Below are 72,089 nucleotides of genomic sequence, written 5' to 3' on the forward strand. Positions count from 1 at the left end.
CCCTTTCGTTCTGCAGCTTTTTGTTTTTAACCCCGCATTTGCAAAAGGCCTTCAGCCAAGCTGAGGAGATTCTCCCAGGGGAACCGGGAGATTTGCATGCAAACTTTGAAATCCTTTGTAAGTAATGCTCACCCCTCCCCAAAGTTGCAGACCCAAAAGGAGAAGGAAAATAATCTCCTCTCCTTGCAAGAGAGCTGACCCATTGCAAACACACGCCCCCAGCCCTGTAATCCATGCAAAAAAAGGGGGCCATGAGTTACAGAACTCCAAGCCAAAAGAAGGGCAAGCCCTCCTCTTTCACTCCACCCAAACTTGCAAATTCCCCGCCTCCAAGTCCCATGGCATCTCCTTGCGGGCAGAAGTTGGTGTGTGTGTTTTTCCCTGGTGCTTTGCATGAGTTTTTTGCAAGAGCCGCCCCATCTCTGGGTCATGCTTTGGGTAAGGCGGCCGAGTGGAAGGGTGGATGGGAGGTCCAGATTCAGCTTTGCGCCAGGGGAGTCCTGCTCTGACTTCTATGCATACCTGCAGGGTAGGCTGCCGTGTGGGATGAACAGAAGCTGCTGCTCTCCGTAGGGCAGAGGGGGTTTGCATGCTCAGAATGGGTTGACCCAGTAAGGGGTGGAAACTCAAAGCAGCAAGAGGCTGCAGCAGACCTCATGTAGTTGGAGGAGACAAGGCTACCAGACTCGGACCTTGGTTGTATAAGCCCTTAACACCTTGTTAAGGTAACTGCAATACTGTTGGGAACTACTGGGAAGGTAGTTGTTTATTTTTGCTATGTTGTAAATGTTGGAGTTTATTGTTTAAGGGTTTCTTTTTGTGGTTGTAATGGGTGAGAGTTCTCCTGGAAACCTTCATCATGTTGAATCCTGTTCATCAAGCCCTTGGAGTCTTCAGGAGCCAACCCACTTGCAAAGAAGAATAGGACTTGGCAGTATCAGTAGACTGTAAATATAAGGACTTGAAAATGCAACCTGAACAGGATCTTGAAATGTGATGTTAAATGTTGATGTTATGTGTTAAGAAAGTAAACTGTTGTTGCAAACTCATTCCACGTTCTGCCCCACAGAACCCACAGATAGAGGTTACACTGGCAGCACCAGTCAGGCTGTTGCTGCCGTCCCCTCTCTGCCCAACGGAGCAGGTGGCTGCCTTCTCTGTGGGGCAGAGAGGGTTTGAATGCCTGGTGCAACCGGTTCACACAGCACAACAGCCGGCAGCACTGAAGGCTGCCGCCGCCGCCCCCTCTCTGCCCAATGGAGCAGGCGGCTCAGCTGCCTTCTCCATGGGGCAGAGAGGGTTTGCATGCCCAGTGTTCCCAGCTCGCGCAGCGCAATAGCAGCAGCAGCAGGTAGGCAAGTCCCCTCTCTGCCCAATGGAGCAGGAAGCGGCCTTTTCCGTTGGGCAGAGAGGGTTTGCAAGCATGGTGTCGCCAGCTTGTGCGGCGCGAGAGCGGCAGCATCAGACAGGCCGCCGTCCCCTCTGCTCAACAGAACAGGCGGCTGCCTTCCCCATGTGGCAGAGGGGGTTTGCATACCTAGTGCTGCCGTCCCCTCTGCCCAACAGAGCAGTTGGAACAGCTGTCCTCTCTGTGGGGCAGAGGGTTTGCATGCCTGGCACCGCCACCCCTCTGCCCAACGGAGCAGGCAGCTGCCTTCTCCGTTGGGCAAAGGGGGTTTGCATGGCCGGTGTTCCCGGCTCGCGTGGCGCAAGAACAGCAGCAGCAGGCAGGCAAGTCCCCTCTCAGCCCAATGGAGCAGGAAGCAGTCTTTTCCGTGGGGCAGAGAGGGTTTGCAAGCATTGTGTCGCCAGCTTGTGCGACACGAGAGCAGCAGCACCAAGCAGGCCGCCGCCATCCCCTCTGCCCAACAGAGCAGGTGGCTACCTTCTCCATGGGGCAGAGGGGGTTTGCATGCCCGGTGCTGCCGGCAGCACCAGGTAGGCCACCACCGCTGTCCCCTCTGCCCCCAACCTAAAGTGTGCTTTGAGTTTTGGCCCCCTGTGCAATTGAATTTGACACCCCTGTACTATAGGGAAGTTTATACCACAGTGCAACTGCTAGTTTTTCTAGCTATAGCTAACAGACGAATTACTCTATAGTGGAGAGGTACTTTTGATTATAGCTAACAGATGGGCAGCCAAATCAGTCTACCCTTGCCTAATTCTTGAATTTGCTTCAACCTCACGATCCCCTATGCAGTTGACAACATAATCAACAAAACATAATAAATCCCATTGGAAACGATTTCCTTTTTCCTACGCTGTCAGCGTGATCCACGTCCAATACACCTCTGCAACAACCTTTTAAAAAGGAGAGAGCAATCTTCCGCTAGGGACACTGTTAATTTTGTCACACTTTGGCCCCATCCCCTTAACCCCTGACATCACAATCAAGCCAATCCCGAAGGGAGGCGTGTCTTGGTTTCCATAACAACAGGCTGCCGGTCTATGCCGTCATGTCTAGCATGGCGCAGGTTGCTAGGCAACGCATGCAGCAGTGAAGCTGATCTGGCCAGGGCATTCACTAGAACTGAGGCAGGGGCAAGGCACGCAGCAGAGAGCTGCTGTCTGCTTAACCCGCTGGGCACGGCTCCTCCAGGCCTAGACAAGAACTTTCCTGCGACGCAAGGTAGGAGCCTGGGCTAAGGAAAGAGCTCCAAGGTGGGCAAACTGGAAAAGCCCAGCAATTCCTTGAGTGTGTCTTTCGGGGGGTGGGGGGAGGCTCTTCCGGGTGCAGTCCAGTTCGCCCCGCCAGACCCGCAGTTCCGTGAGGAAGAGGCTGGATGGTAGTGTGAGGATTTGGGATGGTCGCTTCGTCACGCCCTCCCCCTCCATGTATCCTCCACTTTTTAAAGATGAACTCCCTCCAACCAAGTGTCAAATCACACGTGGAATGCAGGACTGGAATGGAATGGATCCATCCCTTTGTCCTGCAGCAGCATGAAAACATGGATCTTCATGAATTCATATGATTTTTACGTTGAAACAAAATGAAATTACCACGATAGGATAGAGCATGTCTTAATCTATAGGCAGAACCCCAACAATCACACATCCAATGCTTTGTGGGGTTGCAGTGGTGCAAAAATGTGGTTACAAAGCACGGATCTTCATTATTTTTGTACTGGATCGCCTCAAAATCAGCGCCAGATCACAGATCATGTTCCTAGTCACAGAACTGAACACAACAATTGTGGATCCAAAGTGTTGTGGTGCCACAGTGGTACAAAAACTTGGTTACAAAGCATGGATCCTTATGGATCCTCATAATTTTTTTAACTAGGTCACCCAAAAATCACCATCAGATCACAACTCATCTCCTTAGCCACAGATCTCAAAACAGCAATCATGGATCCATTGCATTGAGGTGCCACAGTCGTGCCAAAACTTAATTGCAAACCATGGATCTTCATGGCTTTTGCATTGAATTGCCCCCTAATCACCATCAAATCATAGGCATCTAATAAGCCAGAAGTTCCCAGCATGATGCCTGTGGGTGCCATGAAATTTGCCAACACTTTTCCTAGTGCCTGTCAAGTGTTCATAGAAAGTAAGCAGGGCCAGGTATGGAATTTTTTTTCAGCAAGGTTCCTAATTGGCTATTGAAGGTTTTATTAACTTGCATTTTTTAAAAAAATGTTGCATTGGCATTGAATCCTACATTTTAATCACTTGTTGAATCTACCTACCACTGCAACTCATGCATAATTTTATAAACCACTATTGTGTCCTCCCTCATTCATCTTTTCTGTAGACTGGAAAGTCCCAAAGTCATCTTTTCCTCACAGAAACTGACTCCACCTTTTTGATTATCTAGGTTGCCCTCTACCCTCTTCTTTATGGACTTATTTGCAATTAGATTCAGAAGGAGTCATGCAGATCCTTACTTTCTCACACACACACCCCCCCCACTTTTTTTTTCCCCTTAGCTGCGTTGGAGAATAAAAACAGTTTCTACAGAATCTTCACAGGAATGACACATGATGTGGTTGTAAAAACAAAGATACAGATTTAACTTTCTTTTAAAGGCCAGTAACTATTTAGTGAACATTTGGACCAGTGCATATTTTTCTTTTTTCTCATATTTGTATCAATATATATAAAACGCTAGCCATGGTGACGATGACCTACTTCTAGGCAATTGTCATGTATGACACTTCCACCGCACTTCCAGCTAATCATCACACATGACTTTCCGCCAGTCAATTGCCACACACACACACACACACACACACACACACACACACACACACACACACACACACACACACACACACACAGAGCTTGGGGGCGGGGCTTTCACAGAGCAGATGAAAAAACAACACAAAACAGCAGAATGAGGCAGTTACTGTCTCCAACAACACTCCAGTGATGCCGGCCATGAAAGCTTTCAACATCTCCCCATCTTCACAGGCACCCTGCTGGTTGCCCCCCTCATTTGCAAAGTTGGAATCCAGCTTTGTGAATATGGGGTGCTTATGGTGATGGGAGAATGCTCCCCATCTTCACAGGCACTCTGTTGCCCCCTCATTTGCAAAGCTGGAATCTCATCTTTACAATTGAGGGAGATGCCTATGGAGATGGGGAGAAGTCTCTATCTTCACAGGCACCTTGCTTCCCCATCTTTGTAAAGCTAGATCCAGCTTTGCAAACAACAGTTTTCTAGAGCCCATTGTATTTTCTTAGTGGGCTTTATTGGTAGTATGGTAAGTAATAAATACAGTTTTTGGTTTACAAAACCTTGGTATATAGCATGTACAATTGACTTTTGGCTGGTAGTGCCATATAACCATTAAAACTGAATGTTGGGTAATAAGAAACTATGTGGCACATGGTTGTGTGGGATGTAAAGATATATCTGGTCCATTAATCCTGTAACTCAAGATCAAAATATGTGTAGAAACTAGGCTCACTAACAGAGCCTCAAGTGTTTTTCAGGCAATGTGTCTTCAAGGAAATGTTAGTGATGCCAGTGTCAAAATCTCTCTTTTTCTCTCTTATTTAAATTCTGCTTGAAGATTTACCTTCACTGGATCACATTGAGCATATAAGATTAATTTTGCTAGATTGAAACCATGTCTGATGAAGATATCATCACCACTCTAGCTTACAGCAAAAGCCCAAAGTTCTCCAAAAGAACCACTTTCCAGGTAAAATATTTTGACCTACGGATTGTAGACTTACAGCTGTATGTTACTGCCATTGTGAAAATTAGAGAAGAACTGTTGGTTCTGGTTTAGCCCAATTAACACTTCAGATGCATAGGTAATGACCCCCACTGAGTGATCAAAAGCAAAACATTGTGCACATTTTCAAGCTGACCAGATTTCTTCATCAGGTTGGATATTACAGAATTTAAAAAGAAAAGCAGATTTTTCAAGCCACGGAGTTAAGACCTGATCCAGCATTCATCTGTGTGAAATCAGGGCCAGAGTGAGGGAAACTGCACCTGGGGCACGCGTGTGCCTTGCACCCCTGCCATGTCCATGCCCCAGTGTGTACCTGGTGCGTCGCACGCACACACACAACATGCCCCCTTGGCGCTACACCACTGTGTGAGATGCAAGTGGGCAATTCGCTAACTGTATTGCTGAAGTGTTAGGTTACAGCACATTTAATGGGAATCTATATTCAGCCATTTTTTGCCCTTTCCCTTAAATACAGAAAGTACCCATGTCCATCAGAAATCATTTCAGATTTCAAATAAGATCATTGTTCCCTTGCAAACTGAGAACAGGAAATATCTTATAGTTTCTATGTTAACAGTGCTTGAGCTAAATGTAAGGTACTGCACAAAAGAATAGAATTTTAAATATTTGAACAGTAATCTCTACTTTGTTTAAAATATTTTAGGAAGAGCTACAAGAAGCACTTTTTGCTCGTGCAGCAAGGCAGAACAGTGCTGAATATCTGGATGACTTTGAGACTTATGAAGAGGGTATGATGTAACAAAATATATTAGAATGCTATTTGCTTGTTTCTTCACTCCCCTTTTGCTCCATAAATAACAGAGGCTCATTCCACACACGCAGAATAATGCACTTTCAAGCTGCTTTCAGGGCTCTTTGAAGCTGTGCGGAATGGCAAAAACAGTTGTGAAAGCAGCTTGAAAGTGCATTATTTTGCGTGTGCGGAATGAGCCAGAGATACTGCTATATGTAGTATGACCCTAAACATAGTTCCTTAGAAGTAAGTTTTGGTGAGGACAGAGGGAAGGCAGCATGCTATAGCCTGTTCGCAGCAGATTCCGAAAGCTAAGGACGGTTACTACTTGAAAGTGAGACTTCGAAGGAAGTCTCTGCAGAGGAAGTTAATAGCAAACCACCTCTGCTTCTCACTTGCCTTGCAATCCCCCTGCTAGGGTTACCATAGGTCAGCTGCAACCTGATGGAACTTTACATGCACACATACACACGTCTCAGTGGTATGCATTCCTTAGTTATTGAGCTAAATAGAGGCTGCAGCATTAAAATAATGATGTTGATAACAAAGCACAAACTTTTCCTGATAAAGGAAATTTCTTCCAGCAAACAAGCGTCTTGCATCAGCAGAAGGCTCCTTATGCCAAAGGAAGAAACTAACTTTAGGGATCCTGTCACTGCCTTTAGAAAGATGTGAATACGCTCGTTGGTTTTATCCATGTTCCAAAGCCATCAAAGTTTCATCCCTTTATTTCTGTATAGAGATTTAGCGGAATTGCTGTCTCATAAGAATATGATTTTTATGGGAAACATATCTCATGCATTACTTGTATATTACAGCACATGTCTAGTCTGTTTGTAATCTAGTTTGCCCTCTGTAATTACATTTCCCCCATATCTATCAGATCTTTATTCTATTGCAAACAGGCTAGCTCAAAAGTACATTTTAGTTTATGTTTATTTTACTATTTTGCGAATGTTCTTCAAGCTCCCAACACCAAAACAAGATTTTATTCAATCAACATGACTGAAGCATGCTTTGAGATTTGTTTCAAACAATGGTGCATATCTCTTGGGAAATGAGGCTAGGAATAAGAAGGGGGAATGGTTTCAAAGCGTCAGATGCCAGTTTTAAAAGTATGCTACAGGGCAGAATTATACTTCATTCTGATGATTGTTTGCTTCATTTCTTTAACGGCAATATTTTCAGGGTCAGGAGAGGAGCTTCCTGCAGATGTGGAATGCCCCCCAAAGAAATCTGTAGCCTTTGCAATCCCTCTGTCCAGGTACCATCTTGGCCATGTGGGCACTTGGCAGGGTGGAAGTGCTGGGGACTTGGATTCATCATACAGCTGTGAGGGAGCTCAACCAGTGTCTGTGTCGGACAGCGAGATTCTGACTGCAGAGAGGCAGGTTGTCCCATCTTCACTAACTGAAAATTCTGGGTCGTATATAAACAGTGCAATGAAAACATCAGTTTCCTTTGAAATGTCTCCTCCACTTAAGTATTCTTGGAAAAGGAAAACTGTCGATGACTTGACTTCGTTTGAGGATAAAGAAAGAACTCAGGCAACAGGCCTCTTGCAAAGAGGAAAAGGGAGTGAAAAGAGGCAGAGACATGACTCAGAACTTTCAGCTTCTGAAGAAGAATTAGATGTTGAGGGGGATCACGATCATCAGAAAAAGGCACCTGTGACTGAGCTGCCGCTCGAGAGGAACGTCATTATACCACACAAGCCGAAAATCAAGCCAGTACCAAAGCCCAGGGAATTCAAGACTAAAGCAGCATCAGCTTCAGGTAAGCAGTTTTTTTTAATTGCAGTTTGGATTGTGCACTCTTTGCGTTGTAAAACTGAGTAAAATAATTGTACAGATTTCATTACGGTGTCTTTAAAAAAGGATCAGCAGTGGTATGTTGAAAAATATGATGCAGGTAGTTTTCCCTTGGCGTTGAACACATTGTGTCAACTCTTAATTATTACATCAAAGAGCTTGTATGGCATTGAACACATTGTGTTCAGAACTCTTAATAATTGCCTCAAAGAGCTTGTGACAACTCATAAACCTTGATGAACCAGAGGTTTTAGGAAACATTTCAAAAAGTGTTCTATAGTGCATTGTACTGGATTTGCCCAAACCTGTATTTTTACTGATAGCTGACAAGGATTTGACCTCAGGCAGAGGGGTTATATCAAATCTGATCACTCTGGTTTTGCCCTATGATTTTTAAAGTTCCATATGCATTATTTATTATTGTATGTCTACCATGCTGACCTCCAAAATGCTCAGAGAAGTTTATAGCAAAATTATTTTAATACAATTACTATATAAAAACAATACAATGCAGCAAAATGTATTCAAATTACCTGTGGAAAAATAAAGCAGGAAAATAGCTACTAATGAGAGCAGAATCAGACAGACTATGGAAAGGACTAAGAATGCTAGTGAAGAGCCTCCCAACTTCAAAGGTGGCAGTGGGCATGGGCAATGAATGCCCTCTAAGCTAGATCTGATTTTTAAGACAATCCTTTAGGTACCCTGAGCTGAGAGTGTTTAGGGGTGAGCTTAGCTGTTAGACTTCAATTCCTGTGGGCTAAAATCTGGGATGGGTGCACTCTCCTATCTTCTCATTTATTTAGCATACCCCACACATCTTTCTGTACAAGTCCTCTCCCCCAGACCTTTGTATACCTTCTGATTGCTTAGGTGTGACTGGGCCTGTCCTCTCAAACAGCTTTGTGGTTGTGCCAATGGGGCAGGGCCTAGCTCATTCCTAGTTTCCAACCAATGGGCCTCCCTTTGTATTTTCTTCACTCATCAGCATCTACTAACTTGAGGTTTCAGAACAATTTTCTGTTGGCCAATGCTGCTCCCTAGAAGTCACTGTCTTCTGCCTCTGCCTGTTTCCAGGATCCTCCTGAGGCTTCTGCCCCTGGCCTACCCCAATTGTCTTGGCCTGTGATGACTGGTGTCAGCTTAGTCAGTGGTTCCTAGGTGTGCTGGTGAGACCTCTCCCTGTCCCCACCACCGATTGTTTCCGGTCGGGGAGTCTGCCTGGTCTCATCCTACCTGCCTTCCCTGGCTGCTTCCAACACTTCATTGTTGCTGCATCCCTCCATCACTGCTCTGAGGGGTCACGTGGGTGCAAGGATTTTTCTGTCCTCCTAACATTGCTGGAGTCACTTGGACTGGCCTGGCTTATGGTGGCCATGGGGGAGGGGCTCCTCCAGCCCTGAAAATGCCTAGGGTTGCCAACTTCCAAATGGCACCTGGAGATCTCCTGCTATTACAGGTGACCTCCAGATGACGCAGATCAGTTATCCTGGATAAAATGGCATTATACTGGGGCTGGGAAGGGACCCCTTCCAAATCTCCAGGTATTTCTGAACACACAGCTGGCAACCCTAACATTCCCACAGTCTTCTGGTCCGCCCTAAAGCTGCAGCTAAAAGCGCGGGGGCGGGTTGCCAGCCGTGAACACTGGCGCTTCATGCATTCCTAAGCACAGTTCTTCTGAGACTTCAATGGACTTAGAAGACTTAGGACTGTAAGTGGCACATATAAACAAATTGTATGCATAGTACATTCATCATGACTTGACCATGTTAGCAGTCTTGCTATAGCATCATGAAACTCTTGAAGTTTCTGAGAATCTTCTAAGGCAGCCTCACATACAGTTTATTACAATAGTTAACATAGATGTGACTATGACAAGGCTACTCTTTTCCAAGAAAGGATGCAGCTGACATAGTTGTCAAATTTGTTAAAGGGTACTTCATATTCAAAAGCCACTCCTGGTAAGAGAATTTCCTAATGACAGTATGATAAAATCCATAAGAATTAATAATGAGAATAATAATTTCACCTCACGAACATCACCCTCCCACAGATATTTGGACAGATTATGGTGCCAGTTAGAGGACATTTGTTTACCCAAGCTTTCTGTTAAATCTTTTTCTGATGATTATATAATTTTACTATGTAATTATAGTTGATTTTTGAGAACTGGCTGTAAGCTTTCCTTGGTGTATCTGGTAAACAGGATGAGAATTATTTTTAAAAATATTTTTACAGTATAAGTATGTAAGTACTTCATGACAATTGAACAGGATAAGAGAAGTAATGCCTTACAGCCCAAACCATAACCCAAGGCATCTAGGAATGACTTTCCGGTGGCACAGGGCGGCAGAATAATTTTTTTTAAAAAAACACCTGCCACTGGAAAGCCCTCCATAGGGCTAAATGGACTTACGCCCCCTGTGCTGGCATAACTGTGTGGTGGCACCAGCTTCCAGGTTTCACCACCGTAGAGCTGAGGGTCGGCCAGCACCTTTGCCCCCTCCATTGTTCAGAGTGCCCTTTGCACTGATGGAGGGGTAAACATATCTGCAGAGCTCTGTGCCAGCTCCACAACATCTTTCAGCTACCCCCTCCCAACACAGGATTGTGTTGTTAGGTATCAATATTTTTCTTGGAATATTCAGTAATCATTTTGTGTGGACGGATAGACTAAAGAATTAGTACTCCCTTTCTCCACTCAGTGGCAGTATTGGCCAAGCTTACATATCTCAGAATACTGATTCAATGTTTTAAGTATGTGTGTGAAGTTTCAAAAGACCTAAATCCCAAGCACAACCAGTTTTCCACTTTGATTTTCAGACTCAGCTTGAGTCCCAGCAAGATAGGAACTCTCTAAATTGATTTATTACTAATTAAATAAAATATTTCTGTTTGCCTGCTCATTGGGGGAGAACTTTTTGTCAATCAGCTAAGCAAAATGGCAGAAAGAACATAAGTGTATCTGGTCTTTGTCCAAGTCATGAATAGTAATCATAGCTGAGCTATGGCCCAGAATCTGGTTTCTAAGGTGTCAGGGAATTGAGCTTTTCACAGGGTATAGTTCAGAGAAAGTTCTGAATATCTGGAAGGAAAAAAGATATCTAACCAAAGTCAGAGAGTTATAGAACCAAAGAGACCTAGGCATAGCCCCTATGGATGCTTTCAGAATATTGTTCCCCATGCCTCAGTTTGTGCAACCCATAACAACCTTTCACTAGCCCCACCTCTTCCCTTGCCTACAGTTACACAAATTGGTAGGGAATAATCTAGGAACAATCCATTGTCAAAGAAGTTTAAGGATTTCCCAGACTGCTTATTTTTAAAGATTGGAAAAATCCAGAATTATGCAAGTCAGGGACATTTTAAAAACTTTTGGGGACTTTGGCACACCTCTTTCTATTATCCAGACTTTTGTGAAGCAGCATTTGAAAACCTTCCAAAATGTTTTTTGAAGCAAAAATAAAGATGAAATTAAAAAGTATTTTTGGCTAATTCTTCTCTGATTGGATCTTGAAATTGAAGAATAATAAACTGGTGGGTGGTGGTTAGAGTATTGGATTAGAATCTTGAAGACCTGGGTGTGAATCTTTGCTTTACCATGAAGCTTGCTTGATAAAATGGAGAAGAGATCAATGTCAGCTGCTTTGGGTTCCCACTGAAAAGAAAGATGGGGCATAAATGAAGTAAATAAATGTGGTAGAAAGATTTTGCTGATTGTTTTGTCTGTATAAATCTTGCCTCAAGCCAGGAAATTAAACAGTTCCTGTGATTGTGATTGTAAAGACATAAAGGCTGTGAGTTTGGAACATTGTTTTTATTTATTTTCGATGTTCACGACCACCATTTGTGTGCTTCAATAGAATCTCATGAAAGGTTCTCATGGAGGCTTCCTTTGGTTGCAGCTCATCCACAGATTATTTCTATGTAAAAAGTAGATGAATAAAGTTTGTTTTGCCTAGCAATCACACGCTTGTGCTGTTTGCGAAACTGCGATGTCACAATTAGAGAAGCTGCAATATGTGCACACTTGTGTCGTCATAGTTTCACAGACATGCCCCTCAAAACAGAAAAAAGGGAAAACGACACATGCGCAGGATTGCTATGCGAAACAAAGTTTATTTATCTACTTTTTACATGGAAATGGTGTGCGGATAAGCTGCAAGCAGAGGAAACCCCCTTGGGAAACCTTCAAATAGCAGAGACGTGGAGAATCTCTGCAGCAGCACAAAATGACAGGTGCAACTGTGGAACTGCTTTGTGAAGCAGGTGGGGAAAATATCCATATTGGCTGGCAATGCTTTTGGGCAGGTTGCAAACTTTTAAAAAGCCAAAACTGATCCTTTTAAAATGTCTGCAGGACATTTTATTTCTGATGTGCAGAAATCACCCCAGCAAACTTCATGTGGAGGAGTAGGGAATTGAAATTGGTTCTCCAAATTAGAGACAGCCACTCAATTTCTATGCCATGTGGGCTGTTACTTTCAACATTATAATATATTAACATATTTCACCACATTAAATTGAACAGCCTGGCCTTTAAGTCTCATGGTAGATCGAAAGAAAAATCTTCTTAAATTCATCACTCCTTTTGCCACTTCTTGTCTGGCTCTTTTTTAGAATAAATAGACCTTTCCCCGTAAAACAGCAGACTGTAGTTGGCATAAAGACTACTGTTTGTAGTCAAATACCTCCTTCAAGTAGTCCCACAATAGGAGTTTGACCGAATGTTTGCCGTCAAATATTTGACTTAACTTTTGCATAACAGATATAGGGTTCGTTAGGTGTAATTCATAAAAATGTTACTGGAAAAAGCAGCTGATGCTCACTAGTCAGTATTAGATTTAGGAATATTTAATTTCATTTTAAATTAACATCTGGGATTTCATAATACTCTTCTGAATGTTTGAACTACCCTGACATCAGTTCACAAAATAAATCAATTCTATGAGACTGTTTAATTCCCTCTAAATTAACAATGTTATTTTATAAGGCCTTTGGCAATTAACTTCTTCATATGCAGCTGAGAACATCAGCATTCCTGCACAGGATGATTATTCAAAGCCATCTTCTCAACCCAGAAGAATGTTAAGGAAAAGTAGCCATCTGGAGGACTATGAGGGATCCAAGATAGAGGACAGAGCATCGTATGGTCATCGATCGCTTTCACTGTCTCCGCCATCTTCCCTTACAAGGCTGAATGATCAAGTGACGAAATCTGAGCACAGAGCACTTTCTGAAAGTCCTGGTCCTGAGGTGAAGAAAGGATTATTCTATTTATTCACTAACAAGATTGATACTCCAGCCAAAGTAAAACATGTGTTTGTCCCTTTGTTTTCAATGTAAAAATAAATGTGCTTATCAACTTGATTTACTTTGGTTGAATTGTATCCAAAGATACTTTATATATTGTTTGTACCTATTTGGATGATTCAGGGCAATATGGTACACCTGTGCTGATTTTATAACTCTAAACATTTCCCTGTGAGCACATGTCCATTCAACAAAAGTGAGCTGGGAAACTGCAGCTATTAAATGACTCTACATGTAATTTTTTAAGGGAAACATGTTATTCTAATATGCAGAAAGATCTCAGAGCAGTAGCTTATATTTATTCTCAGATGTAGTCAATTAATATAGCGTTTATCAGTACTCACGGGAAAAGCTGAGGGTAGCAGTATTGTTGTCACTTACCTTCTCTTGAGGAGAGGCTTAAATGTGCATAGTAAGGAATAGCATGCTTAGGATAATAATTGGATAGCTGAATTTCATTGCAGATCTCACATATTCCTTCTAGCATTCATTTCTAGCATTCATTCACTTTTGTTTCTGTGCATCTGTAAGGTTCTGTCTTTCAACTCAGCCTGCCTCACAGAGTTGTCAGGAAATTATTGGGGGAAGGCTCATTTTCTCAGAGGAAGGAAATTTGTAAAATGGGATGGGTAGATACGCTTCCCGCAGGAGAGGTTTTAAAAATCTACAGGCAAATAAATTGAATTTTGGAAGTCCAGCAAGATTTCATGGGGTGTGACTTGTTCACAAGTCTTTGTGTCTGCTTATATTGTTGCCTTGATTTTCAGGGTCCTTGGATAACAAGCTCCTCAGCACCATTCCCTATCCATTTTTCATCACTGGATGAGAGAACTGGAGATTCGAAACTTATCATGTCAGAGGAAGAAGCCTCAAAAGGTAAATAATATTAACATTTTTCTAATCATTGTTGATGGTAATTAAGGGAATTTAATCTTGTGATTCCTGAATACCTTTAAGTGTCTAATTACATCCTGCTTTCAAGAAATTTCTGACCATTAGCCTGAAGATTGATCTTTAACGTAGACTGTCCCTCAATCTCCCATAATCATGAGGGAGATTAGGGGAAGATGTGCTAACAAACTGAAATAATGTACTTGTTGTAGGTCAGTTTTCTTAGTTGTAGGGGTTAGTTGGAAAAATACATTTCTGAGCCTGTTTGGGGTCTGATTTTTGTTTCACTTTGTGATTCTATACAATTTTCCCTGTAGTCTTTTTAAGGATATAAAATCTCATAAAATAAATAATTAATAGACATTTGTGCCAACCTAGTATGCTGCGTGATCTCAGCTAAATCTTCTCTGTCAGTCAACAGATATGCTATCTTGCCATGTTTTCAATTTATAAAATATTCAAATCTAAGTAGATGTGTTTAAAATACTTGCCATTTGAAAATATCATCAGCATAATCCTTCCCCTTGTGATCAAAGCACCCATATTTAGAGGTATTTAGCCCTGTACTGTCATGATTCCTGCAGGGCACTAGGGCATGCCTGTGGAACAAACAAGTGAAGCCCCCATATGCTGTGCTGGTGCAGGAAAAGATGCCCCCTGCTCCCCCCGCCCAAGCTCATAGTAGAATGTTAAGGATGTGCTCGAAGTGAAACAGAAATTATTATTTTGATTTCAGAGAGTGATTATGTTTTCTGACTGATAAGGAAACAAACATGATAGGTTATATACTTCCTTAATACGTTGTGACATTATATGCTAGGAAAGCAAATATTTGTCATAACATGGACTAATTCTGAATTATGACAACATGCAAACGTTTCAAGCGCTTTTATTTCTGTCATTCTTAAGTCACCACCCAAAATACATTTGTCTTCTGCAATTTTTTTCTGATCTACTGAACTCCAGAAGAAATCTCCATCACCCTTCCTTATCCCTTTCCTTCTCTCGTGTGTGTCTTTTTACTCAAAAACAATTTTTCTCTGTCCTCCCCCCCCCCCAACATTAGACCAGGACCAAAAAGAAACTGACAACTGCAGTGATCTGAAATTGCAGAACAGTGGCAGAGAATCCCCTTCTGTGATAGAACTAATGATGACAACAGTGTATGAGAAAACTAAAAAACGGAACAAGTCATCTGATGCTAACCTGGAAGACAAGCTGCAGACATCACAATGCTATGCTACAGAAGGGAGCTCAGATGAGACAGCTAAGGAAGATAAGTCCGAACAGAAGAAAGCACCAAGTACTTCCAAGGTTGCACTCAGTGTGTCAAAGGATTCAGTAAAGGTACATTTCATAAACATATATAATTATTCCATAATAGCAGCAGTAATCTTATACTTATTTTATGTTTGCATCCACATGTACACATGAACATATGTATATGCACCTAGCTTTTGGGAACCAGTTTTGGGAGAGGCACATGGACAACAAATGCAGTTAGAAGTTGTCATGCATGTATCCCTTCCACTCCCTCAGCAGCTTCTTTGATTCTGTATCTGTTGCACAATTTCCAGTAGGTCCCTGCCTTTCAGAATTGATTTTGTTGTATCAGGTTTTAAGTGGTGTGCAGATAAATAACTCTCATGGTAGTAGACATCATTCTAATGTCAGAATCCAGGGGTATAGGTGATGGTAGGACCAGAGAAAAGGAAATAACTTGTAGAATCTAGAAGATGACTCACTCTTTTGTAAAAAAACCCTGGCATTATTGATTTCTCTGTTACTTAGGAGTATGTATATGTTTGCAGTGTAAGGGAATGCTGGCTTGTAACACACGAATGCTGATTTCTCTCGACGCTTCCTACTATCTCTGATTTTTTGGGTCTCTTGTTGATTTGTATTTACCTATCACTTTTTAACTAATTGTTTCACTTTCATATACTGTATCTTAAGAATGCTTTCCTGGGAATGTCCCACCTAGAATATATCCTCTTAATACATACAGCTTGTTCTTGGCTTGTCTTTACTGATTTGTTTTAATATTGATTAATGTTGTTGTGATGGATTTATGGTATTGTTTTTATTTGTGAGCTCCCTCAAGCAGGTATCTGGAAATATGGGATGAAAATTCCCTTATTACTCCTACTGATACTACTAACAATATGACAATAATCGAGGGAATTCATTTAGACCTATCCACATTTACCCAGTTGTTAACTGAAACTGGGAGAATGGTCTACACAGTTTTCAAAATGTGCAGGAAGATAACGGGTATTAATATTTTGTGATAGACCACATAATGGTTCCGTGGGTTTTCCATTGTACGTAAGAATTTATTCACAACTATATATAATTACCCTTTTGAGTTTTTAAATTCTTTTAATTCACCATGCTCACAAATAGATGCAATGGTGATTACCAAGTTGAACCATCCTTTTTATTCTTTGTTTTGTTAGGAAGAAGTTGAAGAAAAAGAGACCGCTTCACAAAAAACAAAGCCTCCAGCAGGCAGGTATGAAGAGTATCGCTGACATTATGACATGAGGAATAAGCTGTTCTGAAACTTATGGACTGTGGATTTGCGTCCTTTAATCCTCAGTAGTCAATTACTAGATCTCATTCGTTTCTCTCTGTGATTGCATTATGATTTGCTTGTGACAAATATGAGCTGAAATCCCTCCACATCATATGCCCTGCCAAAATTGAATTTGTTGAGATTTTGGAATGGGGAATGGGGAATTCAATTTCCTTGCCTTCAAACCAGGATTGTTAATCATCAGTAGTCTATCAACCAGTTGAGGGTGTTTCGTGATACCAGGATGCATTTTTAATTGTTGGGAATTCTGAACATGATTTTTGTGGAAATTGGCATCATCTTTTTAATGTTTATAAACCTTGTGGAGTGACAGCGACAACAGCAAATCACCCTTTCTTACACTACTGTAAATTTATGTATAAATCAAGCAAATCATTTTTAGGTACCGTATCTTCATTCGTTTGAGAGGTATGAAGTTTTAACTTTGGATTACCAGAAACATTGGTACTTTTGCAAAATTGTATTCTGTATTCTGCCAGCACACTTTTTTTAAGAGGCTGGGAAGTGTCATGTGTCTGTAGTCTTTATAAAATCTTCTCATATGAACATTCTACTACTGAGTTTAGGGGGGAACTTTAGGAACTGCATCTTTGCAGGATCGTTTCAGGCCAGGAATTCATTACCTCCTCTTTCTACCTGAGAATATACAGTTGTCTTCACTTGTGTTGGTCAAGAAGCCTTTGCATCCTGGAACAAAGGTGTTCATCAAAGCTTCTCTTTTAGAAAATTATCCTGTGTCACCTCTGATGGCTTTATAACTGCTAAGTATGGAATGGTTCATTGCTAAAAACATTTTAGAAGATTTTATTATTTTTAATTGCTATGAAGAAGTTTTATTCTTTTATTCCATTATTAGCCATTTCTAGTCTTCCATGGAATCTCATGGGGAAAAAAACCACCCTATTATTTATTTATTTTTAATTCATAATCCACCTGTATACCAGAACTCTAGATATACTGCACTCTGCATCTTATCACTTCATATTTGAGCCCAACCAAATGGGAGCACCTTTTGATACCATAGTACATCTGATAATGTTTGTATTTACTTATTTAAAAAAGGGTCCTTCCTGTGTCTATGCTTGAAAGCCTTGGTATGTTGTATTTTATTTTACAGGTCTTTGAGCGCTACATATTTGAAAAAAACAGGGAAGCCTTCTCATATCCCAATAAGTACATCTTCTCAATATTTAGGAACGTTAAAAGTCCTGGACAACAAGCATTTACAAAAATATAGTGCTGAACTTGATAAAGCAGATAGTTTACGGGCAGCTGTTTACCAGGTAACTATTTGATGCATTCTAAATCTGTATGTAGATATCCTGCTGCTGAGAATATGGCTCTATTCTCCTCAGAGCAGCATACATTTCTTATATTGATAGAACTGATCATAGAACTGACACATCAGAAAAGATGTGAATACACTATACCTTTGTACTGTATCTTTTTCCTTTGGGATCTTTGATGGGCTGTGATTGGGAGAGAGCCTTAAACCTGCACACCCTCTCCCTCCTCCATCTTCTCTTCTCTGACTGTGGAAATGGGATAGCAAGTAAACCAACAATTCCACATTTGGGGACTCTGTTCCCCTTCACTTTTTATTTATCTAGTTACACCTGAAAGATATAGGAGTGGCCTTTGGCACAGCATGAGGAGCTATGGTTTGCCTCCCCCCCCCCCCATTGTATACTGAAACATCCCTTTATTTCATTTACTGAAAAATGGGATATCTTCTCAAAATTGAGGAATTAGGTTTCAGGGGTCTGGAAAAGAAAAGTGCTGTTGACACTGACCACGATAAATGGGATAGTCTGTACAAGATTTGTGGTCAGGTCTGGCTGTTGCTTCTGCATCTCATCCTACATGTTTGTTTTCTTTCATAGGACTGGTTGGAAAAGAAAAGAATCTTCCTATTGGAACTACAAAGAATAAAAAGAAATAAAGCAAAAGACTTGTGGGACAAAAATGAAAAGGTATATTTTGATTGATTGATTGATTGATTGATTGATTGATTGATTGATTGATTGATTGATTGATTGATTGTTGGATTTATAGGCTGCTTCACCCCCGGAGGGCTTGACGTCAGTCTTAATATAGCCCATAAACTAGCACCAGTATGGATGATATAACTGTGGATATTATAACTGTAGATTGGGGGGTGGGACTTTGATTTGCATCTCTGCTCATATCTGAGAAAGCCAGTGTAGTGTAATCGTTGACATGTTGAATAGCAGGGAGACCTAGGTATGAATTCCTTTTCATGGCTCAGTTACACGAGACAGTAGGAGTTTCACAAACAGAGATCCCAGCATTCCTTCTCTAAAATTTGGGTGCAATATGGACTGCAGTGCAAGAAAATAAGAGGTTTAAGCATGTTTCCCACACCATTTTCCTAACTGCAAGTGGCCAAGAGAGCTATTCCATGCAGTTGAACCCTCAGATTTCAAGCTCACCAGTTAATCTTGTGCTGTTAGGGCCTTTCTCTCCTCTCTCTCTCTCTCTCTCTCTCTCTCCCTCCCTCCCTCCTAGTCTCTCAGAGTTATTGTGATAATAAAATGAACACTGTGTAAGCTGAGATCCTTGGAAGATGAAATTTGTACTATGATCATGAGTGCAAGTGTTCCTTTAATTTGATTGCCTTTTTGTATTATTGTTATTTGTTACATTGGGAACAACAAAGAAATTGAGAAGTTTCCCCTGATGTTGATCTGGTTTCTATCCAGGCACTCTTCTTTTCTTCCCCATTAACTGTAGTTAAACAGACTCTTAACATTCTATGCCTTCTAGAGTATGTGCAGCCTTCATCAGATCACTTTGGGTGTTTTTTTAAAAAATGTTTTAATTTACAGCAGCGATTCCCAAACCAGGGTTCCATGGTACCCTGGGGTGCCGTGAGCATGTCCTGGGGTACCCCGGCAATGCTACCGGGCCCCCTCACTTTTGCAGTGTCTCCCGCCAGCACGGATATGGAGCTGACCCAGGTAGCAGGACCTGCCGCAAGGTCAGCAGCCACTTCCCACCCCCTGTGCTTCCCTTCACCCTGGGAGGGGAAGGTGGGGGGTGGCAAGCAGGAGAACTGGGAGGGGAAGGTGGAGGGGATGGCAGGGGTACCGTGAGATATGAAGAGTGAGGTCAAGGGTACCGTGACTTCGAAAAGGTTGGAAAACAATGATTTACAGAGTATATTTTTACATACTCAAGGAGTCTCTTAAGTATGCTGAAATCCCTGCCTTTGGCTAGGTGGCCCTTATTTGCTATCTTGCTATAAAGTTTTCTGAAGAATTTATGAATACAATACTTCCTTTGTGAAATGTTAGTCATTGAGGATGCTTCTTTTTACTTTGACTCCCATTTACTTTATTTGTACTGTGCAGAAAAAACCCAGAGTCTGCCGCATCATTGGCATTGGATGAGGCAGACATGTATTCCAGAGCAGCTTTTGGGGAGGGAGTAGGGTAAAATACTTGAGAAGAGAAGGTGTCAAAGTCTCGTTAGGTCTTCCTCCTCTCTCCCTGTTGCTCTCCTTGAAGCCAGTTAGGTAGCAGGGGAGCTAGGATGTATGTCCTCTCAGGCCTGAGTCCCTGGCCCTTTTTAGGGAAATTGCCTGGGATATGCGTACTCACTTCTGCTGTCTGCCTCCCAGAGGCTTCTCCCACTCTCCAGAGTTTTGGGGCAGGAAAATATGGAGGTGAACGGGCTGCCTCTTGACAATTAGTTATATCATATCTTCTTTTCCCTTGAGGTAACAAGAATTGAATGTCATATGTTTTCGGCGCAGAGTCCATTTTTTTTTTTACTTGCTGTCAAACGTTTCCCCTACTGACAACAGCTTTAAGGGTAATGAACTGTTCAGGCTTTTTTCACAGTGTGTTCGTTTCTCTGGCAGAAACAAGCCGCTAAGAAAGAAGAAGCAACTGCGTCCTTTGAAGCTTGGAAAACTATGAAAGAACAGGAAGCAAAGAAATTGGCTGAAAAAAAGAGGCTGGAAGAAGAAAAGAAAAAGAAAGAAGCAGAAGAAAATGAGAAGAAAAAAGAGGAAGCACAAAAGGCAGTGAGAAATATTTATCTTTCCAGTATTAAACCTGGGGAAGGGTCTTTCAAGAAATGGATATTACAAAGAATGTTCACTGTACTTCTATATACTTCATGCTTAATTGTGTACAGCTTAACAAGTATAGAATTATGTAAATAAATATGTAAATGTAAATAGAATTATGTGAATAAAAACCAGTCATTTGAATAACGCAGTAGCACCAGGATAGCTTCCCATTTGAGCAGTCCGCACTGTTGATAAGTTAGCAATGATATTCCCAACAGTTGTAATGCCAGTGAATGAAGAAGAATATAACAAGTGAGAGGGCTTTATCTCTAATCAATCTATTGATTGCTAAATATATAGTAGATTACTGATTTTAATCTGTGAAGCTGAAAATGGAAAGCCCATTCTGGTGTGGGACTCAGGCCCTTTCCGCACTGCGGAAAGGGCACCCCTGCACCGGCAGGAATTCTGCCGGTGGAGGGGGGGGCGTTCGCACAGGAGCGTGCGAGCTGCCCCCACAGAGGCTGGCGTGGGAGAGGCGGCTCTGACCCTAAAAGAATGGCATTACTAATAGGCTTTCTGTGGATTTTTTTTTAGGCTTTTGAGAAATGGAAAGAAAAGAAAGCTGAATACTTAAAACAGCAAACAAAAAGGGAGAAAAGAGTTGAGAGATTAAAAAAGAAGAAAGAAGAAGAGCTTGATGCAGAGAAAAAAAAGGATAGCAGGTCTGCTGTTGAAAAATGGTAGGTTGCATAGAACTGAATTTTATATATGTATATGTATGCAAGCAGTTACCCAAACCAAATAGCTTTGAGGACAAAAGTGAATTAATTTATCTTTAGTAATAGCTCAAAGGTATATATCACTGTGTATCACAATATTGCCACAGCCTTTGATTAAGATTTTGTTCATTTGTTTCATATTTTAGAAGAATTTCTGTTGTATTTCTAGGAATGAGAAAAAAGAAGAATTTATGAAGCAGAAGAAAAAAGAAAAAATCCAAGAAAGAAAAAAGGAAGTAGAAGAACAATTTGAGAAGGAGGAACAGGATAAAAAAGCTATAGAAGAGTATGAAAAATGGCTGGTAAGCTTTGCTGTGGTTATAGGCAAAAATTGGAATGACCAAGACAGTATTGTTTTATGTACAGATGTTCTTTGAATAAATATGACTGGGTGAAGGACGCCTAATTTTAACAAAGTCTAATTTTAACGAAGTTTTTTTTAAGGTTGTATCAGGAAACAATTGCAGTCATCAGGCATGTATCACACACTTTACAAAACATAGTTTACAAAAATATAATGCTGTTTGTGCTAACTGTATGGACAAATAATGTTCTACAGAATTTCCTGTAACATAGAAAGTTCAGGTCACAGGAATGTGCCCTCTGTATTATTTCATTAAAGTTTAATGCATAATGTTGCCTAGGCGAAAAAGGACTGCACATAGTAATTACAAAATAGTAGTTTTCAACATGCGCCTTTTCATTTTTCAATCTACCTGAAAAATGGGACATATTTTCTGGTAGATAAATAATGTCTATCGATAATTAAGATAGTTTTGGTTATCTACCAGGCTCATGAAAACTGTTCCTATGTACATACAGATGCTTCTGCAAGTATGATGACTTTTTAAAGGCAATTTTTTTCAATTATGATAGTTTTGGATTTTTTTAAATACTTGGGAAATTTATTTCTGTGTAGAGCAAGGCAGGTGACTTACGCCACTTTAGCTACCACTGCTTTAGAACTGGCAGTCCTCATCATTATAGTCAGACTGTAGAGTCTTTTCTTCTCCTGTTCACTGCCAGGAACAGCCGCTTCTGAAGTTCAGCACAGTCCAGAGCCAGCAAAAACTAGAAGCAGCAGCAGCTGCAAAAGTGAGTGAATGTAGATACAAGGCAACCACTTTTAAAGATAAATTTTCCAGTAATGACAATTGTTAGAATAGTTGCATTTAATATTTATTATGTGTGTGCATGTGTGTGTGTGAGAGAGAGAAATTTTGACATAGAGATGCATATGAAAGTTTGAGCCTTCTTATTGGTTATTGTTTCAGTCTACCCTACCTGCTACCTAGTACCAACAAGATATCTGTGGGCACCATGATGCCTGCCAAGTTTTTTAGGAAGTGGGTGGGGCTTTTGCACAGCGAGGCTTCTGATTGGCTATTAGAGATTTGACTGGCTGTGCAGATTTTTAAAAGCCTCTGCCACCTCTGATGGTGATGGGAGAAGCCCCCAACAGAGATGATGCCAGAATGGTATATCTCAGACTGCTTTCTTCGCCCTCCCTGCCCTCCCTTCTTCTGCTGCTTTTGGTAGGGGATAAAAAAATCAGGATAATGAAAACAGTGCCTTGACCAAAATTCAAATCCTCAATTAACACAGTTGTTAAAATGTATACAATCCATTCTGAATGAGTTAAGACCTTGTCTTTAAACAGTTTCATTCATTGCAACAGGAAAAATATTTCAGGAGTTAATTTTAGTGTTTCCCCAAATCTCCAGTTTTTGTACTAAGAAAACTGGATAAAAAATCCTGGGTACTTTTTGTTCAGCTTTGCATCTCTTCCTGTTGTAATCCTCAATATATTGCATTTATGGTGCATACAGATGGACCCTTGGTGTACACTCTTGGTAATGTTAGGAAAATGGTGTGGGGAAGTGTAACCTCAGCTTGTGGGTTCTGTGGGGCAGAACTTGGAATGAGTTTGCAACAACAATTTTTAAAAACAAAATGGTTTACTTTCTTAACATATAACATATAACATCAACATTTAACATCACACTTCAAGGTCCTGTTCAGGTTGCATTTTCAAGTCCTTATATTTACAGTCTGCTGATACTGCCAAGTCCAATTCTTCTTTGCAAGTGGGTTGGCTCCTGAAGACTCCAAGGGCTCGATGAACAGGATTCAACATGATGAAGGTTTCCAGGAGAACTCTCACCCATTACAACCACAAAAAGAAACCCTGAAACAATAAACTCCATCATTTACAACATAGCAAAAAAATAAACTACCACCTTCCCAGTAGTTCCCAATAACATTGCAGTTACCTTAATAAGGTGTTAAGGGCTTATAAGAATCAAGGTCCAAGTCTGGTAGCCTTGTCTCCTCCAAACTACACGAGCTCTGTAGCCTCCTGCTGCTTTTAGTCTCCACCCCTTTCTGGGTCAGCCCATTCTGAGCATGGGGGTTACAGAAGCATGCTGAAACTCTTTCTTTTTGTTTTGTTTAGGGGTTTTTTTTTTGCATAAATTTAGATTGGCACATTCACATCACATTTAGAACTGACTTCTTAAAATACTGTGTGTGTATTTGTTTCCAGATTTTTAATTTAGAGCAGTGCTGTTGTAATCTGGAAGGTTCTTGCTCAGTGACTATATAATAACCACTAATTTCCAATCATATGTTGATCATCAAGTCATTTCTCACAGGTATCCTAGGAGAAGAAACCATATTTTATTATAGACCAGTGTATACTTTGAAACTGCAAACATGTTGTATAATGGTGTGACCTTGTATGGAATTAATTTCATGCTTTATTCCTTGGGTGAAAAAATTCAGTATCCTTAGGCACTTCAGAGACAGTTTAACACAGGCTGATTATTCATATGGCATCTGCTGCATAATGGGGGCGAATGTCCCTTGCAGCAGGATTTCTTGTACAGACCCACTTTCTAGTCTCTCCATGGCAAGTGAGACCACTTCTAGCACGAATTTAATTTTGCTTCACTGCCAGAGTAGGGAGATTTTCTAGTGAGCACAGTTTTGCCCCAGACCTCTTCCCTCCACCCATGGGCAGCCTGCCTAGCTCCACCCTTTCTCCACTCTTCATGCTGCTCTCCATGCCTTCCCCATCTTGCCCCCACCCCCATGTTGTAGGCTCCTTCCTTCTTTAAACACTCATAACAATATATAAATGGGTTGATATAGCAGAGTTGGCTTTTGCAAGGAAAAGCACAAGCGTCTGTTTCTGGCTCCAACCTACCTCCTCCACTTTGCTTCTGCCTTCTCTGCCCTCTCCTTTTTTAGACAAGCCTCTTTTTTAAAACAAGACTTTCTCCCAGGACAGCAGGAAGAGAGAGGCTGGGGGAGGGGGAGAGAGAGTGTCCATGGATGGGAAGCGGGGAGTGGGGGAAACTTATAAGCTCTATAGTATTGGGACAACTGAGTATTATCAGATCTATGCATTTAAGAGAGGCGGAGGCCTGTAGAGATTAGCTATGGGAAGGGATGAGCTGCCTCCTTGTGTGTAGTTAGAGAAATGGAAGGAGACCACACTTCAGCCCCACTGTGCAGCTAAAAGGCCCGAGGTGAGTGTTCCATGAGCAATGAGCAACTTAGTCTTCTTTCGTCCTAAACGTTTGCTGCTAGGAAGGGAGCCTTTGTTGGTGATGTAAAGAGCTGTTGAATCCAGTTGTGACTTCAGTGTTTAACTGAGGTCAACCTCCAAATCATCCCTTTTCTAATCCTTATGTCCTTGGTGAGGTGAAGGTCTACCTGCCATTACTGATTTTTAAGCCTTTTGAACAGGAGAGTTGGACAGATAACAAATGACAATGGCCTTCATGGTGATAATTTTTATAATAGACTCCAAAGGTGCACTGAAGAAATCTTTGCTGTGCAGTTTTAGTTTGGTACTATTTGAAATGTTGTAGATTGTAACAAAATACATTGTTGTAAGGACAGTTGTCTTGATAGAGAAATAGTAGTGGTAGAAACTATTGATATTGATTACATGTAATTTTATATGGTTATATTTCTCTACCGCATGTGAGTGTTCAAATGTATATTATGTATATTAGGAACACAAGCTAGATACTGATGTTGGAATAGTGATTTAATGAGAGAACTTGAGCAACAGTCACTACAAGTATTCTGTTTAACTCCCACTATTCTTATTGCCTGGTACTGATATTTAAAGATATAAAAATGTCATTAAGATCTTACGGCATTGTCAGCATAATGTAAAGAGAACGTTTTGTTGAAATAGATTAATGAAATCCAGTTTCACAGCATTATAACCCACCTTAATTGAGCATGAAGAACTGCCAGCCATGGACCAAACTGAGATAAATTGACAGAAAGAAGCATCTTGCATGGCTGTGATTTTGTAAATGTAGCTAAGGGTGTATTGAAGAGCATAGATTGAGCTAGTATTTATGTAAAGGATCATTTACACACAATCTATTACATTATTATCAAAAGGAGAAGAAGGAGCTGAAGGAGAGGATCCAGAAAAAGCAAAAGAAGCTCCAGGTTATCCTTGAGGATGAACTGCCCCCTCCATGGAGCCCACCTGGCAAGGCTGTGTCTTCAAGAAGCTACTGAGATGCCCATTGTCATGAGGAAAGTTCCAGAATTCTTCCAGCATCATTACTGCATAACATCTGGTTTTAATGTGAACTGAAAATGACTCTTGCATCCTTTCCTTAAAATATTGGTTTGGCTCTCTGATATGGGAACATTGTAGGTCCAAGTAAGTGATACTCACTGACCATTTCCACACAACACAAATAAAACATCTTGCAGATGTTTTAAAAAGAACCATTTTGGCTTTTTTTGTCCATACAGTGTGGGCAAATAAAGAGTTTTACCCGAAACTGTTCTTTTACCCTCCTCCCCACCCCCCACTGTTAGAGCTTTCACTTTCAGTTTCTTCACAGCTTGTGTCCGCCATTTTTAGGATTCTCCGTGCTGCCCACCATTTGCAGAGGTTTCTGTTTGCAGCTCATCCACCCACTGTTTCCACATAAAAATACATGAATAAAGTTAGTTTTCACTGCTAATTTAGTGCACGTGTCATTTTTCCTTTTGTGTGTGTGTGGGGAGGTGTCTTTTGAGCTACGACAACACAATATGAGAATTTGCAATATATACATATTTCAAAGACACCTACCTCCAAAAAAAAAGGAAAAATGATGTGTGCCTTATCAGTACTTATTCATGTACTTTTTATATGAAAACAGTGAATGGATGAGCTGCAAGCAAACCTCTGTGGGAACCGTCTGCAAATGGGTGGCATGGAGAATCCTGACGTGGCAAAGAATGGCAGGCTTGAGCTGCAGAGAAACCGAAATGATAGCTTTAATGTAGTGCTAGAAAAATAAAACATTTTGTGCTTTGTGCACAAGCAGGAAACATCTTCAAACTGTCTTAGGGAAAGAGATTTCTAGTTTCGTGTTTTCAAAATAAGTAGGGTTGAGCAGAAATAAAATGTCCTGGGGATGCTTTGGGGGGAAAGCCGTGCTGACTTCCTCCCCAAAATGCTTCTTTTAATGTCCTCAAAATGTTTTATTTGTGCTGTGCAGAAATGGTCAGTGTGTAGCTCTCAATACAAAAGAATGCAGTTTGCTCAGTAAATTCCACTGTTTTATGTAGGTAAATCCCTTTGTTCCAGTGAATTTAACCAAGGCTACCAGGAAATTCTAAATACATAGTTCAGCATTTGACATGCAAGTTATATCTTAAGAATTGATGTGTGAGACATTGGGCGGGGGGGGGGGGGGGGGCTGAAAAGACAGTAACATCAGGCAGCATAATCTGTGATTTATACCAAGAGAGTGTCACTCAGTGGCTCAGGAGCTGTGGCTGGTTACCATTTTTCCAGTAGTTTTCAGATTCAGGTTTAGAAAACCTGGAATTTTTTGAAAAAAATATGAAAAAAAGCTAAATCCATATACTGGTATGGGGTTTTTCCCTGATTTTTTTGGATTTGTTCAGGTCTAAAACACAATCACCAAAAATTCCAAGCCTCCAAAGTCCACATGGGTCTTGTAGGTGACAGGTGATGCGGAGTTTAACACTGAGCTGAAGCCCAGCATTAAGCTCTGCTTCAGCTGTCATATGTACTTTGGAGATGGCAAAGCTGAATGTTGGGCTCTGCGCTGTCTCCAGTTCAGCTCTGCGCTGTCTCCAAAATGCATGTAGACTTTTAAGGCTGCGGGACCAAACCCAGCATTCTCCTCTCTGCTGTCTGCCACCTCTGAGCCCACATGGATTGCAATGGGTCAGCAGGTAAGTGAGAAGGAGGGGAGGGAGGGACTCCTTCCATCTTTTTTTCATAGCAGTGGGGCTGAAGTGGCTCTAAAAATTCTGGAAAAGGTTGGCATTTTTAGGGATCCACTTTTTCAGATCTCTCATATTGTCATTTTTTTCAAGAGAAAAACCCTAAAAATACCAATAAGGTGTTTTTTTTGGGGGGGGGGGGAGGTGTCTGTTTAGCTTTGCCAAATGCAAACCCTTATCAGGAGCCACTTATGACTCTTTGGCATGCCACCTACAGCGCTTCTGGGTACTATTACCTAGGGTGGAATCTGCCTCATGTTACAGGAAAGTGGACAGTGCCTTGTCTGGTGCTTGCCAGGTGATTTCCACATTGAACTAGCCACCACCAGAGGATTGGACAAACTGTGAAGCCTCCCTGAGGTTTGAGCCTCATGCCAAGAATGGAAGTGAATGTGGCTCTTTTGGTTGATGGTAATAGCAAATGTGGATCACTGCGAGCTGCAGTGTGAATATCACTGGCCTGCATGTGATTGTTATGGTTAAAATGAAATCGCTGTGAGAATGTCAGGCTGGTTTAGTCATCCCAGTGACTGTGTAACATTGTTGTCTCCATGTTACACAGCCACTATGATCATAGACATGGTTGTGGCTTTATATATGCTACCTTCCCAACCCACTCTTCTCCCCAGCCTCCTATGCATGTAGTGTGCTTGCCAGTGCATAGGAGAAGGGAATTAAAGAAAGACTGCTTGTACAGATGGCAGAATCTCATTGATGAATTGACTGCCAAGTTTTGTCCAGCTTAAGTAGCGAGATAAATCAGACGTGTGACAACTGTAATTCACTTTTAAAAGATCCATATGTGATCACACAAGTATATTTTGTTACATATTTTCAAATGTAAACAAAATCCATTCTTAGCTCAGTATGGTTGCAATCCTGAGAACATTTTTTCCCAGAGTAAACTCCATTGACTAAAATGGGTCTCTTTTTCCAAGAAGACTTGCTTAGGACTGCTCATGTGATGGGGTCCAACAGCTGGACTCCTAAATCTATTACAGTAATAGATGTTTCATTGCAAGCAAGGGCTAGCTTGCTTGTGGATTCTGCTGTAAGCTGTTAATTTCCCAATATTATTCCAGAGTACATGAAAGTTTTGGATCTGACATCATTTTGCATATAAGTAGAATCCACCGAATCATGGATATAATAAGCAGTTTGTGTTCTTCCTGCCCTTTGGATTCTACCATGGACCATGTTTAAGTTCAACACAATTATGGTAACTGCATAGATTACTTATTGTTTCCAAAATTGTTTCAGAAATGCTTTTAATTTCAAGTTAGTTATACAAGCTTTGAGTGCCTGTAGATACACAAAAGAAAAAGAAGCCACTGCCTGCTGGAAGTGCCCTGACTGTGTTGTTGACACGTACTTATTTCCCTTCAGAACTGAGCAGAGGGTAACTAGTTCCAGGCTCTGCACCAGAGCTGTCTTGCACAGGGCTGATGGTCCAGCTGCCAATGCTGCACTACACGGATTCCCCTGAACAGTTTTGACATTTTGCAAATGGATTCTGCTTGAGGAAAAACAAAGTACCAAATGAACTGATGAATGCACAAACGTTCATATAACACAGTCCATTTGAAAAACACTATAAAGACTACCTTGGGAAGCGGGGAGGTAGGGCTAGAGATGCACAGTTGTGTGCACAGCTGGCTCTTCATCAAAACTCCATGATGGCAGGAGAAAACAGTATTCACCTGTGAGACTACTATTAGCATCACATGAACACACGCTTTAAAAATGAAACTCAAACGCTTTTTAACTACTGCTCACGCACCTGCAACAATTTAAATTAATCATTTTTGTGTCCAGTGTGGGAATTGTCACCTTCTGTACAGAGAAAACTGTGTCCAATATTATTGGGCTACTAGATGTTCCACATAGTTCTGTTGCTGCCCATGTCTCAAATTTCAGCATTGCCTTTAGACACATTGCCAAGTCTGACACCTCTGGTTGGGCTTTGAAGGAGTGGATTGCAACCCCCTTGGCTTTCACCCTCTCCTTGTAGTGAGGAGCCAGAGAACAGCTGTGACTACATTTCTAGCAGGCCAGGAATATACTGGGCTGTTCTGACTGGTGAAAGTGGCAGATTTTTCTGGATTTTTTTGTCAGTCAGATCCATGGGGGCAAGAAGAAAGCATGTGGAAATGGCAAAGGGAAGAAAGGACGGTCTCCTTCATCCATCATTCCTCACACCTCTATTTATTACAAGTCTCCACATGTCTTTTGTTAAATGTGTTTGTGCTGTGGAGGCCAGTCATTATTATTTTGCTGGTGCAGGCAGAAAGGAAGTGTATTAGCCGTACCAAGACTCTAAAAATAAATGGGCAATTAATTAAAACTCATTTTGGAATTTTTCCCAGCTTTTAGCAAATGCATACGCTCCAGAAGCTTGCTTGGTTATACCAAACTTTGTAATATGTATAAGATCTTTGTTAGAGATCTTGGCTGACATTGGTAAGTTGTTTTTCTGAAACTGTAAATAATTAAATTCTCTTTTGATCCAGGAAACTATTTTAGGGACAACGTGAAAATGCTTTTGAGGATATCTTGGCAAAATCCAAAGTAAAAACTGTTAATATACTATGTATATCACAATTCTCCTCACAATTACTAAACCATTAACATTCCTCCCGCCACATTTTGACTTCAATGATAGTGGTTGGGAGCTTTTGAAACAACAGCCACCCCTCCCCCCCCCCCACATCGCAAGAATAGTGGGCAGATTTGCCTCAATTATCTACGCTAAAATTGCTTTCCAATTGGCTAACATAGAGCTGTGCTCTTTCATTTTCAAAGTCTATGGCTCTATTACATTCTATTGGTAATCTTTGTGGGGTTCTGAGAGAGCTGTTTTTAAGGTATGGGCACCATATTTGCTGCATAGCTGCAAGTGACTCTCCCTAAGAAGAAGCTCCAAGTTTGGTTAATATTTGGGTCAGGGGGTCCAATTTTATGGACCCTAATTTTTTTCTGTATTGAGAACAATGGAAGATGGATGGGGACACTCACTTTGGGTGCCCATAAAATTGGATCCTGTGTCCCAGTTTCTTCTACAGAGAAATTAACATTTTTGTCAGTTTCAATCAAGCTTGCTTATAGTTAAGCATATGGCACACACTGATTAATTGGTACGAGAAAAATGTAGCAAAGATAGGCCTATGTTGGCTCAGGAAAGTTGGTTTCTGCTTCTTCTTTCCCCTTGTTGAATTGCTTTTCTGTAGGTTGAAATAAATGAGATATTTAAGAGATGTCTAGGATAAGAGCTGGAAAAATACAGCCCCCCCCCTCTAGTTTAGTACATTATTCAGATGTAATTCCAAATGTGGACTTTTCCCACACACGAGCAATCCTTGTGCTGCCACGCCACCCTCCCATCATGCATTGTGAGTACATAAATATCCTCAGCTTTAGTATGGAAACCACAGTTTGCTGTTACATCCCAACTGGCAAACTATTTTTGCTTCCTCTGGTTTGCAATTTTAATTTGGAGAGGAAGCAGATACAATTGTTTGGTGTTCAAATTAGAAAGGCATATTTAGGAGTTGCTTTTATTCAGAAGTTCTTGCATAAGATGTAAAAAGCAGCAGTAAAAAGTAATGATATGAGAAATATCAAGAAAAAAATAGCACTACATCTCCATGGCTCATAGTTTTGCCATTACGCACAAGCATAAAAGTGCTGGGAAACTGTCAAACTATTAAGTGGACAGCATGAGTTTAATGTACTGGTGGAAGAAAATCTTAAACCAACCTGTAGGGTGCATTTTATTTACTTGAATGAAATGTATCTGTTTTTAAAGTTGCTGTGTGGATATATTTATGGTGTAGGGGAGAGATTTTGTATGTAATAAACTCTATTTTGGTATAAGAAATTACTGGTTTCCTTTAATCGTACATAAGAGTTGTTTTCAATCCTGGTTGAAAACACAACAGCAGAAGCACAACAGAGTAGAATTCTGGAGCAGTATTCAAGACAGTGGGAGCATGGAACAGCTTTTTCACACTCTCCCATGTGAAAACTCTATGCAATTTTTCTGCCATATAAAGACTCTGTGCTGGTCTTCTTGGAGGAAATCACTCATGTAGGGGGACTTGGACAAATGTAACTGGTCACCTGCAATCTGAAATGGTGCAGTCCATTCTGTCACCTCATGCAAGAGACTCTGTTTCATTGAGCTCCTGTGAACTTCTGGCCAAGCTGATGATAACAGAACAGTGAAGCGTTTCAAGGGAATTTCAACATTGTATTAGAGATTTGAAATCAGAATGTAATGAAGGAAAATCCAATCAGAACATACTTTGTTAACCTCTTATTTAGAAAAGCAAACCATGCATGTAGCAAATGCTGCTGCCCTCTCCCCCATCTTACCTTACGGCTCTTGGCTATTTGATTGCCATTTTTTCCTCCCAGTCTCCCATGTATCTGTTGTAGAAGAGCCTAGCTTTCTACCTGAAAAAAGGGAGTAGAAGTCCCTAGGATAATAGGACACCAATACAATAACCACCCCAAATTAAGTGTCATGTTGTTGTACAGAACTTTTATTAGGCATTTGGCACAGACAGCAGTTGCCCAATTGGGGTGGGGGGGAGGATCGACTTGTGGAGGTAGCGTGGGCCCATATCGGTGTATTTGCTCTCCGCAGGGCACCTGCCCCAATGGATAGATGCTGTGCCCTCTGGGATGTCTGGATGTGTTAGCATTACCACCAGCCACGTCACTGCAGTAGGGGCATGCCAGTAGTGGTCCTGGAGGAAGAGCCTACATTATTTGGCTTCCACCCCAGTTTTGCAAGCAGTTACGCCCAGTGGTGGGATTCAAATAACTGGTTGTTTACAAGCACCATTTTAACAATCAGTTCTGCCAAAGTGGTGCGAACCTTCTGAATCCCACCACTGGTTACGCCGCAGACCAGGCCTTGCACTTCAGGTGGCATACATCCATTAAGCCCTATGGAGGGCTTTCCAGTGGGAGCGAAATATTGTTTTTCTTTGTGCTGCCAGGGGTGGATTGGGCTATAAACAATCTAAACTACTCCAAAATCCAATTAACATATCAGAAAGTGTGTTATATTAAACAATTTAGTTGCATAATTTAGTATAGTATACATTTATTTTGTTTGGTAGCACTTTCATCGTTGCCAGCAAGTTTATATGTACAAAAGGACTGTGTTACTATGGAAATTAAAAAAGAGCATCATCACTTGAGGAAGGGAACATGTGAAGCAATCCTTGTTTTTCAATTATGAAAATGATGCAAAATAACCTCTGACAGACCTGCTTGGGTTGCAGAAGGAGTGTTTGCAAAATAGTACTTTTTGTTCCTGGCTGTAGGCTGGAAATCTACAGCACAGATTAGTAGGGTCATCCTGCTTATAAGCCTGTTTTGAAAGAGCAAGAGGAAAATCACATTTTTACCAACCCCACTTGAACAGAAGAGTGATGCCTGATCTTCTCTGCCTATTTGCTCAGGAGTAAATCCAACAGGATTCAATGAGGTTTATTCTCAAGCAACTGTGTATACGAATACACTCTTTGGACTCTTTAAAAATGTGGATTCCACTGGGACAAACGCTTTATGATTCCACCTGTGAATAAAATACTGGAATGGAGACTCTTATACCAAAAAAAGGGCACTTGGCAAATGACTGGATGCTGAAGTAACTCACTTCAGAGTTGCAGCAACAGATAATGGCATCTCATTTTGTAGATGTTATTTGAAATCCCCATCAGGGCATCTTGCATTTTGAAGCACAAAGTTGAGAAAAAGGAGCACCAAGCAAATTAGGTGGAAATATCGTAATTCACAGTGTTGTGCTCATGCAACTGGGCAATGTCGTGGTACTTCAGAAAAAAAAGATAGACTTGAAAGTTAAATCGATTGTGTAGATAATAAATGGATTTTAAGACACAGTATAATTCAGATGCCATTTCCAGTTACTGTGTAGAGTAGTTAGAATGGTACTCTTGGGGCAACCTTAATATTTCTAGATAAAATGTTGAAAGTCAGGAAGAACAAAAATTTTCACAGGAGCTGCCATTGCTTGGAAGACACAAAACTGGCAAGGACAGGCTTATTCTAAGATGGGGGCTGGCTATGGTTGCCAACCAAGTTAGGAAATTCCTGGAGATTTGTGGGAGATCCTGGTGAAGGAACATGATAAGAAGTCTAGGCTCTGCTGGATCAGACCCAGGAGTCCCATCTTAGTCCCAGAAAGTACTCCTCTGGCTACTCGCAGTGGGCCCCAAATTCTCAGGGTGCTTTCCCTTTTTGGGAGCCTGGGCAAGCATGCAGGATGTGAAAGCAATGGCCTCTCTGCTGCTTGCCTCCCCTTGAGCACTCTGGTTCTGGTTAAGGCATTTGCAATCTGAGATCAAGGAAGATCAAGATTGGTAGCCATAGATCGACTTCTCCATAAATCTGTCCAAGCCTTTTTTAAAGCTATCCAGGTTAGTGGCCATCACCACCTCCTGTGGCAGCATATTCCAAACACCAATCACATGTTGTGTGAAGAAGTGTTTCCTTTTATTAGTCCTAATTCTTCCCCCCAGCATTTTCAATGAATGCCCCCTGGTTCTAGTATTGTGAGAAAGAGAGAAAAATTTCTCTCTGTCAACATTTTCTACCCACATGGCATAATTTTATATGACTTCAATCATATCCCCCCCCCCTCAGCTGCCTCCTCTAAACTACAAAGAGTCCCAAACGCTTGCAGCCCTCTCCTCTCTCCTATAGGGAAGGGGTGCCTCCCAATCCTTCAATCATCCTCGCTAAAGGTCTCTTCTCTGCAATCTCTCTTTCTATCTCTTCGATTATCCCTTTTTGAGATGTGGGCAAAACCAGAACTGAACATTAGGTGACTCCTGGAAAAAGTGCGGTCTGCATCCACTGCTTTTATATATAAGGCAATGACACCTTTGGCAGTTTTATTTAATCAATTCCCTTTTTTTCTAAATGATCCCCAGCATAGAGTTTGCCTTTTTTTCACAGCTAAGCCATGCATTGAGCTTTCTTTGACATCTCCCACATGGAACTACTTCAACTAAGATGCCTAAATCCCTTTCCTGGTCTGTGACTGATAGCACTGGACTCCTGTAGTGTGTGTATAGTGAAGTTTGGATGTTTTCGGCCCCTATGTGCATCACTTTAACATTTTGCTAAGCATTGAAACTGTGCATTTGCCACTTCCTCTGTAGCTCCACTCACCTAATTTTAGATCAAGGGGTCCGCTTGAGCTCCTTTCGCAATCCTTTTGTGGTTCTCTACCAATCCCTACATAATTTTAGTATCATCTTGCAAACTTGGGTCACTCACACCTACTCTGCACCTCTGCCTTCCCAAGTCATTTATGAATATAGGTTAAAGAGCACTGGTCCCAAAACGGATCCTTGGGGGACAATTCTACTCCCCGGCTACATCTCTCCATTGTGAGAACTTCCCATTTATACCCCACCCTTAAATGTTTCCTGTTCCTCAACCAGTTTTTAATCCATAGGAGGACTTCCCCTCTTATTCTTTCATTGCTGAGTTTTCTCAACAGTCTCTGGTGAGGAACTTTGTCAAAAGCCTTTTGGAAATCCAAGTAGACAATGTCCACTCTTTGGTTCCCCCCCCTTATCCACATGCCTGTTCTACACCCTCAAAGAGAACTCTGTAGTAAGTTTGTGTAAGACAGGACTTGCTCTCCTGCAAAAGCCATGCTGACTCTTCCTCAGCAGTGTCTTGCTTTCTCTACATGTTTAATAATTTCATATCTTTAATACTAGATTCTACTGATTTACGTCAGGAACGGATGGTCAAACTGATCTGGGCCTTGTAATTTCCTTGGGTCCCCCCCCTAGGACCCTTTCTAAGATTGATTGCGTGTGACATTGGCCATCTTCCAGTCTTCAGGGATGGAGGCAGATTTCAGGGATAAGTTGCATATTAAAGTGAGAACATCAGCAATTTCATGCTTGAGCTCTTTAAGAACTCTTGGATGAATACAATCTGGACCAGGGGATTTGGTAGCATTTAGTTTATCACTGGCTGCCAGAACTTCTTCTTTGTCTACCACTATCTTCGCTAGTTCCTCGGATTCACCTCCTAAGAAGATTTGTTCAGGTGCAGGAATTTTCCTCACCTCCTCTTGGGTGAAGACAGATGCAAAGAATTCATTCAGCTTCTCTGCAATCTCCCTGTAATCTTTTAGCACACCTTTTGTGAGGGTGCAATTTGGGTTGCCAAGGGATGTAATTGTGGTATACTGCCATAGAGGCTTCCTCCAAAGTACTCCTTAGGGGGGCTGATCTCTCTAGTCTAAAGATTAGTTGCAATTCTGGAAGATCTCCATGCCCCACCTGGAGTTTGGCAACCTAGGCGTGGCCCAGGGTACATACTCATTCAAGAGTAGGACCCAACTATTTCCTGCAAAGCTGAGGTTGGAGAAAGGGGAAGGGAGCATGAGGGACTGAGCCAGCAGGAAGAGTGAAGATTTGGAAATCTCACTTTCTCTCCCTCGTTTCTTCCCTCATAAGTGAAACAACTCAGTTCTCTACAGGTGAGATGGGTGGGAACTGGGTCATTCCAGTCATGAGGTGAATAATAAATGAAAAAGAAAGAATTGAAAATTAGGCTTTTCCATATTTCCTCAGTCATGAAGAAATATCAATCTCTGGCAATCAGCCAGAAGGAAGAGAAACTGATCATGCCAGTTAGAAATTGACAAGATAGCAACCTTGAAAGAAAGGCACCAATCATGTTGATGCTGGTTAAAACTAGGTTTGCACAGCTTGTGATTGACCAAGAACAATGCATTCATAAATGCTCCTGATTTTTCAGTCTAGCTATTACTATGGAAAACTTGGCTTGTGCGCTTCATTTGTTTTGGTGAATCATAGTTTGTTTACAGTTGGTTTAGCACATCCTGCTTCAGAGCAGGGGATTAGATGATTCCAAAGCAATCTTGTTAACTACATTGATTTTCAAATTTGTAATTCACTTTTCAGTCAAGGTGAATGACAATCAAAATTAAAAGTACAATCAAAGAAGCACATTAAAAGAAGAAAAAGAGCAGTTTAAAACAAAGAAGTAAGTTCTGAAATGCTGCAGGTATGCTGTGGAAAATATGATGTGATGTGTTTAGCAAGCCCATAAGCGCCTGCATAATTGAGTTGGGTAGTTTGTTTACATGCTGTGGTTTCTTAAGTATTGTTTCTGAACAGTTATCTTATGGCCCAAAATGGAACAGTTACATTAAAAAATTTTTAAAAAGAAAAGGGGAATCATGGCTGCTTGTCAGTTGATTTTTCTCACAATTTTCTTCCTATGCTGATTTTTTTAAAATGTCAGTACTCACCCATGTTTATTTTCTTCCCAGCCTGAGTGCAGTATTTTTGAGAGCTAAGAAGCACTGTCAAGCGAATCACATTTATCAAAGAACCATTAAATTTGTATAAGCATGATGCTACATGCTTTCACTTGTGAGGAAAAGGTTGCATACTAAAATACACAACACACCCCCCCACACACACACACACTATTCCTCCTGTATCCTCCCTCAACCTCCATGTATTATATCATTTTATTGAAATACAAGATCTACAGAAAACATCCAGTGGAGTTGTATGGGGATGGGAAAACATTTCTGAATAAATAGAATAGCTACAGACATGTGTTTTGAAGCTTGAAAAATCTTAGAAGGCTTTCATAATGTTCCCAGCGTTTCTTGGCGAAGAAATTTTGATTTCTGCTTTGAAACAATTAAGGTTTTCTCAGCCTGGAACCAAATGTGGACTGTCTTTATAAAACCTGACTCTGTGGATATAATCCTGAGCCCTTGAAACAAAAGCAGAGTGCTAGTCACAAAATGTCATGTTCTGTAGACTTCCCAATCAACAGTATCGGGTTAGAATGAAATCAATTTATGGATTGTAGGTGACACTACAAGATCATTGCCAAGACTAAAGATGCCAAACTGCCCAACTCAGGGAGACTATGCCCCTCCTTTTATGTACTGTCACTAGGCAGCATCTCGTCCCTTAGTCTGTTCTCAAGCTTGCTCCCTCTTTCAAGGCTGCCCTAGACAACATTCCCAGTGCCCTTCTGAAAAAGGTGTTTTGTATGAAGCTCATACATTCCTACATAGTAAAAGCCTAACATAAACAAGCTAGCACAAGCAAGGTCTATCCAGATGCCACATCCTCCCCCCCCCCCCCCCCGAGACATGGCAAGACCACACTGAAGACTAACAGGTCTTGAAAAAAAGGGATGGTAGCGGGGGACTGTATCCACAATCAGGTTGGAGACTGAGGAAGTGCTGAACTTGTCTTCCCCCCTACACACACACATGAACGCGCACACACACATACTGCCAGGTGTGAAGAAGGGGAGTTCAGAATAGTAGAAATTTCTTCCAAGCTTTTTTTCAGCTGCAGTTCAGAATAGAAAACTGCAATCCATCTGAGTCTATTAAATTGAGCAATCAGGTGTTTTACATAACTTCACTAAAAGGGTAGGGGGCATGAGATTTAGCTCTAGCTGTACTTATTCGTCTGATTTCAAGGCTAGTGCAATCATTGGGGAATGCAGGTTTGAAAAGATTTAACAGCAAGAGAGGTGCATGCAGGTCCCATTATATAAGAATGCCTAATCAATGCATTAAAATGAAAGAAGACAATATAACACGGATATTTACAAAGTCTGTGCTACCTCTTTCCCCTTCTTGTCAGCTTCACAGTATCACTGTTCGAAACACTATTTCCTTCCTTGTTTCGTATTTTGGTTTTTCATTCAGCATTAAAAAAAATCAGCAATCAACAAATTCTTGGATAGCACCACGTGAGCAGATTTGCAGAGGCTGCCTGAGAGAGACAGCTGGGTTAAGTGAAGATTTACAATTCTCCAAATAAAAAACAGTAGCAGCATCCTTCCTTATCAATGAAATTGCTTTCAAGAACATATGGTTCTTTTAAAATGGCACCACTGTTCCATTACTTACCCCCTGCCAAAGCTACCACATTGCAGCAACTCCTCACATACAAACAATGTGGTGGTGGGGGGGAAATCACTGATACTTTTGGAGGACAAAGCAACAGCCCAGCTCACCCAGAAACCATGGCATAACCTCCTGATGATCCCCCTCCTGAAAACCACCTTTGAGGTTCTGCTCTCAACCATGGAAGCCCTTTTGCCTAATTCCAGATGAGCAAAGAGGAGAAGGAAAGCAGTTCAGCAGTGGCGTACCGCCTCCCCACAGCCCCTCCTCCCCGCACCCCACTTACAAAAGTCAGCAGGGAGGGTGGGGGAAGGTGTCTCCTGAGCTGGCTTGCATTGTGGCGCCCCACCCCACCCCTTCCCTGCAGGCTGGCTTCTGCCCTCCTCAGGGCCAGGGTAGGGCAGAAGACAGCCTGCAGGGAGGCCAGGAGTGGGCAGGGCTCGGCGACGGGTGACCTTCACCAAATGGCAGAGGCAGGAGAATCTCTTGCAGCAGCACACAGAATGCGGGGCTCAGCTCTGAAATTGACCAGATCTCCATCAGGCAGCAGGCATGAAAAAAGAACCATTTTGGCTGGCAATGCTTGTGCTCTCTGTCCTGTGGGAACACAAAAAGCCACAACAGATCTTCTTAAAATGTCTGCAAGACATTTTATTTCTGTTGTGTGGAAAGGACCATTCAAAGTTAATGCCAATTAGACCTTTAGACCCATAATATATCCCATCATATCAGTGCCTGTATCTAGATATTGAGAGAATGACAGAATACATTAATTTCCCTTAGTTCATTGTAGCTTAAAACCTAAAAGAAAATCCCAATTGAATTAAAACATATTTATTGTTAAAAAAATAAGGAATTAAATGACTCTTGTTACAAATGTGATGTCCCCAAAACTTTCTGAGCTTCTGAGCACTTTTGCATTTTTGAGAACAGTCCCATGGGAAGTGGGACCAGTCATAAAATAGCTACCATGAGAGGAAAAATTATAAAACTTTAGAAGGTGTCAGGCAAAGCATTGTCCTGGGATATAGGTAGCCATTTCTGAATCAGTATTACCTTACTTCTCACCAAAAGTTAGTTAGTTATAGGCAAGGCTGTTCAATTCTGGGTCTCTGGAGTCCCTCTTTTGCATGTTTAGCTAAGAGACCAGGGCTCATTCCGCACATGCAGAATAATGCACTTTCAAACTGCTTTCAGTGCTCTTTAAAGCTGTGCGGAATAGCAAAATCCACTTGCAAATAGTTGTGAAAGTGGTTTGAAAACACATTATTTTGTGTTTGCGGAAGGGGCCCAGGTTAGCCCTGATTCTTGTCTGCAAAAGCACTCTTCTGTGATCATTTCAGTCAAGGCCAGCAACTGCTCCATTTTATTCCTCACCATAGTAATGGCAAGTAGTTAAGAAAATGACAGTAACAACCAGTTTAATAAATATTCATGGGATTCATTTTTTAAACCATCACATTAAGTGACTTATGACCACTCTGTGGGGTTTTCAAGACTAGAGATGTTCAGAGATGGTTGATCATTGTCTGTCTCAGCCCTGGACTTCTGTGGTGGTCTCTAGGGTTACTAGCCTCCTGGTGGTGACTGGCAATTTCCAGGGATTACAACGGATCTCTAGGCAACACCTGGAGAAAATAGCCACTTTGAAAGGTAGACTCTACCTTAGGTTCTCCCAACCCTCCAAAAATCTCCAGGGTATTCTCCCTCTAATCCCCAAGTGATGTGGGAAATCTTAGTAGTCTCCCCATTCAACATATTTCAATCCAAGACTGACCCTCTAAGCTTATCAACTTCAATATAAGCAGGCTCAGGGCAATAATGTTTTACTCCATTGAATTTAAAATGAAGCATATTTACTTAACTTTATTCACTGCTTTCCTCCCTGAAGGGAATTGGCTAAGTTACAACTATAGAAAAGAAAAATACTTTACATTTAAAAGAACCCGCAGTAAGCACTATATCTTTGGCTAGTCCTGGATTTAAAGGAGCAAGTTTGTCCAAGGCCCAAGGACCCAAGCCATAGGCCAGCTGATTCTTGCCTTTAGGCTTTTGCCCTTCAAATCATGCCTCTGAGCCCCTCCAAGCGTTACATCTGGAAACAGGAAGGGAAAACAGAAGCTCAGATCAGATGTTTGAGCTGGCAGAAAAGTTCATTCAGACCTCCCTTTCCTGTTGCAGGACAGATCTAATGTTTCTATATTGCTTTCTGCACATAGATTCCAAAACAGAACAGAAATGAACCAGACATAGAAACCTCTTCAATCTGTTTATAGTGTCACTTGCCATTATGAAAAGATGGCTTAATTAACCAAATTATTTCTAGCAGACTCTCTAAGGAGACAGGGGTTCAATGTAAGTCATATCAGTTTAAGTTGCCTACACCAATATGTTTTATTGCCCTCATATTTTTAATATAACTTACATTACTCCAGGGTTGCCAGCTCCCTGGAAGAAGTTCACATATCCCATGGTCCCAGCTCCCATTTCCTACCACCATTTGGAGCCATTGTCAGTCTCTGCATTGCAACCCTGGAAGAAAATATGTGTATATATATTAGTTGTCATGAAGCCAACAGCATGATGTCACTTCCAGAAAAAACTTGGAAGTGACATCACTCTTCCCTGGGAATCATGAGAAACTTTCTGGTTAAGAGAGACACCTGACATCACATCCAGGTTCTCCCAGAAGTAGAGTCAAGCTATTGCTGACTTTCCTCTATGTCCCTTCCAGTCTCCTACTGGCTGCCAGACTGTACTTGATAACTCTATATTATACATGGTGTAGATAGTACTTGGCTGTATTTTATGTAGCTATATCAGCGTGGGGAGTAGATCTACATCTGGAAAATAAAAACTTATCTGTTTGTTCTTGCCCCTATATAAACACTCATATTAAAGTCAGCATTTTTTGGTGTTGATTTTAAATCCAAATAAATGACACCAATTTTGTGAAATACGGTAAGTACTCACAAAGAGGTACACTGAAATCTTTTGATTAGTAAATACATGTTTCCTGAGATCCAACAGCTGTTTTCAACATCTTGTGATGCTGAAGGCAAGGCATTGCTTGAAAAATAAATTGGATGTTGCAGAGCTTTTACTTCAATTTTAAACAAAAAAAGTTGGCATCACTGAAGTGCAAAAAGAGATTGTGCAGCATACTACAGAGCTGAGGCAGATGTGGATGGCAATGCTTGAGTGCCACTCTGCCCACTCCACAGTGCTTCCCTGTGGCACAGAAAGCCCCAAAATGTTTTTTGAAAAAAATTTCCATTCCCCATAGGAGAGAATAGAAATACACCACAAAAATTGCTGTGTATCTCAGCCAGAAAATCCACTGGCGTACGGGGGCTGGGAGGGGTCTGGAAGTTGACTAAGATTGGCCCCGCCTCCAGAACATCCCTGGAGTGGCCTCGGAATGCCAGTGTAGCTTGGGGTGGTGTGCAAGTGCTGGCACAAGGCCTGGTGTCACGGCTGGCCATCTCAGGGCACTGCAGTGACTGAGTGTCAGCAGATTTGCTCCTCTATTGGTGTAAGTACCCTGGAGAAGGCATTTATACCAACCGATGCCCATGCCACATCCATAAAATTAAGACGTTAAGGCATTAGGCCTACTATAAAAGAATAGAATTCAACTATTCTGTGTATTAGCCACGTAACAGAACCCTGAAGGAGCTGATAAGGACTGATAAGGAAGCAGATGTTTGAGAATAAAATATGCTCCTAAGCATAACTCCATAGATCTTCAAAGCTACAGAATCCTAGTGCCCATCCCGAGTAAATAAGCTGGAGAAATTATGTTGTGTATCATGACAGGAGAGGGTTTATGTTGGTAGAATAAATCCTACTTTGTTCTGGCCTTTACGGTCATCTGATCTGAAACTGGGTACATGATCATCAGGCATGGACTTGATTGGTCAGTGGGACCTGACCACATCAAATCCTTTGTCATAAAGTATGGTTATGCACAGAGGCATAGCCATCAGGGGCCGGGGGGTGCTCTGAACACTGGACACGCACCAGTGAGGGCGGAAAATTGCCTGCAGGAGTTGGGGCTCACAAGGTCTCCTGGGAAGTATAGTTCCCACCAGGGTGCTTTTAAACTAAGGTAAGAGGGAGGGAGGGGGAGGGGTGGGTCATGGGGGGCACTGGCCAGGTGCCATCCTTCCCCCTACACCTCTGGTTATGTAACCTAGCAATTTGTGTTTGCTTGGTACCTTGCTATGGATTTCTAGTGTGACCATTTTGGATCTTGACAAGTGTGTTCCTTGGGTCTGGAACTGTGGCTGCTTGACATCTTGGACTTTGTTCTAGGCAGAGTGGCCTTTGTGAAGCTGAATGTTACAGCTAGAATCTGGTAACATCTTATTTTGACTTTTGCTTTGCGCCGGTGTTATCTTTAGTGTTTAGTTAGTTCTTTGGGGGAATTTGTTTTATTGCTTTATTCTTCACTGCTAGTGTTCTCTTATTTGTATTTTTGCACAATTTGAATACATTAATTTTAATCATATTTTGAGGTATTCTTGCTTTCAGGTGACTTCAGTTTAAATCCAGCCCCAACCCTCTTGGCTACATGCTACCAGGTTAACTGTTTCATGGAAACACATTCTACCCCTCAGGATTATCATTACCTTCCTTGTTTGTACTTCCAGAAGGGCTGGATGTTTGCCCTTTGGTTTCCAGCAGTTCAGATAGTGACAAAAGAGCTGGTGGCAGCAACTGCCACTTTGGGTGGACCTCCAGATCCTCAGAGCTTTTAAGTGCATTCTTTGTTTCTTTGGAGTGTACTTTCCTCCTTTTTACTCTTTGATGTGCTTCTCTTGGGGTTGGGAGCAGATATCCTGTGGTGCATTTGGAGTTCTCCTGCTGCCCTTGTTCATTCATAGGATAATTCACAATCTCAGCTCTGTACCTAGGAAGAAGTTATTACAAAAATATATTTGCAGCAGAGCTGAAGAAAAAGATAAGGTGATAGTGAAAACTATTTGAAGCAAAGAGAGCTGAAATGATTTACACTATCTGATGGCCTGGCCTGTGTAGGGTTTCATCCCAGACACTGTCAGAAATGTTAATTTCATTTCTATCCTGAGCATTAGAAACGGTGGATGCATGGATTATGCTGTAAATTGTCCATAAGTATTCAATCACGTATCATGCCATTTGAGATGAATGCAGTGTTAGATTTTTAAGGAAAATGAATTTGTTTGTAAATACAAAAAAAATCCAGACTGTATCAAAAGCTACTGAGACAAAGACACAATGGCCGATTACCCACAGGGCAGCTGCCATGAGCTGGCAGCTGGAGTGCATTGGGGCAAGAAATCTTGTCCCAACATACTTCCTCCCTGGCACATTGGGGTAAGATTTCTTGTTCCAATGCACTTCCTCTTGCCCCACCTGTGCTTCTCGCTTTCCCCATGGAAAGTGAGAGCATTTCTGGCACAACTTTTGTGCCAGAGTGGGGCAAGGGTGGGGCAGAGATGGCCATGGGTAATTGGCCAATGGTTGCTTTCTATTTGAAGATGTAAAAGCCAGCAGATTCTGCAGGGTTCTTTTTATGTTCTTACATTTTGTTATTAGCATGAGCTAACCAAAGCACAGGACCTCTTCCTCTTTTCTTCTCCCTTTCCTTTTTAAATGTTTATTTTGCTTTGCCTGAAGAATAATTCTGGAAATTCAATAACTTGATTTATATTTTGTGATGTTTTAGTTGGCCTTAATATTGTTTTTAGATTCCCCCACCCCCATTTGTTAGCAATCTGCATTTTTTTTAATTAGGGAATTTATTTCTGGCTTGAAGAACCCTGATGTTCTTAAACCAGTAGAAAAGTACACCTTATCTTTTGCATATTATATCCATCTTTCATAGCTTTTTCTTAGTATAGTTTTGTATATGTGAGGTTCGCCTTTTTTCCTGTTTCTTTCCAATAGCGAATGATAGACACTAAACTTTTCCCTTTCGTAAAGCCAATTCGCACAACCAGACTGTCAGAATATGAATGTGGGTTGAGTGGATGGATGTAGCATTAAATAAGCACTGAAAGGAGTCTACACAATTGCTTCAGTGTCAACTGACTATCCAACTCAATTCATATTTACCACACTGTCACTCATCTAAAGCAGTTTTGCAGTTGCTGGTAGATATGGGTTGATTTGTGAACTGGGAATATTCTGAAGCAATCATGGGATCACATCAGTGAAGACTGACTCCTCAAATGCATAACTCCACTGAAGTCACATCACAGTTATTTAGGAGCTTGAACTGGTCGTTCCTTTCTTAAATGAAGAAATGCAATAGAAAAGAAAAGGAAGCACTGCACCACTTGCTTCACCAGTCAGCTGTATCATTCTGAGCATATCAGCATAATAGTATATAAATAATTTAAGAGGAGGGGGAAATAGCCCATTACTGAGGAGTCAAATTGAACTTCAGTCAAAACCTTCTGAAACTTATTTTTTTCAAAAAATGAAAATGGATCCTGAACCCTTCTATAACCTAGAATAGAAACAAAAAAATTCAGATTACAAGTGCAGAATGGAAGTCATACTGATCAGTTTGAACAACCACCAGTTTATTTATTTATTTATTTATTTATAATTAGTCTTGTATACCGCCCTTCCCCCGAAGGGCTCTGGGCGGTGAACAACATGATAAAAACAATAATTACAATACCCCCATTAAAACAGAGATTAATAACAATGCATTGCAGTGGCGTCCAACATAAACACAGGACTCTGGCATAACCCCAATCCCTGGAGAAACAAAACAGAGAAACGCTGAAGAACCCAGAAAGTGCAAGGGGAAAGGGAGAAAGGACGTACGGGGCATTCCCCCCAGTGGGCTGCCTCCCCAAAACGCACCGTGGGAAATCAATTCGGTCTTTACAGGCCCTGCGGAACTCTCCAAGGTCCCCTCAAGCCCGAATAGCTGTGCGGTAAGCGTGTTCCATTAATTCAGGCCAGTAGCCAGGGCTGTCAGCCCTGGCTTCCGGGTAGAGGCCAGCCAGACTAATCGGGAGGGGCTAGGGACCACCATAGCAAATTGGCCTCTGGACGCTTAACGTAGAGGCCGTGGTAGGGACGGAGTGGGGGTAAGATCGGTACCCGGCGGTATCAAGGTCCCTGTAGGTCAGCATAAGGCCTTTTAGGTAAGCACCTATATCTTAGTGGCGAATTGATTCTGAACTCAACTGGAAGCCAAATGCAGGCTACGCGAGTACAGGTTGGAGGCCAGTGTTCTCTGGAAGACAATTCACCGTGAGAACACGCGTCAGCCAAGCGATGCTGGACTCAGCTTTCCAGCCTTCTCTCCAAGCAAACGTAAGGCGGAGGCCCGTGATAGGAGCGAAGTTACAATAGTTCTAAACCTAGAGGTGACCAAGTTGCATGGATCACAGTGGCAAGATCCGCCTGGGAGAGGAAAGGCTGTGGCTTCTGCAGCCGCCGGGCCTGGTTTCCGAAGATGAAAAACGAACTTGGAGTTGTGGCGGGCCGCAATTGGGTTCTCCAGTTTGAAAGAGACGAATCCAGGTGGGACTCCCCCAGGCTGGGCAAAGATGGAGGAGTGCCTGCCAATGTAGCCCCCTCCCACTCCGGCGACTGAAAATCCCCCACCTCCCCCCCGCGGCCCAGCCAAAGGACCTCCGTCTTGTTTGCCAGTTGCAAGTAAGGAGCTAATCAATCGGTGGTATGCCTGCTATGTTGCGGGGGCCAGGGACCTGAGAACTCCCCGATGATCAGGTGCTGCCAAGGCTCCACAGGTCCAGCGGAAACACATCGGGGTGAGGTCTCACATCGAGAGCCTGGGCTCAGAACCTCTCATCCTGGAAGCAATACAAGACAGCTGAGATTCCATTATCAGTGCCTGGAATACATGTAACTGAGAAAGAGATGTTATGAAGCAAGCATATAGCAACAAAGCACTGCACTAAACGAATGATACTGTGTGCAATATGTGCCTTGGTATATTTTGCTTATCAGAGAATTACAATGAAACAGCCTTGTAAAGTTTTACAGTTTTACTGTCTCCTCAAGAACCTCCTGGGAAGAGTTGGGATCTTAAACAGTAAAGATTTATGTCTCTTCCCCTCAAGTTCAGAAATTACTTTAAAGCTTCAATTTGAAACACTTCCTCCTTTTAACCACAGAGATACATTTTTAATGAAATGAAGCTAGCCAGGCTAATCTGCAGCTTGCCAAGTAACAAAGCCCGTTCCAGCAAAATACGTGTGTATTGCCACTGATTAATGGAGCCGCTGGTCAAAACCTAAAGGGATCATCATACTTCAGTTAAGGAGTTTGATTGGATTAAGGGAATCACGTGATGCTGAATATGGAAAAATAGTATTTCAATTCATAAGAACATAAGAAAGAGCCTGCTGGATCAGACCAGAGTTCATCTAGTCCAGCACTCTGCTACTCACAGTAGCCCATCAGATGCCTTTGGGAGCTCAAATGCAGCATGTGAGAGCAATGGCCTTCTGCTGCTGCTGCTCCCGAGCACCTGGTCTGCTAATAAAGTCTGGGGTTTTATCTTGTACTTTTCGCTTTATAAAAATAACGTTTTATAATTTGGGTCTCTCGATGTGTAGAATGTGATTTTCAGTATTTCTTTAGTAAAATTGGAGATACTAGTGCATAGTTACTATTACATCCTTAGAACAACCATAGGAAATAGGCAAAATTCAACAAAATTTTATCAGTAAATTATATCACTAAACTGAAATTCTAAGCAGAATAACACCTTTCTAAGCCAAATGACATCAGTGGATCTAGAAGGGCATAACTGTTTAGGACTGCACTGTTGGTTGGGATAAGATTGTTCTTAAATGTTGCACCACTGTAGTCTGAAAACACATCAATATAGTAAATGTATAATGGCATAACAGCCTTGTGCTGCTAGAAGCTACCTCAGTGGAAGCTTTACATCAATACAACCTTGCCAGGGCAAGAGAGCATGTGAGTGAATGTGATCTGTAATCAGTTTGAAAATGCAATGAAGGAGAAAATGTGTACTTATACTTTTGGAAAGTGTATGACAGAGGAAGAATAAGAACCCAGCAGGAACAAACTGACTGACAGTGGCAGACATATTCCTCTACAATGTTGACAGAACTCATTCCACAGCAGTTATTGTTCTATAAGCCGTGCGATTATTTCAGCTGCATTTCTGTTAACATTTTAGCAAATGCTACCCCATGTTTGTTCATGATCCATGGTTTTGTCATGATTGGATGCACAGTGGGAAGAAGAAGAAGAAGAAGAAGAAGAAGAAGAAGAAGAAGAAGAAGAAGAAGAAGAAGAAGAAGAAGAGGAGGAGGAGGAGGAGGAGGAGGAGGAGGAGGAGGAGGAGGAGGAGGAGTTTGGATTTATATCCCCCTTCTTCTCCTGTAGAAGACTCAAAATGGCTTATACAATCTCCTTGCCCTTCCCCCCTCACAACAAACACCCTGTGAGGTGGGTGGGGCTGAGAGCTCCGAAAAACTGTGACTAGCCCAAGGTCACCCAGGGCTGGCATGTGTGGGAGTCTCACATGGTAATTACTAATCTCAATTCCCCCTAGATAAACCTCCTTACAGCCTCAAGCAGCAGAGCAGGGAATCCAAACCGTCCAGTTCCTCCTCCAGATTAGAATGCACCTCGGGCTTCTTAAACTCTACTTAACGCCATTCTGCTCAAGCTCCTTTGAGAAAGGTTGTCTACTTTTATTTAATATATTTATGTTGCTTTCTGTGAAAGCTCAAATAGTTTCCAGATATAACATTCGATATACAATAACTAATTACAATATCATTTAACACTAAAAGAAGAAACTACAAAACTGACATTCTTCTGAAATGGTCTGCCTTGACCCCCTTTCCCCAAAGTGCTGAAGGAACAGCCTTTTGTTCATTTGGCTGACCACTCCAAAGGGACAGGACTACCACTGAAAACATTGCTTTCCAGATTTAGGCTGTTTTATCCTCTTTTGGCAGGGAATTCAAAGTAGACTCTGGTGGGAAAATAGTAAGATCTTCCTGGACCCACAGGGAGTGTGATAGCCCTTCAAAGTCCTTCAAGGCCGAGAGACTACATCTTAGCCAGATACCCTTCATGGGTGCTCTTGGAATGATAAACCTAAGCTGATAGGCTGCTTGATATAGAGGGAGAATTGACTACATGGTTAGCTAATAAAATGAGCAGCAAGCAGCTAAGCAAGTCGAACTGAATGTGTGGTTGGGTAATATAGGGGGAATTGGGCAAAATGACAGGCATGCTGGGGCAGATCCCTTTAAGATGAGCCATGGTTGTTGCACACCTGATCATTTGCAGATATATGGATACCAAACTGAAGGGCAGCACATGATACATCAAGAAATACCTAAAGCAAAAATGTGTTGAGGCACAAAATTAAATGGGAAACACATCCTCAATAACTGAGCATGCAATTTAATTATGCTATTTTTGTGCAGCTAAAGTTTCACATATTATGTACATTTTTCTAAAGTAGCCATTAAATGTCAATAGTCGATCAGCATATAGATGGTTATATGACTACTTTTTACCAAGAGATTAAGAATATTGGATATTGTTAATAACTAAGATTTTGTATTATAGTCTTGAAAAATGGTATATTGTTAAAAAGAAGATTTTGATATTTTGGCAGTTACTGTGAAACTATTTTGGATGCTGTATTATTGTATTGGGTCCTTAGAAGCTGTTTGATTTTAAGACATATATGCTTATTGACCACTGTTATTTAATGGCTAAGTCTGAATAAAAAGTATTAGCTGTACAAAAAATGGTATAATGGTATAATTAGATTCTGAGTTCAGTTATTAAGAAAGTGTTTCCCATATGATTTTCAGTATCTGGGGAGATGGCATATACATTTTCTACCTAAATGCTAATAAGATATAAAATATAGGCCTCAGAGAGGCATCATCCATACATTCGTCCCATTGTTTCCTGAGGCAGGAGTATTATAAAATTAACAAGTTTGGGAATTTCTGTCCAGTCATGAGTCAGCTTTACTTCTTTAACCCCTCTTTGACCTAGTATATCAATCCTCCTTCTTGTTCTGATTTATGACCTCTGACTTCCCTTGAAATCTGAAATCTCAGATAGTATATAAATGCTCAAATGTTTGAATCAAGTAGCATAGAGTAAACTCCTCTTAGAATGCCCCTTTATATGGAAGTGTGGTGAGACCATAGCTTTTAGGAACAGGAGTCCTATGGCCTATGTTCAGTGTGCTTCTTCTGATTTTATCTACATGGATAGTTGTCAGCAGGATACCTAGAAGACTGGCTTTGCCTCAGGGAGCTCACCTCATTATCTCCCAGAATTTAAATTCAGATCCCCATTTCTTCTTTCTCATTGCCTTGCATTTTTGTTACTGAGTTATCAGGCCACCTTGGATTGTTCTTAATGTCTCTTAATATTTGGAGCACAGAGAGACCCAAGATATTCCCCCAAAGACCCTTCAAAACTAAACTTGTTAATGCAGTTTCACTTGTGGTCTTACTGTTGGCTGGCTTTCTGGGAACTGCTTTAGCAACCTTTGTTGTTTTTCTCTTCCCTAAAACATAACCCAAGCTAAGCATGGGTAGGGCTGCCAGCTCTGGATTGGCAAATACCTGGAGATTTTGTGGGTGGAGCCTGGGGGAAGTCAGTGTTTAGGAAGGGGGGACCTCAGCAGAGTCCACCCTCCAAATAGCCATTTTCTCCAGGTGATCTTGATCGTCTGGAGATCAACTGTAATAAGGGCAGATCTCCAGGTACCACCTGGAAGTCGGCAACCATAAATGTGGTACAACAACACCTACATGCCAAATAGTTAGGATGAATTCTTAAAAGCTGAGCAGAGCTCAGGGTGTTCATGCCTGCCATCCTTTTGAGAGCGGACATTACAACCCATCAAGATTAGTATTCCAAGGCAAAGAATGTCTGACTTCATCCATTTTTCTACTTTTATTATTAGTGAAAGTAACATAGCCAACTACATCTAAAAGAATAGAGTACCTTCTCTTGGATCACAAATCAGCATTTAGGAGATGGATTTGAACCTGTATTCCATCACATCCTGGTGAAGCTAAAATCACAGAGTCATTTAAAATGAAGCCATTATCATGATTCTTTCCACAATTTTGTGAAGCACAGCACAAGGAATCATAGATTTATGTCAAGACCTATTTATGATACTTGCAAATCTCAAACTCCAGTTATTTTTTCTGGAACAAAATGTTTTATGTCTCATGGCGTATTAACTCTTTTCCAGCTTGAAGCTGTCACTCTTGATGAGCAATACAAGGCATGCTAAACAATGTTACCGCTGAACAACAGGAATAAATACCCAGAAGGATGATTAACACAAACCTCAAGCCTTGTATAGTACTAGGTGTTGTCTCACAAACATGGAAGCCCTAGTATGAACAAAAGTATTGCTGTTGCAGAGAATCATGCATATTTGCAGAATGGAAATGGCAACAAGACTGTTTCGGTTGTTTTGCAAATCTATTATTTATTGAAATCTAAATGTTTGTTCTCTCCTGTTTCTGGTTCTTCTGGCTCTGCAGGAATTTCTGGATTTGCCGCTTTGGACAAATGCGTAAAGTGAACTGTGAACATAGCTTGACTTCCTCGAAACTCCTTACTGGACTTGGATTTCATTCTGCAGGGGCACTCAGCATATTTTTTCTTTCAGCGGCTAGAACTGGAGGGTTTCTGAGGCCCTTTCCCTGGCCATTGGCAGGCCAGCAAAAAACGGGCTGCAATACACCTCGGGTGGTATACATAATAACAGTGGAGCCCTGGGGCGGTTCACACACTTCCATGTGGGTGGCCCAGGGGCTGCCACGGCCCATGGAGGTGCCTCCATTAGCGGGAGACGTGGTCCTGTTTTTTGCAAAGTATTTTTCTTTTCACCCTGCACAATAGTGCCTCAGCAGTGTTTCGGTGAGGAAAACATGCCCCTGCCACAATGACACCCCTCGGGGTTGGAGGGCAGCGTAAGGCAGCATTAGTCTCCCCCTATCCCCTGCAGAGCTGCGCAGGGATAGAAGGTAAGTTTAAAAAACAGGACCACCCCTGAAAGCGGCACCTCCCATCCAGTGCTGTTCACTTGGCACTGGGTGTAAAACAGTGTTTTTGAAAAGACTCGCTTACTGAGCAAGTTTCACAAACACAATTTCCCCACTGGTTGGGGGGGAAAGTACCTTGGTCTCCTACCTTGTTTTTGGAGGTGGGTAGGATGTGGAAGCGTGTCTCCGCCGGAATGGTAAGTTTCTTTACCATGCGCTCCAGGGCACCGTTTCTGTTTTCTTTGGACGTTCCAGGCAGAGTGGCCCTGAGTCTTCAGAGACTCTTGATGATAGCGACCATAAGGTAAAGCAGTTGGATAAAGTTGTCTTGTAAGCCTGGGTCAAAATTTGATTCTGATAAATCACTCCAGTGTAGGGTTGCCAGGTCGCCCACTATGGCGCAAGTCTTCCCATTAGCAACTGTCATTGGCCACTATCAGCTAACAGGAAAAATATAAGGTAAAAAAATGTTGCTGGCTTAACAGCATCACTTCACTTTGAGGAAACCCTGGAAATGTCATATTTTTTCTAGAAACTGTTGGAAACTCTATGGTTTTTATTAAGTAATCGTAATGACAGTAGCAGTAAATTGACAGTGCCAAACCCTCTATAAGTTGCTGCTATATTCCAATCCTCCCTCTGTGGATTGGCAGCCATTGGCAAAACCCTAAGCACTCTCAGGCTTAGTTTGCTGCTATTGCATCTAGTCTTAAGCTAGAGGAAAACATTCCAAATCTCCAGATGACTGCAATTATGAGGCACTATGAATTACTGACACCACAATTGTTGCAATTAGATGATTCAGTGTTTGCAAATAGTACATTCAAACTTTATTGTTAATAGTGGCTATTTCTGTTGTGCACATCGTAGATGCAAAAAAAATTGCCATTTGTTTGCCAGCGTGGTGTAAAGGTTAAGAGCAGATGCACTCTAATCTGGAGAACCGGGTTTGATTCCCCACTCTGCCACTTGAGCTGTGGAGGCTTATCTGGTGAACTAGATTAGCTTGTGCACTCCAACACATGCCAGCTGGGTGACCTTGGGCTAGTCACAGTTCTTCTGAGCTCTCTCAGCCCCACCCACCTCACAGGGTTGTGGTGGGGGGAAGGGAAAGGAGATTGTAAGCCCCTTTGAGAAAGAGGGGATATAAATCCAAACTCCTCCTCCTCCTCTTCTTCTTCTTCATTTGTGAAAGTTCTTGGATACACCAGTGGGACAAACAGACACCAAAGAAAACACTTTAAGCCCCAAACAAAACACTTTAAGCCCAAAGAGGCTTAACAATAATTTACTCTTTCTTCTAAGAAGGAAACTGCTTTACATTAAGCTTCACTTTTGTGTAGGAATGTTGCAAGCAGCCCTGGCCTTTATAGCCCAAACCAACCTGAACTTGCCAGTTCTCAGAAACTAACCAGTATCAGACCTAGTTAGTATTTGAATGGAAAACCACCAAGGAATACTACGGCATAAATCAGAGGTAGACAATGGCAAACCAGCTTTAAACATCTCATGACTTGAAAACCTGAAAGGTCACCATAAGTCAGCTTTAAATTGATGGCAAAAAAAGTTTCAAACAAAGGATACTTCAGTTTCTTATTAGATAAGTTTGGAAGGTAATACTCTAGCTTTGATAGATGGTTTACCATTATTTCAATCCATTTGTAGATGCTAATGGCTTAAATCTCCAGGAGACTGTCATCAGCTGAGTTACCGTTCTCCCTTGGTTTCTAGCTCAATTGTAGCTTTCCAAGTCTTTGAGAAAGTTCTCCGTTTCTAAAAGTTCTATGGTTTTCTGCCCTTGCAGCCCTGTTTCTACCGCTGTCCAGCCCAGATCCTGCTTTCTCTCTTGTTCTCCTGGTATATGGGAGACTCACCCTTCTCCTTCCTGGATAGCTCTGCTTCCTCCTGCCATGGCTTGCATACTCCCTCTACATAGCCTTTTCCCGGTAATATCAGCCCCAATTCTCACTGTCAAAAACCCTCTGCCAGTTGGCCTGCATTCCCAGGTCAACAGGGAGAGCCAGGAGACCATCCTCAGGCTTTTTAGAAGACAATGACAGAAAGAGGAGAGTTTCCTGTCAGTTTCACTCCCAGCTTTTCTTCTCTTCCAGGTGGTTTCCACCTTGCAGCCCTGCCTTGTAACCTGATACAAATATGGTGAGTAATGGTCTGTTCAGGGCAGTGATTAAATAATCTTAAGAGTTCAATCCAGAAGGGCTGGCAAATGTCTTTAGGGAGCAGTGTAGGGGAACACTGATGCATTTGCCCCTTCCACCTGTAGTGATGCACTGCTGACCCAGCAGCACCGTGGTAGAACGTTGGGACGCCAATGGACCTATGGCCTTGCTGGTCGCACCGCACCCCCACTCCTCATCCCCCTATGAGTCACGGGTCATGAACTGTCTGGCTCAGTCACCGGGCGCAGGGACAATGGTCTTGCCCCCAGGTGAGGATTAGGCTCAGACGCTTACGCTCCTCTCCGCACGTAGCCAGGTGAGATCATGCATCACATGATGATCTCCAGGTCTCCCGGTCTCCCGCTCATCTCCCTACCCACCTCCTTTACACGCCCACAATGAAACCCTAATAAAAGGTGCGAGAGACCAGCACAGGGCAGAGTTGTCAGGATCACGAAAACCCGCGCTTCCTGTTGCTGACGCTCTCCGCCAGATGAAACCTCCTCCGCGTCTCGCCTATTCCTTAGCGACGACCCTGCGGGGTTGACTACATCCACCAGTGCAAAGGCATCCACACTGGTGGAGGGGGCAAAGGGATCAGGGACCAGCCACTGCTCAGCTCTGTGTTGGTGAAAGACAGAAGTCCAGGCTGCTGCAGAGCTGCACTGTTGTCCTGATTGGATGCTGGCATGGGGGGATGGGTGTTCCTGGGGGTGGAGCCAAGATTAGTTAGCTTCCACTCTAGGTTTGTTCATTAAGCCCTACAGAAGGATTTCTAGCAGCAGTGGAGGGGTTTGGCTGTTTCTTCCCTCTGGAGGCAGCAGGGCAGCACTGCAGCAGCATTGTTCCCAGCCACCTGAAGATCTGGATTGGGCTGCTCGATGACACAGTGTGCCCAGGTTGTCCTATTATCAAGATAAGATTCCAACCCCTTCCTGCCTAGGACTGAGACAAAATGTTCCCCAAACTCTGAGAGGCTTCCATATTGTGGGAGCAGTTCCTTGCTCTGGTGCCAGTCTTGCAGCCCTTTGCCTCCATGAAAGAAGGGTACAAGGGCTCACAATAGCAGTGAGGTTGAATCAAGCTGGGTGAGAGCATCCTACCCCTTACCATGGCAAGGCTAGGCCAGATGAGTACATCTGATTCCTCAATATAGCAAAACTGTCCAAGGTGTGTCCAGTCCCTGACCATGACAGGTGATTCCCTTGTTGCAGTGAGCCCTCCTTCCCCATGTTTCTGGCCGTTCCCTTTGGACTGGTGGTGCCCCTTGCAGGGTTTTGGTATCTATAGAAGAAAAGATAGTCCCCAGGCCATGGGTCAAATGGAACTTTGGCCTTAATTGAAAATCCACCTTCGTTGCTCCTATTTATAACTGATGGATTAAACTGGTAGCACTGGGAGAACACATGAAGAACACATGGAGAACACATGAAGAACACATTTAAATCAACCGCATAAGAGTCTATGTGCTGATTTTTTACCTATGCAATTAATGAAATTAAACAATGGCAGAATCCATTGTGCTGGTACATGCTGAGCACTGAGTGGATCAAACTACAGTTACCAGGCAGCAATGCACCATGATTTAAAAAAAATTAATTGAGGGCCTTGGTGAACAAATGGAGGAGGAAGACAGTCATGGCAAAGTATCAAGTATTTGTATATTGCACACACAAAGTATTTGTGCTCTGGACCGAATATTTCAGCATCCAGGCAAAGTGAGTGAGGGCAGAAATAGAAATAAAAGCAGTGTACTTTTCCTAAGCCCCACCACAGCACAATTGAAACATCTTTTTACTTAGTTTCTTTTTTTAAAATCACACATACTATGTAGGAGGGGAGAGAATGTGAAAAGCAGTTTGGGAATGCATGTATAATATTATTCAGATAAAGAAATGGCCCTGTTAATTAATAGATTCTTATCTCTATAGTCTAAAGCTTGCCACCTACTGCAAAAACACAGTTAGGTGGCTGGTTGGTTGGGAATACAAATGAACATCATGAGTCATCGCTTTTGTTTCCTCCTAAGCTCCTTTGCAGAGCTATCTGACATTCCTAGCAGTTCCTGATCTGCTTTGCGCCAGCAGGAAATCAGTAACAATTTGTTGTTGATCAGTTTTTCAAAATTTGGACTGTTCTTAAAAAAGCATTTATAAATTCTTGTTTGAAGAAACTTAACCAAACCTGGGGGGCTGAACGGGGGTGGGGGGAGAGAGAGAAAGAGATAAAGAAGCATAAAAGGCGTAGTTAAGTCTTATCCAGCATCGATCTGCACTGTCGTTTATTTCAGCACCAACTTCTTGCTTAAAAAGACAAAAAATAACTGCTGATTTCTTCTTTCAAGCAACAATAATGGAAGGCTCTCGGGACTATTTTTGTTTTTCCTTTGCCCTGTGTGCAGAAACTACAAAATAAATAGGCCATTTTCTCTCTCAAACTAAAAATGCTTTACAGCGAATTCAATAGTATTTTTCATGTTTTGTCCAAGCACAAAAAACATTATGATGAATTGATGGAGTCCTTGAAAATATCTGACCAAAATCCTTCTCTTCAACTTTACCAGAAAGCCCAGAAGACACTTTAAACTTGCTGTGTTGTTGCCTTACAAACATCTTGCAGTGACAGAAAGCATTTTTTATCAGCACTAACTGGGTCTGGATCCTACAAACACTTTTGGCCATCTTTAGCAGTGGAGAGTAAACCCAATTTCACCACATGATAAAATAATAAGCTGAGTCAGAATTCATTTTACCGAAATGCAATTCCCCACATGATTAATTCACTTTAGAAACATGTCCCAGAAATGCTGGGGTATTTTCTTAAGAGGAAGAAAATTGAGATGAAGATGCTGATGTTTGCAGCAGGGACAACAGGGGAGTACTTAGCTGATCATTCAAAATCAACACCGACACAAGAATACTAACCCACACAATAGATTACCACTGTTTTGCATTCCTTAAAGTGACTGTTTGTGGCCCCCTTGTCAAGATGATCTTCTCAGAAAACCACAGAAAAGCTTTGCCTGGTTCTATTCCATTGGTTTAAAATAAGGACTTTGGGAATGGTGGGGGTGGGGATGGGCATGGAGAAGATCATTACAAAAGACTTGAGACAGTGCAGCTCTTCAGACTGCCACCCAGATCGACATAATTTTTAGTGGTCAAGCATCAAATTGTGACTGCAGCCTAACTTCTTTCTCTAAGTTGTATGAATGAAAGGCATGCCAATATTTCAACACAGTACTTCTAAACAGTATGCTACTGTGGTCTCCATCAGTATCGCTGATGAAAAAACAAGCAACTTTTCAGGCCACAACTTCTGATGATCATGTTAGTTCTCCTGAACAGGACAAAAAAGTTGAAATTTTTAACCTGATTACCTCTCAGCATTGGGCAACTAAGCCAAAACTGACAGATATTGATAGACCTTGAAACCTGGGAATGGACCAGTTTTGTTTTAAACTTTGAACCTTTCCCTTAGTTACTAATTGTTGTTATGGTAAAAAGTGTAAAGACTTTGGATTTGCTGCCTTGAGGTAAGTAGAACACAGAGATCACTGAGGCAGGAGTTGTATCTAAATATATTAAAAAAATTATTTACATGTTGGTTTCAAAAAACAGATCAGCAGCACAAGTCTCCAGACAGTCAAAGGAGAAACCTGGCTGAGGCATATACATTTAAGTTAGCTATGACTTCAGAGTGTGGTTTAAATTTTCTTCAGTGCTTTCAGGAACAATCAGGTTTATACTGATGAGCGTCGAGACTGGATCCTTGTCATATACACAGTATACCAAGTGGTCTGAGTGAAATAAAACTTGGTTGTTGAGGGTCTCTGAGGCCGTTTCCGCACGGCCAAAAGCAGCGACGCGATGACGTCGCAAATTGCGACGCATCCCAAAAAAAGCGTTCACACAGACAGGCGGAGCTGCGTAAGGCGTCCGCAGCCCCGCAGCAGGAAATGTGACTGGTTCTCGTGACGGAAGCTGGCTTTTGCGGAAGCGGCTGTCAGCGATGTTGCGCCTGGCGACGGCGAAAGTACAGGCCCGGGATGCTTCCATTTTTTGACGACAGCTCCGTGGCGGCTGTTCGCACGAGTGCGGCGTCGATGCGTCACATGGGGAAAAAGAGTGGTTTTAAGCGTTTTCTGAATACACCGTCTTCGCGCCGGTTTAGCGTTTTGCTGACGGCTGGCGACTCAAGGCGCCCCTCCGCCGCTTCTAGCATTCGCGGAAACGCTTTCGCTCTGACGCTTTCTTTTTTTCCGTTCTTGCGACGACGCTTTTCTATATTTTGGCCACGGTGGCGGAAACTTGCTCTGAGGTTTAATGGACTTCACTGCCCCATGGGTCTGCAAGGTGGGAACTACAGCTGTCCAAGGAATTGCAGCTAAGGTACATATCTGATGCAAAATCTCTTGAAGCAGTCTAACTCCACAATTAAGTTTCTGCTCCTTAAGAAGCTAAGCCAACTGTTTTCAATGTAGCCAGATTGTACCTGGTACTGTTGACTTGCTTGACAGATTTGAGATTCCAAACTCTTCCAATAAAGTCAAAGTCAGCTTCATCCAGTTCCTCTGATGCTGCTGATACTAGCTAGTTCAGAAGCAAAGATGTTGGCAGTGATGAACCAGTTGTCCGCTTCTGTTCCGGTTTGTTTTTTTAATGGGAACAGTAAATGGCATTCTGATTTGGAAATGCTGTGAAAATGGCCTCATTAAGAGCTTAAGAACTTGGCCAATATAGAAAAAGTACAATTAATTGTGAGGAGAGAACAGAATGGTTCTCAATTACTAGCTGGAATAGGCTAGCACCCTTCTAGCTTAACTCTGTGTCAGAATAGATACCTGAATTACTGAGAAATAACATAACATAATATTCATAGATGTAATTAAGCAAGCACTAAATAGGTTGTCTTCATCTGGGATCATGTCTGCCTATATCCCTACAAATAAAGTCTTATATCCATTTTACACTTGCCAAGATTTAAGCTTGCATTTTTGTTAAGGAAGTCCGTAATCTGATACCATGAATTAAGTGTAAACTAAAAAAACAACCCTTACAAATCACTGCCACCATGGTGCATAGGAAGAACTCCAAACATTTATTTCGAGTTAACAGCATAGCTGGATTAAAATATTTCTTTTACATTACAAAAAGTAGAATGAAATCATCCGAAGAGCCTTGAGATATTTTGTGTTCCATAATGGTATATAAAAAGATTGAATGTGACAGATGACACTACAGTGGCTCGAAATCATTTACACTGGACCCTTCTGGACAGTCTTGATATAAGCTGATGTGTTTTCTGAAACGTATTTTAAAACACAATTACCCATTTCAAGGCTCAAACAGAACCATCTCAGGTGGGATCCTTTTTCATGATTTACTCCAAAATAGGAATGAGGTGGAATTCAATGCATGATTGCTCCTTATCAATAACTAAAGTGAAGAGAGAAGAAACATCTTTGGTCACTGCAGAGGCTAAGGAATCAAGCACAATGTATTCTCTAACAGCAGACTTGGAGAATCAAGTAGACAGTCATATGCTAAAATGTATGTTATTCTTTTTTGATCATATCTATTATGAAAAAAATCAGATATTGTTTTGAAAGCATTTTTCTTTTGAATGTTATATTAGAATAATTTATTCCACAATCAGAAAGAGGTGTTCATTTTGTTTCTTGACATAGACTAATGTGGCATTTGAAAAGGTTGAAAACAAAAAGTACTTCTGTTAAAGCAATTCACATCTGCTTGACTTGCAATTTAGATCTTAATCCATTATAGACTACTTAGCAAAAGTGAGACATACCTAAGCAGAGTTATTAGAGAGCAATAGAACAGCACTTTATCAACACGATACTGACATTTCCCCAGTAAACTAACCTTTAAAAGGGGGAAAGGAGGCAGAAGTTTTGCTTTGCATATTCTAGACAATTTAACCAAATGATTAAGTATATTGAAATCTGATTTTGATGTGTGAAAACTTCTGGTGGTTGTTTCTAGTACTGTGCCACCAGTGATACTCTATGATTCTCTCCAAACCTATGGCTTAACTACTGGGTGTTATGTAAATGCTAGAGTGTTGCCCAATGTGATGTTGTTACTTCCAAGTTGCATCTATCCAGATGATACTGATCAGTACAGATGATGCCAATCATCAACAACAACCCCCTCCCATTTTTCCCTGCTGCCCAGCTGAGTGGCACTGGGAAGGGCCAGTGGTGGTTTGGGGCTCTCCCACTGAAACTGGAAACCTGATAAGCTTGGCAATTTATAACTCATTAAACCAGCCTTGCACAATCATGAATTATGAATGATGGCCTACTCGGGCCTGATAAAACACAGTTATATCAATTATCTTGTGTCTGCCTAAACCAGGGCAGAGGGATCAAATATTGGGCAGGTCACAATACTTGGCTACCTGCATTTGGTACATGGGGAATGAATTTATATATTTATATTAATTTATATATCATACTTCATTTTCTCCCCAATGGGGACCCAAGGCAATTTACAGCATTATTATCCCATTGTCCATTTTATCTTCACAACCATCTTGTGAAACAACTTAGGCAGTTAGATAGTGGGTTGGAACCAGCCAGTTTTTCTATTGGTGAAAAATGGAGGAAGTCTCTTTTGACTGCTAAAGAAGGCCAGTCTGAGAATCATGAGACATGCATGGACAAAAGCTTTGTGGAGCAAGGACTGTAGAAGGGAAAAAGAGACCAGGTAAGATTCAGTTTTTTAAAATCTCACTGGATCCAACCTACTGGCTGGCTCAAGGTTACCCAGCAAACTTCCACTGGAGAGTAGGGGATTCAGATCTGGTTCTTCCAGATCCTAGTGTATCACTTTAACCACTACACCAGGGGTAGGGAACCTGCGGCTCTCCAGATGTTCAGGAACTACAATTCCCATCAGCCCCTACCAGCATGGCCAATTGGCCATGCTGACAGAGGCTGATTAGGGACCATTGCTAGTTCCTGAAACATCCTGAAATTCAAAGTAGGAAACCTAAACTCTCAGATGTTCAGGAACTACAATTCCCATTGGCCATGCTGACAGAGGCTGATGGGAATTGTAGTTCCTGAACATCTGGAGAGCCGCAGGTTCCCTACCCCTGCACTACACCATTCTGGTCATCTTCTACAGGCCTACAGAAGATACTGAGAAACAATCACAGCAAATTACTACTACTACTACTACTAACTACTACTACTACTACTACTACTACTACTACTACTACTACTACTACTACTACTACTACTACTATAGCGGTACTTTTTCTTAACCCACATTTCTGTCAGGTCCACAAATTGCTTTATGTAAAAATAAAATTACAATCCATACAACAGGTTAAAAACAGAACAAAAACATGGAAGATACAAACTTGAGACCCAAAACTTCAATCTAATAATTTAGAAGTAAGACCCAGTGATTTCAAATAAATAAGGTTAATAGTGCAGAATCCATGTGAAAACAACCTTGGGGCTCAGCCTTGGGACTTCTGGCTCAAACTAAGCCTTGCATCAGGGCTTAATCTAATATTGCAATTTCTGTCAATAATCCAGTTCCACTTTCCCTTCCATTACACTTTCTCTCCATCATGTTATGTAGGGATGTACTTTAGTGCATTCTCTTTTTTATTGTCCCAAAAAGGCCTCTGTAAAAAGTAAACATTGGCATCAAGTGTTATCAAAGAGTGAGGGGCTATTGGAAATTTACTTTGGCCGTTTCCGCACGGGCGGAAAATGACGGCCTGGGGACGGTAAAAACGCCGTCTCCAGGCTGCCATTCGCATGGGCGGCGCAGCTGCAGCGCAGCCACGCCGCCCCCACGCCGCCCGGCTGGCCCGCAGCCGGGCAGATATTCCGAGGCAGCTAAGAAGCGTTCTTTTTTTGGGAATCTGCCCGCCGTGAAACCGCTGCCGAGCCGATGAGCGAGCAGGCGGCCTTCACGCAACGCCTCCTCGACCGGCACTCCACACTTGCCCAATCCCTGGAGCACTCCAGGTAGCGTGCGCCCGAGGCCTGAGGGACACCACCTTGCCCTGCGCCGCTCGAGCAGGCGGCGCAGAATTGCCAGAGAGGCAATCTGAAACACCAGGCACCGGCGTAAACGTGCCAGAGGCTTCCAGGGATAACCGAGCAAATCGTGCGAGCACCGGCGCTCCGCAGCGCTGGCTGCCTGCCTCTTCCCGGGACCGTCCGTGTGGACAGTCCCAGCGTCTTCGGGTCGGCGCGAGAAGCGCCAACCCAGCCGTTTCCGTTGCCGTGCGGAAACGGCCTTTCTTTTGAACAATTCAAATGAAGCTTTCTGTGAAATGGTAGCCAAATTTCTCTTTGATGTAATTAATGCTTCGGAATGAAATACGAGTATGCAACCATTAAGCATCAGTGAGAGTCTGATTGATTTTATATAAAATTACATATTTTAGACTGTGATTTTGTAATCTTTTTTATATGCCAATAAAGGCTTTGCATGCATGTAGGAATGTATGAAACTGCCTTATATTGGTCAAACCACTGGTCCAGAACTCAGACTAGTCTGACTGACAGCAGCTTTAAAAGATCTTGAGCAGGTTACCTGAGGTACTTTAACAGGATGTAAATCATGTGCTCTACTACTAAACCATGGCATCTCAGAGGTTCCAGTTACTACTTTGAGACCTAAATATGAAATTAATAGTCCTCAGCACAAAACTTTCAACCTTGAGGGGGGTTTTTTTGTAGTGCTATAATAGCTAGATAGTTTGTCCTCTCTCCCCAGGAATAATCATCTTGTGATGTTTTTATGAATGACACTAAAATCATTACAGGTTGGATTATTTCTAAGTTCTGCCCATGCAAATGCAACTTTTTCCTGTAGCTACCACCAGAAATGCTGCTGATGGAAGGGGACAGGAAGGGCAAATTTGAGAGCTACCACAGGAAGGGGGAATTTCCCCCTTTTTCATATACAGATGTTTTTCATAAGATTCAACCCTTTATGCGTTCATGTGAATATTGTTCAAATGGCAAAGAATGTAATTAATTTTAAAACCAGGTGCATGTTTTAATTATCATTTGTATTACATTTGAATTAGGTGTGAGAATTTTTTTTAAAAAAAAAATCTGCTTAAGCATTGCTTGGGGATACTTTGAGCAATATTTCAAGCTTCCTTGAAGTTTATTGGGCTTCAACAAGCTCCAGTCCTCTTTTCTGTGCTCTGCTTGTGGGACTCTTGAACAGACTTTAAAGGCGGTTTTCCAGCATGAATGCCTGAGATTAGCGCAAGTGAATAAGCTTGGCACAAAATCTCAATGGGAACACCTGGGCTGAAGTATTCATTTCTGCAAAAAATTGACTAATGCTTCTGGGTGAATTGTATGATACCTGAATGAGTCATGTATTAATCTGTCATTATGCAGATGCTGCCATTTACTACTTGTGTGCAATACCCAAATCCATAGTTAACTGCATAAAATGGGAGAAACGCACTTCCAATCATCCCACCTTTGGTTTCAACTGAATTGTAGGTAACAGGGAGCGCAATACAGTCACAAATAGCCAATTAAGGACAAAGTCAAAAGAGCAACCTCCATGAACTGTTTAAAAGATCAACCACTTTAAAAATGACTCAACATATATACAAGCTAGCCTTTCATTCTTCTTTTGTAATACAGAATAATTTTTCCGCCCAAAAACTGGTCACGTCTCACTTTAAATTTCACTGAGAGTCTAAGAAATCCTTAGGAAATCCAGGCTAATTTAAAATGGTAATCAGTCTTCCTTAGGAAACAGGTATTGGTCCATCACTGACCCTGTGTGCAATAGGTAGCTTCAAGAGGGTATAGATTGCCTTTAGAGTGACCTTTCATATGACTATGATGAAGGCTAACAGATCTGATCAGCTTCCCGCCTGAATAATACAGCCCCGAATCTTACACTGTATTCAGGGGATCCCTGGCAGACAATTCAGTATAGAACAGATCCCTCAAAGGTACAAAACTGGAGTCTGCTAAATTAGTAGGTTCCATATATCTTGACTTAGCACAGCAGAAAACCAGGACCAAAACAAGAGCATTACTGGCAGTGGGAATTTGGACAACAGCTAGTTTTGGCAGTGGGAGCATACTTGATACAGAAGTTTGACAAGAAAAGAGGAGAAAACCTATATAAAGCCTGAGTTTTTGATGGCCTATATTTCCCAGAACATTTATTTTAGAGGGCACTTTGTGCTTGTTGTCCATGTTGTCTCATGAGAAAAATAGACTGAAAAACTCTTCCAAAAAGTGGAAGCTGACATAATTGATCAATCTCAGAAAACATCTAAAATACTGAATCACCATAGGATTCTAAGAAAAAGGCCACCAAAAAAATTAAGTCGATTCCTCCTGATATGTTTGTATTTCTTACTGTTAAAAAAGATACATTAAAGTGTCTCCAATGAACCATGATTGCATGTACATCAGCATTCAGAACATGGAGTGTCTTTATATTTCCCATGGAAAACCACTGTAGGAAACGTGTCATGTCTTAATAAGGTAAAAGTTCTTTTGTGATCAAATCTATCTAGATACCTTACATATGATGCCAATACCACCTTGTACAGCCGGCTGGGATTTTGTCTTTCAACAGCAACAATTATCTGCTTGATTATCTCTTTTACATATATATATTCCATTGATATGAGCATCTCATTAGAAAACCCGTAATAACTCAATGTACCCTCTACAAGCTTTTGCCATGGGGAAATATATGAATCTGATAAAATAAGATGTGCTAATCCCTAAGGCCGTTTCTGCACGGGCATTTAATGGCGGCCTGGAGATGGCAAAAACGCCATCTCCAGGCATGGAAATTCGCTGACTGAGACGCAGCTGCATCGCAGCCACGCCGCCCGACCGCCGCCCGACCGCCGCGAAGCCGGCGTTTCCCCAGAGCGCTCGGGCGCTCTTGTTGGGGAAACGCCGCCTCGAAGCCGCTGCCGAGCGAACGGCAGCAGCTTCGAGACGCCTCCCCCCTCCTCACTCCCGGCACTTACCTTGTCCCTGGGCGTCCGGCGCGTCACCGAGGCCTGGGGACACGCCCCCCTGCCCTGCGCCGCTGGAGCTCCGCGGCGCCGGCTGCCCGGCTCTTTCTAGGACCGTCCGTGCGGACAGTCCTAGCGTCGTCGGGTTGGCGTCAAGAACGCTGACCCGGCCGTTTCCGCATTCGTGCGGAAATGGCCAAAGTATTCTTAAGTAGCCTCAACCAAAATACTATAGTCCCCAACCAGATTCTTGCCTTTACCGATATCATTTCACTTCCAAATGGATAGCAGCATTAGATATATTAGGTGGAAAATGGAATATTGATCTCAGGAACTTTGACTGTATTCTCTCCAGGGTAGCAATGGTACCATAAACATGGTACCATAAAGAATTTGAGACAAAGGTTTTGCATTAAATCTAGTTGTGGCTTCTGTTATGACCCCTTTGGACCCCTCCTCCCAAATCTCTTCATTGCTCCCATACTTAACTGTGCTTTTTAAGAGTTGTATATGCACAGTCTTTTGACCAGACACTTGAAAAACAATTCCCAGATATTTGTACAAGTGACCATGTTCCAGTCTTAATGAGTTAATAAACCATGACTGAATTTTCTTTCTTTTTGAACAGGCCATTATTTGGGCCTTATGATTTATCTCCAGATGGCTCTCTCAGCAATATTGTTCAAAATCTTTCAAAGTTTCCCTTAGGCCAACTGGGGTCCTTGACATTATTGCAGTGTCATCAGCATAAAACAAATATGTTTGTTTGCAATTTTTGGAGGATGGAATTCCAGCTTACCCAGATGTAGAACAAGGTTATTAATAGAATAATTAAATAATAAAGGAGCTAATATACATCCTTGTTTCATTCCCTCATTTATTTTCATGTGAAGTTTGGGTGTGATGGGAAGCTTAACAAGGAATAACTGTCTAAGGGATCCTAATGGTACTCTGCAGTCCTATCTGGGACCTATCTTTAATTCCAAAATGCAATATGAAGTCCTGCTCCCACACCCCAGTATTTCAGTTTCTCTTTCTCCCATGTAAAGCTTTTTGAATAAGGCAATTGAGTATGGTGCCATTGTTGGAATGCACCTACATTTTGCATGTAACTTAGTTGTGGGTTATAACCATGATAGCTTGCAGACAATCATGGGGAAATCTGAATTGGAAGAAAAATGTATGCAGGCTAGCACTTGTAGATTAGGTACTGAGAATTCCATTAGCATTTGTTCAGTTTGCATGATTTCAGATTATTCTTGGATAGATCATTATTTCATATCACTCTGCCATTTTCCTCAGGTAGAAGCTTTCTCAGTACAATGAAGAACATACTCAGTGAATTTTGCACTTGACAGGTAATGCTTCAGGCATTATCAACAAAAACCAAGGTCTTGAGTGTTTTTATACCCAGCCCAATAAATGTTTAGTTAGAAGCAAGTCTCACTGATTGTAATGTGATATACCCCAAGTATGTATTTATTGAATTACTACCTTTAGTTTCTCAAACAAAACTTTCTGCCAGTAACTTCAAGGTTCTTCAGTTTATTTAATAGCTAGCAAAATGATGTCCTTTGTGGCTTGTTTTGTACCTTGTCTCAGCATCTTTGAAATCAATTTGATATGGGCATTATTATTCATTATCCTACACACTGCCAGTGTATATATCATATTTATAGTTATCTCCATTATCATCACAACAGTGCTAGGCTAAATGCTAGGCTAGCAAAGAGTGATTCATACAAGGGTAGCTGATGAAAGTCATGATTCAATGGAGGTTGGAGCTTAATTCTGCCATATCTGCCCAGTCATCTCATAGAATCATAGAGTTGGAAGAGACCCCAAGGGCTATCAAGTTTTGATAGTCAGATCACTTGTGTGTGGGTGGACCGGGAGCTGCTGCAGCCTGGGACAGTGCCTATGCATGAGGCGCACCATTTTAAAAAAATTACCTTCATGTCCTTGCATAGCTCTGTCAGGACATGCCCCAATGGCCCAGGCAATGGCCTGGGGGTCAGAGAGCAGGGGGCGTGTCCCCTTGTCCTGATGAAGCTACACGGGGTCACTGAGGTAAGTTGATAGGAGCTCTGCAGAGATATTTCTGTCTTTAGTCCATCTCCCTGAGCCAGCTATGTCAAAAACCAGTAGCTTCCATTTGGGCTCATAACCATATCTGGGCTGCCAGAAGATTTTGTCAAAATAAAAAACAGCCAAGGTAATTTGTCCATATTGGATGAGATAGACTATGTTACAGTGAGTTACGTGCAATTCTAAGAACACTGTATGTGCATCAGCAAGATTCTGGCAAGCCTACTCACAATCTTACTCAGGCATAAATAGTGGGATTTATGCCCAGGAAAGTGGGGTTTTTTGCGGGGGGAGGGGGATAGCACTATCAGTTGCCTGAACTTTTTAAACAAGCAAAAAAACCTATTTCAATTAGGTGTGTGTATTTGGTAAAGCCAAACCAAAAAATTGCTGTTTTGGCTATAGTTGGCAATCCCTATCCTGAAAATGCTGAAAACTTCAGCTTTGGGAGGGATCTTTTCATGATTGCCACAGCTTCAACCTGGAAGAAAGGAGGACCCCCCCCCAAAAAAAAACCTTTGGCACATAGCACCAGGTTGTACCCCCTTTAGCATCATTACAGCCTATGAAAATATTTTTCAGGGCTGGGCGAGGCTGATTTTTAAAGTAGAGGCACCAAATTTTTAGCAAAGCTGCTAGTGAGTCTCCTTATAGAAACTTCCTAATTTGATAATGATTGGATCAGGGGGTACAATGTCAGGGGCCCCAACAGATAATGCCTCCATCCATCCTCCATTGGTTCTGATGGAGGAAATATTGGACCCCTGTCCCAATATTTACCAAACTTGATATTTTTCTAAAGAGAATCCAAAGCAGCTGTGCTGCAAATTTGGTGTCTCCGCCTAAAATCCCCAACTTCCTAGAGCTTCAGAAAGTTTCCCCTTATGCTATAATGAGGCCAATTTTTTTCAGATTCCCAACCACCCTGTTATTCAAAATGCTGAGGTTTCCCCTTTTCAGTGTAGAGGAATTAGCAAAGAGCTGACTTGGTTTGACAAGAAGTTGGGCAAGTTCAGAATCTTTGTTGCCAAAGTTTACAAAGAGTTGCTTTCTCAAGAAATCTGCAGAAGAGTGAAATGAAGTTTAACAATTTTAAGAAAAATAATTTTTAAAAAACCCCAAGAACACAATAATCAAAGTAGCAGAGCACACACACAGGATATAGATAGATAGGTTTGAGATAAATAGAGGATTTGGGGGATTTTTAGGGATGATACTTTACCAGATCCTGAAGAGGGGCCCAGAAAAGCAGAATCAAGCGACCCACACTGGGCTCCAAGGAAGTGGAGTAGAAAACAGATGGCATGCAGCAGATACTGTTCCAAAGGCTGGTTTAGAAGTACTGGGTACTGAGTGTTGGGCAAGGGGCTAATTTGTAGGGAGAAATTGACCCTCAGGTTATGCAAAGAGATATTAATCTCCCAAGACAAAGGGAAACTTTGTCTTTCTAAGGAAAGACAACTTTGTCTTTCTAAGGAAAGTTTCTAAGAAACTTTGTCTTTCTAAGGAAAGACAAAGGGGAGACATACATTTAAGTGTTGGGCAGTTAATCTAATGGTATGAGCATTTGGCTTCAATGGGCTGAGCCAGGGAATACCCAAAGGTGGCACGGAGCTGACTCAATCACAGCTGCAAAACAACGACATTGCAAATAAGGTGGCTTTAGAGAGCTGTTAGAAGAAAAAACTAAGATGCACTGACAGGAACACCTTGGAGGACACACGTTAGCATTTTCTTTGTCTTAGTGAGGCAGACAGGGCTGGATGTGGAAATGGGACCTTCCATCTGAAGGCATTGTTTTTACCTTAATACCTTTAGGAAGGAAGAGGCAGGCTATTTTGCAAGGGAGATGTATGTAAGGGCAAGTACAGACAAGGTTTTTCTGTCCTTGTGGGTCCACTAGCCAATGAAGAAAAATGGCACTTTGGCACTGCACTGCTAGGCACTCCAAGGGTTGGCACGATGGATAGAGCTAGGGCTCACCAAACTCACCATGCATTGGTCTGGCAACACCGCCCTAAAAAAAAAACACCCCTCCATACCAGTATGGAAATTTGGGAACATTTGGGAATATTGAAACATTTTAGGTCCAGTATACCCAAATCCAAATCCCCCCATTTGAGGAGGGCACACTCCTCATTTCATTCGCCTTGAGAATGCCAGGTTGCTGAATACCAGTATTTTGGTACCCCAAAAAAGTGTCTTAGCCCCTCCTTTGATACTGAACTTTCCATTTATTTAGAGCTTAAAGTTTTACACAGATGACTGGCAATATAAAATATTGTCCATCCTGTTCTTTCAACTCAAGCAAAAAGAAAATTCCTTGAGATACTTCAGAAAAAGGTTCCACCAAGTAGCATCTGCAATAAGTCCCAAAATGGTTAGAGTAGCAACAAGCCACTTAGATTTCTAGTCAGATGATAACAATAAATATTCTGAGATGACAGCTGACATGCACAAAATCTGGCAAAGTGGGTTATTTTTTTTCATAGTGTGAATGCCCTAAATGTTACTGTGATAGCTGCACCCTGTCAGTTTGATGTATGTGCAGATGTGCTTGCAAGTGTGAGATGTGTTCCCGTGCTTCACCAAGAACAGAATTTTCACAGGATGGCTGTCTCTGACTAAATTACCCTCTAAATCTGGCAACAGGAGTAAAGGTTTCCTCATAAGACTGCTGTTGATCCTATTTTGAGAGGATAGTGTGTCAGTCTGCAACTGGACTCTTAACTATTCTGCTGATGGCCCAAGTTAGGGATGACTTTGAACTGACCGTCCCTAGACTTTTTGAGCTTCATTAGAGTTTGCTTCTCCCTTGTGCAAATCAATCCTATAGCAATAAATTTTGTGCTTTTTTCTATTTCCTGAAACCCAATTCTTTCTCGAAGACCTGCACATTTGTTCAATGTTATTTGTGAAACAACAAATCATAATTGTGCATATATGCAGAAATTATGTATATTTATGTATATATCCCAGGCTTGTAAAACAAAATTACACCATATATCAGGAATACAAATGAACCTGCAAAGCCCCAAAACAGAAAATAAAATCTAAACAGAAAAAGAAATTTTCATTCTGTACCTAATCCTAGTTGACTTGCTGAAGGGATCTAGAACTTATCTGCCCTGTTGGTACATTGGCACAGAGGCGTAGCTAGGGAAAATGGAGCCCAGTGCAAAATCTGAGTTTTGCACCTCCCCCACCCCCATGGGCAGCCGCTGTGATGCTGGAATCCACCTCCAAACAGCATCACTTTCAATGGTGTTTAGGGACCCCGGATTCTCCTTTTAAATCCATCTTAAATGGAGAATCTGGGGTCCCCAGTTAAAACAACACTGAAAGTGATTCTGTTTTGGGGTGAATTATCCCCCACCCTGAAACAGCATCACTTTCAATGTTTAAACTGGGGACCTCAGATTCTCCCTTTAAATCCATGCCGAAGTGGGTGGATTTAAAAGGAGAATCTGGGGAAATTTGGAGGATGCCTGCTGTCAGGGTTGCAATTGTTAAGCTAACAGCACCAAACTTTCAGGGTATCTTTATTACCTGATGATACCACCCAGGTTTGGTGAAGTTTGGTTCAGAGGGTCCAAAATTATGGATTTCCAAAGGTGTACCCCCCATTTCCTATTAGCTCCCATTGGAAACAGTGGGGGATGGGGCACCCCTTTTGGGAGTCCATAACTTTGTCCCCCTGGACCAAACCTCACCTAACTTGGGTGGTATCATCAGGAGAATCTCAGAAAATCCCTGAAATTTTGGTGCTGCTAGCCTAAAAACTGCATCCCCTATAGGCCAAAAACAAAAAACCCACTAAAAATAGAAAACCCCCACAAACGAACCTGAATTTTTTGTGCCCACCAGGCACGCGCCTGGTGCAACACGCACCCCCAGTCCCCTAGTAGCTATGCCTCTGCATTGGCATTATGTTCTTTGCTTTCCTTGATCTAGGCTTATGGTCCAGATTTTGCAAGCTAACCTATGGATAGTGGCAGCTTGTTGGATGCATGGTTAAGTCGCTGCCCAAGTAGCCCAAGCAGCTGCTAGGTCCTGCAGGGAGAGGTGACAGGTGTAATATGTGCATGTTGTTGTCACCCAGCCTGCTAAGCTCTGACTTTCCATAGACCCTTGGAACCAGGGCAGCAAGGGCAGAGAGGGAGGGAGGTTCCTCCCAAAGTTATGTTGCTGTTTCCTGGAACTGGTGGGGCTGCAACGGAGCAGGTGTGCCCCCATGCCACTTTCTTAACTGCAGAGGCACCATGGTGGACCCACGCAACAGCAACATGTGCGGGAAAGGAATAACTCCTACTGTGCTACACTTCCACAGTTTTGGGTAGCAAACTGCATTTAGCTGTGCTGGTTGGGCGTAGTGATCTCCTTGATCCATACAGCATTTATGATTTCTTTAAATATCCAAAGGGGGAGGGAAATTGAGTTCTGAGGCCAACTCAGATTTTCTAGTGCTGTACAGCTGTTATGACGAATAGCAGTATTTCTTGCTTCTATTTTTCTAAACAAATAGAATTTTCATGCACTTTGAACAGATTAAACAGTTGTACTTAACTGATTTTTTAAACAATCCCCTATACACATTCCTGCAGCAGCTTTAATTATTCTCTCCCTTGTGTTTTAAACATAAAAAGGAGTCTTGTGACACCTTAGGATTTTTCTGGCAGAAACATTTATAGACTGGATTCTACTTCATCAGATATATTTTAACAGCTTTGACCTGGAACAACCTCTTCTTAATCTACCTGGCAGCAGCAACAATTCTCTGGCTGATTCCATGGAGGATTTATGATGTAGACAGATGTTCTTTGGGGACTGTAGTTGATCAAATCCATTTTCACTTGTCATAGAAGATGGCATCTGAACCCAGGAGAATTAAAAGGCTGCATTTCTAACCTTATCAGGTGCATTAAATATAAATATTCCTCATGCAAAAATGGGTCATTGTTTGGATGATGCTTAGAAAGCATTATAGGGAGCGGGAAGTGATAGACACTGAGAATTTGCTGTTCAATTATTTTTTAACACCAAGATTTCACAATGTACAGTGAACAGGGATAAACTTAGTGTGAATTAACCACAGTA

The 72,089-nt window shown here is 41.9% G+C and overlaps 1 protein-coding gene across 2 annotated transcripts; it reads left to right on the forward strand.

Annotated features, from left to right (window-relative positions):
• The first annotated feature begins 2,515 nt into the window (after positions 1–2,515).
• MAP9 (microtubule associated protein 9) lies at positions 2,516–31,546 on the forward strand. 2 transcript variants are annotated; one of them, XM_048509466.1, is made up of 15 exons: positions 2,516–2,629; positions 5,019–5,150; positions 5,854–5,938; positions 7,132–7,719; positions 12,781–13,013; positions 13,838–13,946; positions 15,028–15,308; positions 16,421–16,476; positions 17,678–17,843; positions 18,444–18,533; positions 20,447–20,611; positions 21,197–21,342; positions 21,551–21,683; positions 22,408–22,476; positions 25,810–31,546. In XM_048509466.1, exons 2-15 carry the CDS (start codon positions 5,076–5,078, stop codon positions 25,930–25,932), a joined length of 2,319 nt encoding a protein of 772 aa, XP_048365423.1. In that variant the 5' UTR covers positions 2,516–2,629; positions 5,019–5,075; the 3' UTR covers positions 25,933–31,546. The 2 variants fall into 2 exon arrangements, with proteins under 2 accessions (XP_048365423.1, XP_048365424.1); XM_048509467.1 differs by lacking the exon at positions 22,408–22,476.
• The last annotated feature ends 40,543 nt before the right edge of the window (positions 31,547–72,089 follow it).

The sequence above is a fragment of the Sphaerodactylus townsendi genome, linkage group LG10 (assembly GCF_021028975.2).
Source record: "Sphaerodactylus townsendi isolate TG3544 linkage group LG10, MPM_Stown_v2.3, whole genome shotgun sequence".
Lineage (NCBI taxonomy): Eukaryota > Metazoa > Chordata > Lepidosauria > Squamata > Sphaerodactylidae > Sphaerodactylus > Sphaerodactylus townsendi.

Coding starts and splice junctions, on each gene's coding strand:
- MAP9 (XM_048509466.1), top strand. CDS start 5,076: ATGTCTGATGAAGATATCATCACCACTCTAGCTTACAGCAAAAGCCCA. Junction 21,343..21,550: donor AGGTCTGCTGTTGAAAAATG/GTAGGTTGCATA, acceptor TTGTATTTCTAG/GAATGAGAAAAAAGAAGAAT. Junction 22,477..25,809: donor AAGCAGCAGCAGCTGCAAAA/GTGAGTGAATGT, acceptor TATTATCAAAAG/GAGAAGAAGGAGCTGAAGGA.